We start from the raw sequence: 65,882 nt of genomic DNA, 5'->3' as shown, positions 1-65,882 counted from the left end.
CAGATAATAAGGGGGCATATAGAGAGTAATAAAGTGGGTGTAGAACTGAAAAGATGCAGAAACATGTTAGCATGTGTTTGAGCATATGTGCCTGAAAGTGTGTCAGTCTATGTGTGTGTGTGTGTGTGTGTGTGTGTGTGTGTGTGTGTGTGTGTGTGTGTGTGTGTGTGTGTGTGTGTGTCTGTGTGTGTGTGTGTGTGTGTGTGTGTGTGTGTTCATGTTTATAAACCCTTCTCTGTCTGTCGGTCGGCTTTCCTCTCCTCTCTCTTCACCTTCAGAGGGAAGGACACACATTCCAGTGCTGCTTCCCGACTCTAGCCCAGGGCGACGCTCAGCCAGAGCTGATAAGTGACAGGAGCCCCAGCCCCCCACAAAGGAGCCTCCCACCCCCCATGCCTCCACACACACACACACACACACACACACACACACACACACACACACACACACACACACACACACACACACACACACACACACACACACCCTCTCCTCCCTGCCCTTCAGTCCACAGACGTGCTGCTCGGGAATTCTGCCCTCTGCCCCACTTCTGCCCCCCCCACCTACTCACCCAGACCCCCCCCCCCCCCTCTCTTTCTGCCAGAGACCAAGAGGTCTTTAAAGAGATAGATTGGTCTTTAATTTTTGTGCTAGCCTGGTCAGTGACACTGCTTCCCGCCCCCTCCTCTTTGTCCTCCCTGTACATTTACGAGCTGGACTGAGATGTGAGGAGTGGCGTCTGAAAGCTCAGATGGGAGATTAATCAATCTTGACGAGAGATTTAATGCAGATATTCTCTTTCATTTTAATAGGTGTTTTCACAGGTAGCTGTAATGACTGTTTCTGCTGACAGAGCTAAGAGTGCAGCTGCTGTGGAGAGTTTCAGGCAGAAGGATGTGTGGTTTTAGCATTTTTTGGGTGTGTTAAGACAGGTTAATCAGGTTACTTTTAGGTAAGGTATAGAGAAATTCTCTCAGAAGATATACACTATATATATATATATATAAGAAAAATCATTTCTTGACCACCATCCATGTCTGTAGCACAAATTCTCTTTCCTTCTCTTTCTATCTCTCTGTCTCTCTATTAAGCATTCCACTCAGACCTGCACCAAGGCTCTGAGCTCAAAAACACACTCTGACCGTGAGTGTGTATGTGCCTGTGTGTGCCTATCTGTGTGTGTGCATGGTGCGTGCCTGAATGTGTGTCAGCCTCAATTGCTGGAGCCTATCCAAGGTTTCCGTGGTGACCACACAACACAACGAGACAATCAGAGGCAAGCCCACGCAGCGCGGCGAGAGGACATTAACACAGGAACCGCGGGTCAGGGGGCAGAGGAAGGCAGGGCAAGACAGGGGGAGAGGAAGATGAAGAGGAAGGTGGAGGGAGGTGTTAGAACCACAGCAAGAGGGGCGAGAGAGAGTGAGGACAAGGAGAGAAAGGAGAGTAAACAACAATAAACAATAACACAACCTTAAAGGCTACTTTAGGTCTCTCTCTTTCATGCCTGCAAGACATCAAGAGCTTTAAAGGTTTCCTGGCCCCAGGAGTGCCTGTGCGGTTTTGGCTGTACCTCACCTCTGTGTGTGTGTGTGTGTGTGTGTGTGTGTGTGTGTGTGTGTGTGTGTGTGTGTGTGTGTGTGTGTGTGTGTGTGTGTGTGTGTGTGTGTGTGTGTGTGTGTGTATGAGAGAGAGAGACTGTGTTAGTCAGAGATGGTCGCATGCGTGACTGAATCTGTCTGTGAGCAGCAGGGCTGCGTGAGGGTGCATGTTTGTATTTATGTATGTGTGCGCGCGCGTGTGTGTGCGTGTGTGCATGTGTGAGCATGCACACGCCCTGAATGTAACGTGAGAATGTGTGTGCTCTTTGAAGTTCAACTGTTAGAAACTGTGTGTACGCCTGTGCATGTTTTCACTTTATTTTGTGTGTGTGTGTGTGAGCTTGTGTGCGGCTGTAGATGTGCACGCGGGTGCTCTCACATATCTCTCTCCCCCGGGATGACGCTAAAAATATGTGGCTCCTCAAGCCTTCTGGTGTCTGAGCAGCGTCTGTCTGCTCTCCATTGCCGTCCCTGTGGCCCTCCCTCCCCTCCGTTATTCCTGTTCCCTCCATTCCTCCCTCAATTACACCCTCTTCCAAACACACTACCTCAGTAAGCACACACACACACACACCAACTACACCCAGCTGTGTCCCTACTTCCACTGAGGATGACCTCTGCTCAGCCAGAGTGGAATAAAGGGATGCGAATGAAAAGAAGAATAAAAAGGTAGAGAGGACTGAAAAAAGATGTAGGCACAGTATTTTGTGAGGTACAAAGTATTGCAGATTAGATTCCAGCTTTAACAACAGTGTAAAGTACATGTTGCATGTTGTTTGGTTTGTACCCGTTTTTTCCCAAAAAAAAGTGTAAACTGATTTTCACCTGGATTTTTTTTTGTCCCCATGCTCCCAAGAGGTGTTGTGTTTCCTGCTGCAATAAGACACTGGCCACTGTAGTTTACAGTAAACACAGACCCCCTGTGACAGGCATAGCCCAGAAAATTGTCTTATGATAGACAGTGAAGAGGAAAATTTTGAGAAAATGCAAATAAGCTGGTAATTTGTATTGAAATCCCTCCAAGACGATACAAAATAAAGTTTCCTTCAAGATTGTAATACAGTGTATGGGAAATACAGAGTGTTGAACCTAAAGCAATTTAACTGCAAGTGCCAAATGATTAACCTCAATAACCACAACGTTGCAAATGACAGTTGAAATATATAGTAGGTTGCTGTAAATAGTATTTTTAAATCTGGATTTCTTTTCATCCAGTTGTCACCCAGTTTTGTAATATTGACAATAACCACTGCAAATTCCAACATTTGTCTTTCAAAAATAAAAATGTGAAATAATGACACCTCTCGATACGACAGGCAGGTTGTCATCCATATGTTAGAGCTCCTAAGGAAATTTCGCCCTCTCTTTTTATCAGACACTGGCGCATCAGAAGCATCTAGAAGGGCTGCCTCTGAGGATGCTGGGTCATCAGGGAGCGCACCAACCTGTGCAGGGCGTGGCAGGGTGGCTCAGCTCATGAAAACTTTCAGCGCTGAAAGCACTACAACCCCCACACAAACCACATCCCGCAGCATCAAGCCTCCTCTCCCCACCAAGCCCAGCCACTTGCGTCTAACGACCACACCTTCTGTCAGGTAATCCACATGCACTGATGCACAGACGCCCACCCAGCTTCACGCAATTCAAATAAAGCCACACTGGTCAATGTCGGACAGCCAAATGTGGAGCCTCAGCTTGTGGGCTAATGGGATGGAGAACTCTGAAGGTGGCTTTCACAAATGCTCACAACATTGCTATCACTCCCAAGGCACAGCAATGGAAATGCTTGAATGTAATGGTTTTCTTTTTAATGTTGGATGCTGCAGTACTGTAAACAATCTTTGTGGGAAAGTAATTCCAAAGTGATTGAATTTTCTTTTTGTATAACTTTCACTCATTCTACCTTTTATGTATTTGCCAGGGAATTGATGACTATCACATGTATTCACTCGCTGTTGATGCTTTCCACTTTGCGGAACATGTGGAAAAATACACCCTTGTCCTCACACACAAAGACTGTACACCGCATATTGTTTACTCTCCATTAACATTATTTTCATTGCTTACGAGACAGTCTGCATTAGCTCATGTGCAGACACCCACAAGGTTCAGTGTTCTTTCTTTTATTTTCTGTCTTCTTGAACAAAAGAATGGGCATGGGTAGGCAGAATGGTTGAAATAAGGTACAGTAGGTCCTCCTTCATCTTGCTGTCTCCTCCCTGGGAATAGTGTGGGTTGTTTATTTGTTGTCACAATGCAACGTATGTCTCCCTCTGCCACCTGGCAGTAGCCTCAATGCGACCTGTTGTGGACCAGTGACAGTGCCAAATACCTTGTCTGTCTCTCCTAGTGGATCAAATCCTGGGAAGTTTGACAGTCAAAACCAAATAATCCAGCTCAGCTCTGTGTTACTCCTCTCCGTTTTTTCCGTACTAATTTAGAAATGTGTGGTTGTATGTTTTGTTTTTTTTACATTATATATAGGGAGAAAGATGTTTTGTAATGGGATACACTATGACAATGCTCACTTTTAAATCTGAGACATCTAGTATCTTTGATGTCAAGCGTGTATTGTGCAATCGAAGAAGCAATAAAACTGGTGTCTAAAGATCCATTTTTGTGTAATTTTTATAAACAATCTCTCGTCCTCTCTCTATCTGTTGCTTTCTGTTTATGTCTCTAATATCCTTTTTTTAATAATTACTTACTGAAATTGAACATCATCTTTCATGTATTGTAGCTAGCAGAAGTCCTTTTATAGTCAAATAACTACTGCATTACAATATTCTAATTCTTTCAACTATAACCCACAAGACTGACATATTAGTTAGCTAGTTCACTGAGAGTATAAGTCATTTTTAAATTTCCAGCCTCAGCAAATAGACCTGCATGCTTCTTGAGGGCCAGTGTAAAATTTTAATTTTATTTTCAGCAGAGCTACACATCCACCCACACACTTGCTGTAACTGTGCTCAGACATCTCTATTTTAATTTCCAGTAAGATTCTCCCTAAGCTCGCAAATGAAATTGAAATGTTTGTCAGTGATAAAATTGTGAAGCATATTTTTACTTCTGTATCTGCGATTTCAATTGCACATTGTGGTTACCTCAGCTGGCTAATGTGTAGAAAATCTGCACTGTACCAAATCTATTCCCTGGGGGTGAATAAAAGCAACACTCCAACATTTCAACTTTCAGATGAAAGTAGGATAGTGCAGCAGTTTAAGATGAGACAGTTTTTATGTAATTGCAAAATTATACATTTCCTACTTGTGACTGCCTTTTCAAAAGGAAATAGCTTAGAGAGCAAGAGATACACACTCATAAACACACATACATGCACACGTGTACGTGCATAGACATACAAAGACAAGGAGTATGGTAGTGTTTCATTGCCCTACAATGGCAACAGTTGACCTGTAATACAATACACTGATACAGCACGGCAGTCAGTGTATTCTCTACATGGGGCACAGTGTGTGTGTGTGTGTGTTTGTGTGTGTGTGTGTGTGTGTGTGTGTGTGTGTGTGTGTGTGTGTGTGTGTGTGTGTGTGTGTGTGTGTGTGTGTGTGTGTGTGTGTGTGTGTACTGTTGCAATGGCCAAATATATTGTAATTTCTAAGACATCAAGACTCTTTATTTTCTCAACAGGCCACAAATACACACTGTATTACCACCATTGGTGTATGTTTCTGTGTCATTAAACAACACTCATCAAGGCAGCAGCTTGTGTGTGTGAGGTGCTTTTAATGTCTTTTTGAAGACAAGGGTTGACTGTAGGCACATCCAGATGCAGGACACTCACTCTGCTCGACCAAAACTGTTAAAATAGCATGTAGATTACAGCTTTTCATAACTTGAATTCAGAAAGTCGCAATAACTGGTAATTTCACTCTTTAGTTGTATTTTGCCTCTTCAGAGCTAGCATAAAAATAGAGCAGTAGAGAAAAAAATTGTAGACCCATTCAATGTAATAGAGTTGTACAATGAAGTTAGAAAAATGTCAAAGCACATGCTTCATATGTCATGCTCATGTGGGGTTGTGTCTTGTTCTCTTCTCCAGTACACATATCCCAGCTGGGGAAACATATTTCAAAGTCATGCTGGTGACTCTTGTACAACCATTACACTGCTGCTGCGCACTGCTTCTGAGTGCAGCTAAAACCCAATTTTAAACATTACTTATTGAGTGATACTTATGTACCCATACACTAAGATAATATGTAATTATTTTTTTTAAAGGTTGGTCAAAAGGCTCCATAGACACAGTAGGAAAAGGTTTCCAAAGCTACATTAAGGTTCTGTGTCATTTCACAGCTAAAGTGATAAGACTCAAGAGGGAAAGCATGCATTGCAAACAACGCACTGCTGTACAAATACACATAGGTGTTGTTGTACACGTGTGGGCCCACATAGAGGTAGGTACCAATGTCACTATTAGACTTATGCTCACTTACAAAGTAGCCAACATCATGCAACGGTCCACAGGGAAAAGAAGCCCACATGTCCAAGAGCACATATAGGCTACACATACAGTAATGTTTATAATCAAATTACTCATCTTCAAGACTCACAATATAACATATCATGGAACATATGTATGAAGTTCTGCTGTACACACACTAGATATTAGTGCAACACCACTGAAAATTTGCTGAAGCACGCAACTGTGAGTTGCCGCCTGGATCTCTGTCTCCCAATGAGCCCAACAATGGCTGTGGCTGTTCTCTGATGCGCAGAGACATCGTCGAGCAGTTTCCAGGAGATATCTGTGGCGAGTCCCTTGGTATGCCTACCCCTCACTCTCCCCCATCCCCTCCACCCTACACACTTCTCCTCTTCATCCACCGCGCCTGACCACTGCTGTCGTCAGGGCCCTCCGACGGGAGATAAAAAAGAGGCTGTTGTTGTCTCCTCGCAGGAGAGATGGACGTCTGTTTCTCTCTCTCTCTTTTTTTTCTGCTTCACTCGCTTCACACCGACAGAAGGGGAAGTGAAGGGGGAAGAGAGAGAGAAAAAAACAACAGCGCAGAGGAAAGAAAGAAAGACAGCTATACTGCGTGCTGTGGCGTTCCACCACACCACCAATAACCCCTCCACCCTCCTTCTCCTCCTCCACCACCACCAGCCCCATCCACAGCACCCCCAGTAGAGAGAGAAAGAGCGAGAGAGGAGAGAAGAGAGGGGGGCCAGAGCCATGTGATACGGAGAGCATGCGGGCACAGCTTCACCCCCAGGCAGAATGAACGGGGGCCTGCTGTGTCTCTCCTGCATGATTAATCTGGCTGAGGGGCAGGAGGACTGCCACAGCCCTGCCTGCATTAACTCCCTACTCTCCAGGTCCGCATGAACACAGACACACTCAAACTCACACACCAGCAGTAGACCCATGGTCAGACACAGGTTTACATACTAGAGCAGTGTGCGCATAGCTAGTAAAGAATAGTGACTGGCACTGAAGTGGATTCCTATTGAGGTATCAGATTCTGGCCCCATTAAGTTTAACTGTATACTTGTCTTTTGCCAAGGGCAGCGTCTCACTGTCATTTATGCACTGACACGACACTAATCCTTCTGCATGTCGTTAAACTGAAAAGAGCACCACGATGTGAGGCCGTTCAACAGTGTTGGTTTCTAGGTAGTTCTGGGTTTCTGTGACTCATCCTCTCATGTGACCTCTGTCTCCCAGGCAACATTGTGGATGTTTGCTGGTGCCGGTCTTTTGTGTAATTCATATGAGGCAGATGGTCCAGGAAATGTGGCTTACTCTTCAAAATTCTCCCAGACAAAGAGTATCTGGCATGTGATGGTCAAATTTTCAAATCACCATGACAGCTTCTCAGGATTGCACAGCAGGCCTGTCATATTGTCTCACAGTATTACACTCAGCTAATGTAGACATGATACCGGAAAATAATGTACACTGTAACAGTCCCTCCCACGGTTGGCAGGACTGATTTCTTCCATAGACCGTACCGGAATGTTTTAGCCATGAACTGCTCTAAAGCAGGAAGTGTTGTGAAGACTGGGTGTTGTGCAACAGCAGAGGCCGAGCATCAAAAGGCAGGCAGAGGGTTAACATCCTGCAGTCCGCTCCACATTAACTGGAAAGGAATGAAGTGTCAAGCATGTTTTCACCACAGCAAGACGGTCAAAACCCTAACCCCTCCTCCTCCCACCAACCACTCACCCCTCAAACCTTCTCCCCCACATCACCCACATGCCTCCCACTCCCAACAACCTCCCACAGCCATGACCAAATTATTTTCCAGCCTCCCGAGATTTGCCTCGCCAGACAAAAATCTGCAGCGCAGTCCTGATTCAGTGTACAAGCACACTCAGCCTCCCTCGTCTCTCGATGCCTCTCTGCCACCCCCCAAGAAAATAGGTCTTCTTTTTTACCAACTTGGCCTCTGTTGAGATGGCTCTTTTTTGTTTTTACTTGACAGATGTAAATTGCTACCCACTCAATACTTTGAACAAGAACTTGTTAAAATGCCATGTTGTGCAAGGATTAAATGAATGCACAGTATCTATAGGCAGGTATGGTGCTGATACAGGTGCTCTGGATTGAGCGGGTGAATGAAAGTATTGAATGAGCAGAGACAAGAAGAGGGAGGAGGCACAAGACAGAGAAAGAGGACGGACACCAATGATTGAGAGAATAAGTGAAATGGGGAGTAGAATGAGAGTGAAGAGAGACAGAACGAGGGAGGGAGAGAGAAAATAAGCCCCACCAGTGAGCAGGCCACACAGCCCTGCCAAACTGCTTGAAAAAAAGCCCCCTCTGTTTTATTTATAGTGCGCAGTATCCATGGCAACCAGAGAGGTCAGGCAAGCTGGGCCTGCGCTTCACCCTGCTCTGGGGATTAGGATTTCACAGAGGTTCTCAGATGTGAGGAAGGTGGGCTAGAGCAGCTCGCTGCTCGCCAACGCAGCCCTCCTGCCTTTTGGTGAAGTCTGGGCCCTGTGAGGGAAGAGAGGGGGAGCAGCAGAGAGTCATGGGAATACTGTGGGAACGGTGGTTTGTGGTGATGAGGCTGGGAGGAAGGGGACTAGCACGGAGGGGAAACATACACGCATGTTAGCAGTTGCATGCAGAGGCTGTTTTGATTAGGTGCCTTCTGTCACACAAAGGCTCATTACAGTTTTTTTGGGTGGTTTCTTACTTAGCGTGAAATTCAGAAAGGTCAACAAGTTCATGGTAAACTTTCCCTTATGACAAGATACATCTGTTAAACACAACTCTGGCAATTGAAAATCACAGAATACATTTTTTTTGCTTTGGTTATATTAAAGATTGCTTTGTCCTGTACTCACTGATACTCTCAAGTTTGCCAAACATTTTATAAGAATTGAGTCTAATTTACTTTTTCCCCTTTTCTAAATTTTGTGGGCTTGTTATTTTCATCCCATGAAAGACTCCTTCCAAAACAGCTAAGCCAGTTGGAATGAAGTGTTGGGAAGAGAGAGGTAGGGCGAGGGAGTTAGAGAGGAGATGAGGAAAAAGCTGATTGCCCTCCAGGAAATGCATGGTGTGACTACAGCAGAGACCTCCAGATTCCTCCTGGGGCAGAGGACGTGCGTTGCTAGGAGATGGTTCTTGGGCTGGTGTTGCCATGCATAGATGCTGTTGCCTGCCATGCTCCGATGTGCAGAAGGACAGGGATTCAATACTCTTTCAGGGAGCATGTGTGAAAGGACCTAAAGAGTCACGGAGAAAAAAAGTGGTCCATCTTCATCATAAGGGACTAGTAATGACTTCCCCAGTCTCTAGGGGGCACCCTCAGCACCTGAGTCACAGGACTAACAGAGCCAGCTTTTCCCCCTTGGAACTGTGACCAATCTAACATTTGTGGTTGCCAGGAATAGATGTCACAGGCACATGATCATTGTAGCTGCCACAGAGGTGGTCAGTTTGCCCTCCTTGGGTTCATGAGGGGGATGGAGGACGTGTCGAGGTGCAAAGGCAAGGAAGCATTAAAAATGCTTTCAACTGCCTAATGGCTACTGGCTTGGTTGCTAGAGAGTGGAGGGCTGATCCATTTTAGAGAAGAAGCTAGCTAAGTTTATGCAGCAATACTGATGCACAGTTGGGACTGGAGATGTGAACATTTTGAAGCTTAAACAGTTGGAGTAACAGACAACCTTTTTCTAATCTACGTCAGCTCAATACCAAGCATGTCGTTCCAGCAACTCAACATAAAGACACAGTTCAGAGATCAGAGAACAATGTTTGCGGTTATTCAGATAACAGAAAAATGTTCCCACACATACTTGAGCATGAATGTATACACATAGTGAGAGATAACACACAGTGACAGCTTAGGCGGTTGTTTCATTCAATAAAATAATCATTCAGGTGAGTGAAGACCTTGATATGTGAATGTGAACTGTTTTTAATTTGTCCAGTTTTCCTATTATTTGTGGATGAAATGAAATTACTTTTAAACTGTGTGTATTGCACAGATTTTTATTGTTAATCAATGAATTTGGAGCTTTGAGCTTTTTAAGCTCCACAGATCAAGGAAAGTTCACTCCTGTAAAGCCATTAAATTACATTTTTATGTCCAATTACATTTCTGCAACTTAAATGAAAATGAGTCTTGGTTCTTTTTCTCCCTCTCAGCCATCCCAGAGTGTGCAATTTTGTGATTTGATGTCATTGGGCCCCATTTCTTTTGCTTTTTCCCAGATAACAGAGCATTCAAAACACATAAAAACAACATACATTCTTTAACAGTATAACAACCTAAATTTAGTGGAAGCTGTGAGGGCATTTGAGAAATCCAAAATAGGGGAGCTAGCACAGAAGTGGAGTGAATAATGAATATTTAAATACTTTTGAGACTGAAAGAAATCACTATTACCCTCTATTTGTGTTTAGGCCTAATCAGTGATGTCATGCTATACATAAAATGATATTTAGGTGGTAACAGAATTACTACAGGGCCTATTATATTGACACATAAGGCTGCTATAAGGTATGACGTTATCTTCATCTTGCACAAGGGAGCCTCACAGTGTACTAATCTGTCTCTAACACTGCACCATACTGTAGCAATGCAGATCCAATACACTGTTTCTCTGAGCATGATTATGTACTATACGGTGTAATGATATTTACACTCACCCAGGTTCACGGGAGCTGAATTATATTGCACATTACTGCAAATAGGTTTTCAGGGGAGTCAGTATGCCAGAGTAAGTAGCGAGACAAGTCCTTCAATCAGAGCAACCAGGTTCAAGCCCCTCCATTGACTCACAGAACATCTGCCCCGGGCTGCTGCTCTGCTGCCGACCCCATAGTCTGACCTCCCTGTGGTAGAAAAGTACTCTCCAATCCTATAAATTCATTTATTTATTTAAGATGGTGTAAAGAAATGAAAATACCAGATATACAAATGCCACATAGAGTTAAAAGAAATAATCTAACATAAATTTCTGTTTTGCAGTTGTCAATGGTTTGTTACTTAAACACAAAAACAGCAAGCTCTGGGAAGCTTGAACAAGTGTTGCATTTTGTTGTTCTCAACAGCTGGTAGTGGGTATAGATGTTTATTCCTGGGAATAATCCACTCCAGTGCACAGGAACTGATACGTTACCAGAAGCAACAACAGCAGTTTGTTTGAAATCAATACAAGAAGACTTCAGCAGTTTAAAGCCAGTTTGGTTAAACAAATTAAAAGAGTCCTACTCACAGAAACTTTAACTTCATTAACCAAAAACACAACAAAAGCAATGCCTCAATACATGTTAAGAAAACAACACAGCAATTACCACTTATCACCAAAGATTTCATTTAAAAGTAGAATATTTGCATTTTCTGAAGGAAATGCATGTGAGAGCTAGAAGCCGTTAGGTGCCACTGGTGCCAGTGGCGGCTGCTAGCTGCTGCTCCAGCAGCAATTTTAAAAATATTTTTGCATTGCTTACATATGGAAGTGTATTGCTGCCATACAAGAAAAAGAAAAAAGAATCAGTATCACAGTTTAATGTTATAACATGATACTGAAACTATCATCTTTTAACGTGAAACTTATTCCACTCGAACGTGATAAGTTTTACATTATAACGTGATACTTCTCATGTTATAACGTGGCTGGTGTGGTAGCAGTAGCAGTATGTAGTGTGTCCCAAGTGTTGTGCTGTGTGGCTGTATGAACAACATTCCTAAATTTAGTTGCAATGCAATTTAGCATTGAAGAGTTATGGTCTGTGCATCAGGCCACGCATCAGGCCACGCCTTCAAAAGTTTGGTAACCAGTTACAGAGAAAGGGTAAGAGATACCCAAAAATGAACTCATAAGTTTTGTTCAAGGTCATCTAGTTTGGTGAAGATCAGATGAAATATGCACCAAAAGAAGCAGAAATGGGTTTACCAATCAAAAACGAAAGTTGTTTTTTTTCAAATGGGCGTGGCTTACATCAGTCAAAACAGTTTCATCCAAAAAAATACATTATGCAAGCATTGGTTTTCAGCACCTCACTGATCTGGAGTCATTAGTCAAAACGTAAAAAACACGACAAATGATCACATGGTGGCACTATTGGTACCATGCTTTAAGCGTTAAGCATTTCCACATGGGACACCTGACCATGAAGTATGAATACTTTAGCGTTTTTAGTTTTTGAGATATCAACTTCCCACAGACTGCCCATTATATATTTTAGTACTTTATAAAAATTATATTAAAAAAGTGTTATTTTAAAAAGCATTGTCCTGAAAAAGCGTAATGTTTTGATATTTAAATGGTTCCTGTGGCTGAAAGTATGCAGAAGTAGTTAGCAACCAAAAAATGTACAGTAGAAAAAAGAAAGAATAAAGAGCAAAGATAACAGTGTGAGAGCTGCACAGCAAGTGAACAAGAATTTCATTAAACGTTGCTGTAAAAGTGTCAGATATTCCTACAAAAATCAATCAACAGCAATAAACTTGAAAAAGGACAAAGAACTGTGGTATCCTGTTTGTCCCAAACTTTTATTGAGTGTTTATACTTTTTTCTACTCAGACTGCTGATCAACCAAGACTCAGAAATAATGTGGCAAGTCAGGATGACAGCATTTCCACATGTGAATGCTCAGATAGGGGGGGAGGAAGCAGAGGGGTTAGGGTCCAAGGGGCAGCAAGGTGACGCAGATCCAGTTACTGAAATACACACAAGGTCTTTTGTGCATCCAGGCTCTCTGATAAGTAGAGCCCCTCATATCTGCTCTTACTCAACTTCATGGAAGCAACCTGATACTGATACTGCAGCAGTGGTGGACAGATTCTCCAACATCTTTATCATTTCATTGGATTCAACACCCAACCAGGGGGTTTTCTTCACCCCTTTATCACTTATTTATTCCTTCTTCAACTCAGACCAACTACACTCAACTGCGGTCTCCTCCAACTTAAATATTTGAATATTGATGATTTTTATAGTAAGACTTCTCTTTTTAATATCTCTATTTTTTATGAATAATTTCATAAATATATTTATGGGGGACTAATATTCGGAATGAGTAAAGTGGGTACAGAGGAGAAGTAATGCTGCAATACACACAATAACTGCCTTGTTTGGTATTTGTTTAGTTTAGTTTTAATTGGGCTGTTATTTTTCTACTCTCTTTCCTGTTTAATGTTGGCCATTAAAAGAGACGACATTACTGCAATATATTTACATATTACAATCTATATCTTCATAACTGTTACATATCTAGAGTTTCTTAACTTGTACTAGAATGCCCAAATCCAGTTGTGAATGTTATTCAATTGTTCAAATAAATTTAAATCACATACAAACACTTGTAGATCAAACTGGTTAATCTTCAAATTTGGTTTGTGAAGATTGTTTTGTATATTTTATGCATACAACGTTAGAAAACATTTAGATTTGATCAATACTGCTGTCTACAGACGCTGCATAATGGATCCCTTTTCACAACTGCAACCAAAAGTGTTGTTTTGAGTGTTGCTAAAGTGTGTGTGAGCTGCACAGCAGTAGGTGGCTGAACATTACCTGTGTAGACAATGATGAAGGACTAAAACTGCAGCTGCACTGCTGACATGTTGCTTTCATTACGCAGTATTATCTAAATTTGAGGACTTATTCAAGCGTTTTCATTGTAATTTCTACACCTTGGCAAATTAGTCTATGGATTGAGTTATATATGAAAATTAACACAACTCATTTCCTCCATTGTTCACTTGGCTTCATGACTTTAGAGTGAGATGATCCCTTTTTCTTTTTAGTTTTGGCCAAAACTCATCTGTGTTTTTCCTTCTGTCCATCGCTCTTGCTGATGTTGTCCAGCCATTCTGTTGATGTCTCTCTCTGTTTTGCTCATTTTACTTTTTCCCTTCCCAGCTCAGGGTGCTCAGGGACTTGTGTTGGTCTATGGAGGCAGGCTGTAGCCAGCACTGTGAGGGGCTCAACTTGGTTCTGCTCTGGTTCTGGTGCTGGCTGACCAGCAGGCCCTGCGGCTCGTGCCCAACTCCAGGACGGGCAGTAGTGGAACGGACAAAGGACTTCATTCTCTACGGGGGGAGAAGGGGAGGGTGGTAGGATGAAGGGGGCGTTAGGGGAGATGAGGAAAGTGAGAGAGGGAGGGGGAGGCTGGCGAGCCCAGTGCAAGGGGTCTTATCCTCCTGGCTCAAACACATGCCACCAGCTGCTGCCCCCTTCCTGTGCTTTCATTAAAAAGCCTCCCTGTGCTCCGCTGGGTAATCCACATGCTTTACTGAATAAGTGTGAGTTAAATACAGTATGTCTATCCATTTCTCTGCCTCCACAGTGTCTGTTTTGCCATGTCTTTCTCTTCGTTGCTTCCTGTCTCCCTGTCTCTGTTGGGCAGTGGAGAGCAGTCCATTCTCTGCGTGTGTGTGTGTGTGTGTGTGTGTGTGTGTGTGTGTGTGTGTGTGTGTACCTGTACGTGCGCCCATAGATTCTGTCAGACTCTCACTGTTTCCAGCTCTCAGCCCAGAGCCAAGGCAAGCATTGCCAGAGGGAGTGCCTGCAATGTAGGGCGCCCAGCAAGCTGGACGCAGGCAGAATATCAACGCCACACGGCAGACACTCCTCCCAGCAGCCCACCTGCTGACTTACGTGATCCAAATGTGAGGAGGGAGGGGGGGATTCTGTGGAGAGAAGGTATTGGGGGAGGATAGGCTGCAGGAAATTGCCAGGTAGTTTCCAGACCCACTTCCCTGTGTTGCGCCCAATTAATCAGGGCTACATCTGTGTTGGATGGACCTCTACCCCAAGGGGAGGGGGTGGAGCGCAGACATTTGTGTTTTGTCTGTATGTGCACATTTGTCACACATTTTGTGTTTCTGTGCATGTGTGCATGGGTGTATGTGTGTGTATGCTACCTGGGAGAGTGCATGGTGTGTGTGTTTGATGGCAGAGGAGGGAGTGATGGGGGTTTTGTGGATTTTGTGTGTATTTTTCAGCAAAGACGGCAGGAGGTTGCTGATGCTGGGCTTATTCCAGCCTTGCAGTCAAAACTACAGTCATGGACAACCTTGTCTGGTCCACTGTCCCCCTGCTTGTACATATTATTCTCCTGGTTTCCCCCCGACCCCCCTATTCCCCTAACACACACAAACATGTGTGCACACACACTCTTCTCTGCTTTGCCCAGCCTTGCTAGGAAAAGGATCATTTTTCAGCACCTGTGTAGCTCAGTGCCTGTATGTTTACTTCCTGAAGCTTCTGGCACACCTGGACCTGGGCTACCCCTCCTTCTTTCATCTCTGCTCTCCAGTTTTTTTCTCTTCTGTTCTTCTCCTGTTTGGCTGTTATGTCTCCAGTCTCTTTCCAGGTCTATTCATAGGAATAACAAATATGAAATTGAATAATATGAGGCCATTGTCTAAGTTTTCACAAAGAGAACAGCAGCTTTTGCTAGTTGTTGTTGTTGTTCTTACAATAATCTGATTGGCTGCACAAAAAACTTTCAATGTTAAATTTTTATTAACATTTTTTTGTAAAACTTGTCAACCCCTTCAATAATAGAATATGATTAAGTTAGTCCAATAAGACACAAAAATGCATTTAAGAAAAAAGTGTGAGTCAATTTGACAGGACGTACTGCAAGTATGAGTACATCTTACTCTGGAAGCTATTTATATGTAAAAAAAAAAAAAAAAAACTCCAGACATACATTAGTGAGGTTCAACAATCCCTGGATTGTGTGTTTAATTTGACTTAAGTCTTTTGTAAGGCAATGCCTGCAATTTGGGTAATTCAGTGCTCCATCAATTGATTGAATCTGGCCATACGATCATTTGACTCCACACAATAACACTATGAGGACGGGCCTATCATGTCTTGGTGCGCATTAATGCAAGCGTGTGTGTAGCTCAAAATCCTGTGTGGAGGCCTGGCATAGTGTGGTGCAGTGCAGAGTGGAGAGGAGAGACAGCTGCCCTGACAGATGCCGGGAGGCAGGACCCCACTGGGAAGCAGAGGGAGGGAGCTGGCACTGTCTCACCCCAGCGGAAACACCATAGGCTACAGAGGAAGTGGGCAGGGGGACAAACCAGGGGCTCAGTTTGTGTGTGTGTGTCTGTGTGTGTATGTGTGTTTTGGATCTACTTTAAGAGGACCTTGGCGGTTAGTCATGTATGTATATATTTACATCTGATACACACACAAACACATACAGTACATACAGTATGCAGTCAAACCAAAAAATACAGGTTGTAAACTCCATGCTGTGCCCATATCAATCTGACCTACTCTGTTTGTGATATGTGGGAATAAGACATTGATGGGTCTATTTACAGAAAACATTTCTGCTGCCTATTGATTATGCTTTTTTAAAATTTGAATCTGCAAAAGTTACAATGATTCATGTCTGTTGTATTAGCTACTAACTTTTATTAACTTCTAAAATAATGCACTCTATACTGTACGTACTTACTTCATAGCTTTCCCATCACAATGCGTTCAGCGCGCATATATATGTTTGGGTAAATGGGGTCAAATTATGTCTTGTTGAATGAGGAATCAGGTAAGAATTTTTATTCAAAAGTCTAAACCTTTCTCTCTCTAATGGACATCCTCAGTAAAAGAAAGACAAGTAAGTTTGACTGGAGGGGCAGAGTATTGGATTTTTATTTATTTTTTAAAAACCTGATATGATCCTTTAATGTCACATATACACTAAGGCTCAAATAAAGCTTGTTTTCAGCCAATATAAATTATATCAAATTAATTAAGTCAACTCACGAAATCTTTGAGCAATAATCAAAAGCATCCTTTGACACTCACTATATGTGGCGCACTGCAAGGCTGAGGTTTGAGGCAACGAGACAGGAATTTACATTTTACCACTGAGATGGGTGACGTTAGATCATACCTTCTTTGGAGGAAAATAAAAAATGCACCATGGCCTGATCTGTAGTCTGTGTATAAGCTAGTACACCAGGACAGAGTTCGTATTTGGTCCATATAGCAGTGGTACATGTTTGTATGCAACATTATTTAATGTATTCAAACATTATTCTTTTGACTTTTTCAATGGTTTGTGGTGTTGCAAATGCCATACAAATACACTAAATTGCTTTTTTTAAATGTATGACACTTAATGTAGTCCATAACCAAAACATGATTTATAGATTTTGCTAATTGAGTGAAATACAGAAATATCTGTTTTAAAGATTTAACTCCCCCATATATTTGCTTATTTACAAAGAAATGTTCAAGACAAATGCAGAATTTTAAGGATTTGGCCAAGTATTGGCCATACAATTTTCCAGTTTATATCCAATGACTTCCATGATTATTTGCAAGTACAAAATAATTTGTTTAAATAAACTTGAACTATTCTTCTCATATAACACAGTACATAAACAATATTAAGCAATGACAGTGATGATCATAAAGCTGTGAATTTAATTTAAATTGATGGGATTCCCCTGCAGCTGCTGATAGTCAGCTGATGTAAAGGATCCACACTGACGCAGTAGTATAACTCAGATGATTCTCAGCAGATGATACTAAATTTAGCAGTAACGATGGACAATCCAGATAAAGTGTTACACTTTTTAACTAATCAGATTGCAGAATTATTTCTCTTCATGCTCAGTTGTTAGTGACGGGTCAGACAGATTCTGTTACTCTAGTCCAATCGTTGCATTTATCTTACATTAGTGAACCAGTTCCAGTCACTTGCAGAAAATGGATTTGTCTTTAGAAATGTTCCTTGCAGCTGTATTCTCTGTACTCTTGCATCAAAACCAATTAATAGATGGATGAATGAAACCCTTAGAAGAACAGTAAAACCATAAAAACAGCATAGTAAAACTTGAATAATCTGCAACTATGAATATGTGTCTAAGATGTAAGTCCCAAGTACAAAAGCAGACTCTTATATTTTTCACAAAATACATTTTAATTAATACTTAAATACAATTTTATTTATGTAGGAAGAGGTGGCATACAGAAGTAAAGTTGTACACAGAGTTTCATGTAATAAATATGATATACTAACATCCTAAAATGATGATGATTTTCATGTATTTTTGATACCTACTTTTGGAGAAAAAAAATGATTCCCCATTTTTAGGTCAACAGAAGTATATGTTTTTCCACTTATAGCATGTTCTGCATAAACATTGTGGTACAATTTACATTACATTAATTATACATAATAATTAAAATGATTACAAACACTGAAATTTCATGGAATAAATTAACATGCATTTTATCTAAGGAACTCTTTCAACATTGCTTAACACTCACACAGGCTCACACATTGTCATGAAATATACAGATATGCACTCTTTCAATTTCTTCTTCCTTAATTATATGATTATATTATTTGTGATGTGTTCCTGCATGTGTGGTTTTCTCTTGTTATTACTCCCTGTCTCTACCATGTACCAGCACCCTGTACCACTCTTCTGAGTGTTGCATCTGTCTTACGACCCTTGAATAGGTAATAGTATTATTTTGGGTGATAAAAAGAATGATGAGATAAAAGTGTTGCTTCAGTATAAAATGAAAGCTTTAAACCAGTACTTGTGCCAATCATTTGACATGTATTTAGCCGTATTTTGATGTAAATATGACCACTTGAAACATATTGAAGATACAGGTGGAAAGAATAGACTGTATGATGCAGGACTGCTGTGAGAACTCTCTGTACGCATTTTTTAAAAACATTTTCTTCACTGTCAAAAGAAATCATTATTAAAATCCATTGTAACTGACATCATTAACATGAATTCCAGCTAATAACATGTTGCTGTGCTCTGCAAGGGAGGGAAAAAATACTTTCAAGCCCATTGTTTGTAATACTTAGGAAATATCTAAAAAAAAAAAAAAAAAAATCAGTACAATTTGTCAAGATTCACTATAATGCTACTAAATATTGGAAAACTTTAATGAGTCGTTAAATACAAAGGGTAAAACCTTATAGGATAGGTATCACTCTTTCTGTATCTAAGTCTTCTTCTGTATAAGCTTTTTAGAAATATAAATATACACTTACTTTTACCTTATTGGCAGTAAAACCCTTTACATTTTTTAATCCACTGCAAATATTCTGTTGTATATGAATAGATACATTTTTCTATAACATTTTTCTATATATACAGTACCAGTCAAACGTTTGAACACACTTTCTCATTGAGGTGAATGGAAAAGTGTATTCAAACTTTTGACTGGTACAGTATATACTTGCAGTATAGAAAATACTTCACTTCCACCAACATGCTCCACTCACAAAAATGGGTCAAATTTCTTTGATACAAGTTACACACTTTTAAACCTTTCAGTCAGGAACACTCACACTGTGAGCTGTTTACTGCACAAAAGGTTGCACAGTTTACATGTGGGTGTAACGTGCTCTGCTCTCCAGGATGTTCTCTATACGAGTCATCTGAAGAGTCTTTGAGAACACCATTAACACCCCAAAGACATATTGTTCACTTTTCATGAAGATATTGAAATTCAGCTACGAAGCACTTAAACAAATGAGTGCAATATTATTGATTATTAATAAGGAAAAAAGTTTGTGACAGAGAGTCTATATAGCACAAGCACTAACAAATATTTGTAGAAGACAGGACAGCAGGGATGAATGAAGAGGTGACAATACGTCTGTCTGAGGTGTTTAATAGTGTTTGCTTTTTGTTTGAGTTACAAGTATTACCAAGTGGTTCAGTAGTTTAGCATCATAAATATACAGCATGATCTTCAGCTATTCACACTACTCATTTCATGCTGATGAAAGCAAAAGCAGCACTTTCCAGTATTTCACTCTCGAGTCAAACTTCTTAGTTAAATTTGTTGAAAAAAGTGTCTCTTTTGCATAACCGGTCAAATTCTCAATTTGATTGAACTATATTCACATCTCATTCCATTCACAATCTAGTGACAACACTGTAATATAGACTATATTACAATGCACAATGAGAGAAGACGGAAAGGGAGAGTGTGACTGTGTGAAGCTACTGCACACACACACCTACATAAATAGTTGATGTGGTAAAGTCTGATCTTAAGCATACTGACATAACATAACCGGTCAAACTGATAAGTGTAACCATGGCAAAGTACTTCAGGTGTGCCCACACTGTTTATCAAGTTGTTAAAAAGGTTTTAAAAAGTAGACAGATTTAATGATTTTGTGGCCAGATAGCAGCAGGTGGCCTTTCTGGTCTGAGCTGCACAGGCAGTACCACAGCTCATAGGCAGCTGCTTGCTCCGTGTCACCAACCAAAGACTCAGAGCACTTTGAACAAAGTACAAAGCATTGATTGAACTTTTTATCCTTCATCTTGGGTAAAATACAGTCAGGAGATCGAAATACCCAAAAAACAAAACAGCATTTTCATTTATGGATTTAAGAAATGCTGTAGCTGTTTTGTTGCTGATTGTTTTTTTATTATCTTATTGATTATTGATTATCTTATTGAATCTAATGATTCCACAGTTATATGGTCATAATAATGACTGAGCAGCGACTGAGCATGGAGTTCCCTTCTTTGTGAAGACTGAAATTTACAACACGTCCTCCAAATTAAACATTACCATACATCACATAACGATGTTTTATGATGTGACAATGGTTGAGGTCTCGGAAGGGTTTAGGGACAAAAACCTCTTATTAAGACTAAGAGTTAAGGAAAGATCATGGTTTGGATTAAAGTAACTTCCTTAAAGTTAACCTTTGTCATCATGGCAACAATTGTAGTCACGGATTTTCGAAAAGCTGCCCCAACTCATAGTTGGAGGCAGGAAGCGAACAGCAGTCCCCTGCTAGATGTTATCGGAACTGCGCCACTTCATAATTACTATGGCTGCTACATTGAGTCTGCAGTGTGCAGAAGACTAAGGCCGGAGATATACTTGCTTTTAATTATGTGTTTGCATGCATCTGATGGCTGCCTCGCCAATCCTGCATCAGTTTGGAGCGTTGGAGCACAGAAATTCATGCTACGCGTCCACAAGATGCGATAAGCACATGAACAGTAGGGGCATTGTAGGGTTGTGACAGGATTGGATGTCAGGAGGGACGTCAGGAGTGACAGCAGCAGCATTTTTTGTGCCGTGATCTCAGAATTAACGACACAGTAACCTCCTCAAGTGTCGCTATGTTTATTGTTTACATCATGCAAATCCAGAAGTTCTATTTATATTTTTAATTTTTAATTATATCTTTTTTCTCCAGTATTCCCTCTGGTGGATTCATCTAGTAACACGCAAAGTACAGAGACAAGTACGTGAACAATTCCGTTCCCAATGCAGCCAGCTGTCTATGTCAATGTGTGGTTAAAAATCAAATACATCTCCAGCCTAATGCAGTTGCAAGCCCTGCACAGTGGGAAGTGTTGCCATGGTAAGCCGCACTGTCTGGGCTAGAGAGACCATGTTCAAAGTCCACATGGTCACTGCAGCTGTTGTAGTAGCTACTGATATTGGTGAACAAAAAAAATATTAAAGATCCCCTCAAGACATGTGAGATATAGATATAAGATATGTATAAAAGACTCTACTTTGAATGATGATTTGTGTCTTGTGTTTTTCCACACATAAAGTTCAGTTATCTCTTTGAGATTCTTAAAATGATATCTCTTCCTTCTCCCTCATTAAAAATGTCCGAATCTTTGAATATGCAAGCATTGTTTATTTCCAAAAATTAACTGCTGGACGAAAGATGTCTCCTACTTAACTGGAAAGTCATGTTTTTCAGTGTATGTGTACTGGAGGTTTGAAGTTTCCACATCACATTTGTATCAGTTGAATAGTGGACCAGGATTGGCTCCAAACTAGTTATGATGTCACAAATCCTGCTAATAGATACATGCGTTATACTCAGATTTTAAATGAGGACCAAAACTCTTTCCACTTTCACCAGATGAATGTGAAAACCCACAGTGTGACCAGTGAAGCTCAATTATACAACTGAAGTTACAAAAAGCACACTGTTTTACACAATACAATAACAATTACAGAATTTAGTCAGCAGCAGCCAGGCACCTGACCAAAACGTCTGTTCCAAATTCATTGCTGTGCCTGTAACTGGTCTTTGTTGGTGTCCTTTGTCTGAAAGGCCCCTGACACCCACATCCTTGCGGCAGAGCTGTGGTGGTAATCCACACACTCAATGGCTCCCTCAAACTGTGCTTCCTCCTTCCCCCTGTTCCTCAGACACAGCAGTTGACAGTGTAAGAAGTCCTTAGAGAGCCAATCCACAGAGACCAGTACCATGGAGGCAGAGCCCACAGAGAGTCACAGTGACAATGTCCAAGTACAATGTGTCTGTTATATTCATCCATGTGTGAGGAGCTAAGGAAGGGGGATCTAATGAAGTGTTTGTTTCTCAAAGGGGCATCAATAAAGGCACGGTGCTGGGCAAATATGTGTAAATACTTGACATTTTGGGAAATATGCTTAATCGCTTTCTTTGAGAAGTTGTGCTTCTTTACAGCGTGGGTGCATGAGCATTCAATAAATCACAAACTGTGTGCTGGTGAACAGCAATGTCGACCTGTGTGTCAGACTCAGACATAGTGTGACAAAGATGCTGGACATTTTCACAATTTCAGGTACAATCCTGGCAGGATGTCAAAACATGACTCATGCTGACTCATTCTTTTGCTCTTTATTCTGTCATGGTCTGTAGAGGGAAAGAGACGCAGATATCGCGTTGCATCAGCCTCGTGAGCTAATGGTCACTCATAGATCAAGTACAGTAAAAATGTAGGCCGTGGCTTCACATTTCAAATTTGGCAAGACTAGTCAGGTTCAGACACGGGTACGGGTCGATCTATTCTCTACTGAGAAATGGAAACATATATTCAAAGATTTCTTTCATTTATCTTTGCAGGTTGGTCAGAAACTGAAGTTGCCTTAAGTACTGCCAAAGTTACAGTCAGTCAAAGTAAAGGTAAGCCGCTTAATGTTAAGGATAGTCAATACCCTATAATTACATTTGATCAAAAAACATTACTGACTTTAATAATTAGTGCCCATGGTTACAAAAACAGATGGTATACAAATCAAATTTGTCTTTTAACCATAACTTTTTGTTTTTGCAGTTCAGGTTATTTAATTCAGAGCACAACAGACTTCCTGTCAGAGGACTTTGTTCCTTGAGTTTCTTGTCTCAGGCATTTCTTCCTCCCAGCCTGTGTTTAATCTCAATCAAATCTCCTAAATTATATGACTGTGTGGTTTGGCTTATGGGTCATGGATTAAAAATCCTGCTCAATAACAATAACAGAACATGTGAGTTTAACCATGGTGGTTTTTCATGTTAAAAAAAATCTGTTACCAGGGTAACTGTTGTTGTTAATAATTTAATAATCCGTGTTAATGTGGGAAATACTGAGTTAAAATAAGACTATACATTTTATTTGAATATTTGATTTGTGAAGCAATAAGTGCAGAAGATAATTTACAGGCCTGCGTGGTATTTAAAGCATCTCACTATCCATAATGCTTTCAGAGCCAACAAGGAAAACAATGTTTAAGACTTTAGTCATCTCTTGTTGTTAAGCCAAGTTGTGAACCCTTTGGAGCATGTCAGTGAAAGCATGTCAGTGAAAGCAAGAGAAGAAAGCGGGAACCTTGTTTATCTATTTATATGGCCATACATTTCTCTGTCTACCTAGAATCATGGTAACCTCACTGTGACTGAGTGCACACTGTGTGAACATCTCCGTGATTTTTCAGCAAGAACTACTGGTCATACTTTGCTTTAAAATGCAATTTAACACAGTCATATTTTTGGTGACCATGAGCTTCCCCTTATGTGCCCCCACTGCCCACTCAGGATGCTGCATCTGCTTATCCATTTGGCTGTGACACTTGAAAGGACGTGATGCTCTGAGGTGATGTGAAGTGCCTGAGCAACTGGCTAGCACCCAAGTCTGAGGTTTTCTCATGCGTAAAAGTCAACATGGCATTACTGCTACCACTGGCAAAACTGCACAGTGCAATGCAGTTGGACTGGGAATAGGTAATGTCTGAAGGCTCTTCTTCATTGAAGGCATTTATCAGTGGGTCACATAACACGGACATATGAAAAGTAAACATTAGCAAGTTGTTTAGTTTATAAGAATGTAGGTGTAGGACTTCCCAAGTGAGATGTTTTCTGATATACAGTATTAACTCCAGAGAAAGTCCTATCATACGCACCTCTCTCTGATCATATATGATCATGGTCAAGTGGTCACACTGATTAAACTGACTGAGTGAGCTTTGATGGCAGCTCAAACTGTGTCTGCACATTTTTAAACGTACATGGATCAACTTTTCACTCAAGGCGAAGCTTTCTAAAGCAAAGTAGAGATATTTTCTATCTGATGAGGTCAGGCACATACAAATCTGCGTCCTACCAGTCTGGTGTCACCATTTTATCTCTTGTGTGGTGTTTTTTTTTTACAGTATTTGTAGCATGCACTTTATACATACTATAAAATTCCAGTTTAACTGCTGACATGAGATGTGTAGGATGAGCAGAGATGCTTGATTTATCACAAAACCGATGACATGAGTAAAACAGGAAGCAGCTAGCTTAAGATTCAAAATATGCATTGCACTCCATGTGGTCCAGTAGTAATTTAGTGTCACAGTAACAGTTTTTATGCTAATCTGAATTGGAAACAAAGGAGTCACAAAAATGTCATGAACCCTGCTGTAAGCATAAAAGTAGTAATTGTGACTTATTGGTTTCCATTGTGATGTTAAGTTGCCCATTGTGATATAAAGGTGTATACTATGATGAATGGCCATTTGTTTGTGCATTAGCATATTGGATATTTTATGAAAACAAGCGCATTTCTTTGTCTTCGTCTTTGAACAGAACGAAATATAACCATCATGAGCCTGCACAAAAGAACAATACAAACATAACTAATAATAATTAATTCTGGTAAAAGTATTTACTTTCACAAGATTTGTTTTTCTGATATTCAAGAAGCCTGTTAATTCACCTCCACTTGGCGACAGGATAAAGTCACTGATTACAAATTTCATTGTCTCAAATGTTTCCTTTAAATTCACTCGCAAGGATGAAAGCATGGCAGAAATTTACCAAGATGTAGTAAAACAAAAGATGGCAATGAAAATGAAAATATTTTACTCACATGAGAGATGTTATTCTCCTAAATATGGCCATTCATGTGTTTATCATTGCTGTCACATGAAGGGAAAAGTTTCTAAATCACTTTCTTATGAATTGATCCTTCACAAATGGAGGCATGTGTGGAAGAAGAAAGAAGAAATGATCATAATTATCCCATGATCTAATTTTTTTTTTTTTTAATTTAAATTTTTGGATAGATATGGTTGTTTTTAAGCTCCAAAATGATCTGTCTGCACTGTATCTCGGCGTGTCTTTGGGATGTACATATGCTCATGGATACTCGACTGTTGTGTGAGAGGACAGACTGCAGCAAAAGTATTGTAAGGACATTCACACACATACATCTCCCTGCACTCCTGGGGGAGGATCTATTCCCTTCCAAACATACACCATCGCCTGAGGGGCAGAGTGACCGCTCAAGCAGCGCCTGCCTCACCACACACACACACACACACACACACACACACACACACACACACACACACACACACACACACACACACACACACACACACACACACACACACACTGAGGCACGTTCATGTTATGTTGCTGCAACATTCTCACCAATTGATTAGAGAATACTGAATGCCAAATGGACTGACCACCTATTAATAATTAGCAGCAAACTGAGCTGTGTTGAAGATATGTTGCCCTATAAACAAAGTGTGAATGTAGCTCAACTGCTGTAAATGTTTACACTTATTATTATTATTATTATTATTTACATTTTAATACAAATACTCCTATACAGCCATCATTCATCCATTTCACAGTCAAACCCCATGTTTTTTCTGTCTATTTTTATTTGGTGAACAGAACTGGCAGCCTCATTAGCTCTTAAAAGCAATGATATGCATCTATTGGAAGATGCAACACATGCACAGACACTCTCTTTACTCCCCTTCCTCACAATCTCTCTCATTGCCCTGCTGTTTATATCTTCCTCTCACTTTGTAGCTCTACTCTCTCCTTCCTCTGCCTCTCTCTTCTTATTAGAGCTCTATACCTCCTCCTTTCTGTGCCTCACGTCATCATCACTGGCTTCTTCCCTCCGGTCTCCCACTCTTTGCAGGCCTTGTGCCTGACACCTTCCCCAACCCTTTGACATGCTCCACTTCATGTTACGAGCATCACATGCCACCTCACTGGCTTTTGTGTGTGTGTGTGTGTGTGTGTGTGTGTGTGTGTGTGTGTGTGTGTGTGTGTGTGTGTGTGTGTGTGTATTACGCGTGAACAAATCTTTAGTGTGTGTGCCCGTTTTGTGCAGGAGGTGAGTGTGAAGAAAGGAGAAGAGAGAATGAACAAGGAGGGCGAGTTTACGCATTTAGCCCGAGTTTGTTAATAATTAATGTGTCACAGGTTTGCAAAATTGCCTCTCGCTCTTCTCTTCTCAATCCTCCCTTCTTCCTCTCTCCCTCTGGCTTTCCTTTCCTCTTGTTCACTCTGTCTTCCCTGCACCTCCCTCGTGGCGTGGGCTACCTCACCCCTCTCCATCTCAATCTTTCCCCAAATACAACGCTCAGTCTGTTGTTGCTGTGCGCTTTAAATGCTAATACACTCACTGGGAAACAAGGCAACAAGCGTCCAGCTAAGATGCCCACCATGACTCCATCTTCTTGACCAACAGTGTGGGCAGTCCTGGTGACAGTGTGCTGCCATAACAACAGGGGGATGTCAAGCTCACAGCAAAATTTGGTACCACTGTCAGTGAAATTTAGGTGCTTTCACTGGCTCACATATCTGCCTTGTAGACCCTGCTGATGAGCTGCTTGTGGTCGTCCAGTTGAATTTACATGTGAGATAAACCACCAGTTTGTGTAAATGTTAAAAGTCTGCCAAACACAACTAAATGAAAGACATTGTGGTCTTGTCTCTCCCTTTCTCTCTCCTCTCACTGCAGTGCCCGTCACTATGCCAGCCGTCTAATGCTTCAGGGTGCTGGACTGCGCAGGCGGCAGGTGACACGGATTTCAATAAAAGGGATTATAGATGTGGGGACTGCAGTGAGGAAAAACAACGCAGGCATGTACACATTTGGGGCAAAAACATGCCTTGGAATACGTAGTATCAAAATTAGTAATGGTGTATGGTGTTAAATTCTATATTTTGTAGATAAAACTGATTTAGTTTTACATAGAGGATGCCAGTAACAGAAGGATGATGCAGAATGTATGAATGCAGAAGATACAAACACCTGCCGTATCTTAATTTTACGAGCAATTGCTGTCTGAAAAAAAACAATTTGGTTTAAAAGTGAAGACAAAGAACAATACGAGATGGTGAAACCAAAAGATAATTTCTCTAATCACCTGTTGTTTGTGAGTGTGTGAAAAAGTAATGCTTTCTCAGCTGAACCGATTCTCACACATTTCTGTGAAAATTGTAAGTGCTAGCATGGGAATAATCAATTAAAAAGCAGGTGATCAAATGTAAAAACAAAATGGTTTGTTCTTGTGCTCACAGTAGTGTTAAAGAAGCTTGTTTAATTAAGGTTTAATTATTTTCAATTATAATTTTGAATCAGTGGAGAAACAGAAAAGTTGGTATTTTCTATGTAAAGGTCAAGCTATTTAATTATATGTGAATATATTTGAGGTCAAAATAGAAGAATTACACCTTTAAATGACTGACTGCACTGGGTCATTATTTACTTTGTGCTGCAATTGGCACATAGGAGCCAAATGACAGCAATTTAAAAGGAGAGCCTCTCAAGCTCTCCTCATATTTGAGAGCCTTTACAGTCAGCCCATTATCAGGTGCTGGACTTATGGGTCTCAGTAGGTGGACAGAGGACCACGGTTTGACCTGCTCAGGACAGCTGCTGACATAATGAGGCCAGTAAACAAGCATCTGTCTCCCCCACTGAAAAGTGAACTTACTCAGACTAGACCATTTCTCTTTTGCCTTCTCCCTCAATGTGGGACCACAAAATAAAGAAAATTCAAATACAGCATTATCTTTGCACCTCTCTCTCTATCTGGTTATGGGTAATTTAAATGTTGTTGATGTTTAAAATAACTACTTATACAAGGAATGGAACACATTTCTTATTTTTTAGCACAAATCTATTTAAAATTCATACTACGATTTTTAGTTAATTTGCTCGCGATCTGCCGTGTAGCACCATGGTGTCTGAACTATTTGACATGAGAAAAAAACACAATATATCTGCTAATTCATTTACATGTATAAGTTTATGACTATCTGAAAAAAAACATCTTCAAAAGATCCAGCCATTTCTATCACTCATTGCAGACAGAGACAACAGAAGATAATAAAATGACTTATACTCACCAGGCTCAGGCAGCAGATGTGAGATCTGAAATCATGCTGGAAATTTGGGTCACTTTTGTGTTTTTAAATGCTTAAAGCGATGGTTCGGCGTAATTTCACTCTAGCATCATATGCACCATGAGGTCTATCTATTCACCGCCTCAGCCCTTTTTTTTCATTTGGTTGCAAAATAGTGGAGTTAGAGTCACCGGCCGAATGGCTTAGTACAGGTGCTAACAGAACAACCAGTGTATCTCGTAAATTACTCCACTAATAATGCCTGGATTGTTATTAAACTTCTACAGTAGTACAAATAGGGTCTTTACTCATAAATCGATGCATTGGAAAGTTTGTAAGTACACCAGGAGTTTATTAAAATAAACACTTACCTGATGGCTTTTACTCTGCTGCTACTGCTAAAGCTGTAAACATCTCGCATGATCACTGAAGTACTGTGTGGTCGCGCGAGATCCCGCACAGATCTCTAGATGTGATGTGCGGGATCTCGCGTGACCACGCAGTATTTCAGTGGTCGCGCGAGATATCGACAATGTTTACAGCTTTAGCAGTTGATATAGTAATTCACCACATAAATTACTTGTTTTTGTGATGTAAAGCATCATTACACTTTGCCACTAAAATTCTAAAAAGTGTTATATTCTCTGCTATACAGTATTATCAGCAGATGTTGTCAATGCCACTGGAAGCTTCCCACACCGCAAACCGCACATCTGTTTGTTTTTCTTTAAAAAGATCGTTACCTGCCCTTCTCAACAGAAGTGAACTGAAGGGTGGGAAAGAGAGTTGACTGAATGTTTTAAACTTCAACATATAATCCTGAAACAAGGAAAGATGGTTTGTTTTGCATATGATTTATCATACTTCTCCATGGTGCTACTGATGACACAAATGACATCTTCAGTGGTAAAATAGAGGAGTGCTGTTTCCTGTGGGGGTGGGTTGGGGGGGCTGAGCGGGGGAGATTTATTGCTCTTTAAGACAATAAAGGGGGTTGAGGTTGTTGGCGAGTGTGGGAAGGGAGAACTGTTGAGTCTTTTCCTGTAGCATGAGTCACTGTTGGCAACCTGACTCTTCAGTCTGATTGCCTTGTTGAGCTGTCTTTTGGCTTGGTGGCGTTCTCTTTATATCCTCTCCTGAGCGCCTGCTCCGTGATATATTCATGAGGTTCCTGAGCTCCCCGCTAATCCTCGATGCAGCGGTGGCGAAATTCACATTTCCCTTCTTTAGAAAGTCATCTTATCGTGTATGATTTTCATATTTGAGGTTATAACAAACAATCTTGGCTCACTAACAGTCAAAAGCAACTTTACTTGCTGTTTTTGTCTTGAAGATGTTTCATTAATCGACAAAGGTGCTTCTTTAATTCACAGCTTAATGTATTTAGTTACTGTAAAGGATATCTGGATATCCACTATGGAACATTTTATATTTAAGGTATTCAGTTGATAATGCTATCTTAATAGACCACAAAATGTGCTTGAAATTCTGAGATTGAGTTTAATCATTAGTCAAAGGTAAGGAGTGCAAAGACTAGATTTATAATGTCCAACAGTCCAACATCATTCTGATGTGACATGATGATAAAGCAATACAAAAAAGAGCTACAGTCTGATAAAGCAAGTGACATAAGGGCTTTGGAGGTCATGAAAAAAGAAATCTTTAAACGGGTGGGGTGTTCTGCTAACATCCAAAGATTGGTTGTGAAAGGCTGAAGGGGGATGATTTTGTTGTTTGGGAAGTAGGGAAAAAGACTTGGGGCTGCTGGGTGGAGGACTGACCAGAGAAGTAAGGGCCAAGCAAAAGTTGGAAGAAGAGCATAGAGTACAAGCTGCGCACAGGGCTGGAGCATCGCCTGGAGGTATGGGGGTGCGGCTCTTTCGGCAGGGTTGTACGCCTGCACCAGGGTTTACAATCCATTACGGGCAACCGCAGGCAGCCAGTGGATGGAGCGATGCACAGACACAGCAAGCAGCAAGGTCTGTTGGTCTGTTTTAACCAAAATGTGGCTGTAGTTTTGCTGTGTAGATCATAAATGTAATGCTATGTAACACGTAGTGCAGTTACTATAGCATTATTTGGCAAATATCACACTGACTTTTTTATTTTTTACCTTTTCATAAAATGTAATCTTCATGAATAAATCTGGTGGTAATCACTGAGCCTTTGTTTAGTGTACAAGCTTTAAACTGCATGACGCCCACATGCACAACTCTTCACAAAATCACCTGCTTCTTGCTCTTTTTTTCCCAGCAGTGCTCAATTTCCTAATAAATAAGACAGCAAAAAATATATGATTTTGTTAGGAACTCCAGCCTGAGTGCTGGTCTCATGCAGTCACACATAGTTTTGAGCAGGAAATTTAATGAATTTGAACATGAAATTCCACTACTGCCACTACTGCATTCACACAGGTATGGATAAACAGCTTAGTGAAACATGATCTTCATTCAGAGAACAAAATCTTAATCAGGACTGTGTTTTGCCTATAATACCCATAAAACCTTACAGCATCATATAAACGTAGTTAAAGATTGTATTTATTAGAACGGGTTTGTAAAAGTTGTTGCACAAATGAAAGGATGGGTAAATGAATTAAAGATATACTTCTTATAACTCTATATCATGTAGTACAATTATCATCACTAACACTTCTTATCTGTGTTTAAGAATGCATAAGATGCTTCATCATGAAACAGAAGTGACAACATCTAATGAGCTACTTAGCAAAAATTACAACTTTTTATACTGAAGAGCGTTAATACTGTTAATGGATAATGACTCTCAGTACAGATAAGAGAAACTGTTTGAAAACTGATTTTTTTTTTGCAAATTAATGATGCAATAAGCTGATACACACACACACACACACACACACGATGTGAGGATATATATATATAATGTATAACATTAGATATTGAATGATTTACTGTTTTGGACTGCAACATACTTGCAACATACTTACTGTGATTAAAGGATAAATCTGGTGATATTTTATATTCAACAAATCCAATCAAAATATCAAAACCAATAATGACTCAATCCCATTAACCTGTGTAGAGAAATCCTGATATATCTTATTCCTATGTGCCATTAACCACCACTGTTGCCCAAAAACACATCAGTGAGTCACATCATTACTCTGTGTGACATATTCCTTCATTGCAGTAAACATGGGCACTTTGAGTCCCACATGCAGCCAAAAATACTCACTGGTGTATATTAATCCACGGCTGAAAATAAACCCCAACACATGTGCTATTCACTCCTTTTTGAATAATGACTGCACACAAAAAATAAAACTACAGTGGCCAGCTGTTTATGAAATTTGGACTTTTTAAATTCTTTTCAGAGATTAGCTTCATTTTTGTATTTATATTTTCATTGGGAACCAAAAGACGTGGGGTTGAGAGCCATAGATAGACTGCTAAATTCAGAAATGATTGAGACACATTCAAATGCACTGTAGGATATAAGTTACAATGGTGAGTGACAACCTACTTTTGATAATCATACATCATAGACTTGGAATATAATCTTTCATAAAGTCGAGGATGTTTGAGGACTTTTAAAAGTAAAGCTGCCTTACTGTAACATCACAACAAACCTGACGTCAAGAACAGGAAAAAACATGATTTTCCTTGAAATCATTACTTTGTTCAGGTTAGGGGATCGTTGTAATAATTACAATAATAACCACACAGTTAAGAATAGGTAATAATCTTAGTAATGGTTAAAAAAAAACAACAAGCAACATAAAATTAACTGGTGGCTTGAAATAGGAACTGAACGGCAAGCTCCCATGTTATACGTTGCTGACCTACCCATCCTATCCATCCATCCATCCATCCTGCACCCTGCCTGAAAGCTCTCTTTTGCCAAACAATATTGACACCTGACTTCCTTCTTTTCTCACAGACAAGACAATTCAACTCTGATTGTGTCTGGTTTCTAGGAAGGACAATTTTACTGCATGTCTTAGTTGGTGTTAACTGATTTTCACTTTCAATCATCATTGTGTTTACTTTTATGTAAACTCAGTTTTCTGCCAATTAAATGACCTGAACCATAAAATGTGAGTAAGATTATGTGAGAACAACAGTGACTAACCAACTAAAAAGTTTACAGCCATGCTAGCAGCTCTATTTGCCTGGATTATGGCACTGCAATGCTTTGAGCTTAACGCTAATGTAAGCATGCTATCATGCTGACACTGACAATGCTAATATGCTGGTATAAGTTTAGTGTGTTAGTATGCCAATATTTCATATTTAGCATTAAACACAAAGTACAAGCTAGGCTGATGGGGATGTCATTAATGTTATTTGGCCATAAACCAAAGTATTAGACAAAGTCAGTAGGGTTCATGCTCTTGGTAACATGAATGTCTGTACAAAATAACATGACAATCCATCCAATAGTTGCTGAGATATTTCAATCTGGTCCAAGTGGTGGACAGACTGACAAACAGACAAAAAGCACCATACTGCTAAAAAAAATCATGGACACCGCGTCCCTCCTGATCTTGTTCTTTTCATCAAAATGACACAAGTTTGATCTAAGCAAACAAGACACAAAAAGCCACAATAGCCATGGGATGCTAGTTTTACACCTCAGCTACAATTACAGCTGCTATTGCCAAACAAAAAACCGTTAAAGGCCTTGCTTCATTCTTCAGAGGGGCTGAGTGAGAGTTACACAGACACCAAGAGATGGCCAGAGATGCAACAGAGTGTTTTCCCATCTGACTGTAACCTGGAAAAGTCAGACGGAGTAGGAAAGAAAAGAGTGGAAACAAGATAAAGAAGAGTAGAAAAAGAAAATGTGGGTGGGGACAAGAAAGGGACAGGGTGGCATCTCATCTGGGCATAATTGGCAGTCTTAGTCAAAGGGGGTCCTTGATTTAATAGGTGCGGCTGGTGACTAAACCAGTGGAGTGCAAACAGTTTGGAAAGAGCTGGCGGAGTTGGAGTCCTCTGGTCGGCCACCCCTCCCCCTCCATTTCTGTAGACAACTGGCTTACAGCCTGTCTGCCTGACTGCTTGCCCCCAAGCCACACTGCATACCTCACACCACTGTGGACAGAGCACACTGCTACACACTCATAACACAGAGCCATTATCAATTTCTTAGCATATTAGGAGTTAATTTAGCCTGATAACCTGTGGGAAAACTGCAGCATAAAAGTTATCCTGGTGTTTTTGTTCACAAACCCTTGACATTATGTGACATGAACTATCATTATTATCATTATTATTATTATTATTATTATTATTATTATTGGCTGTTGTTGTCTTATTAAACTACCTTTCCAGTTTATTCTCCTGACTATTGTTTCTAGCTAAAATTCAAGCTGCCTACTCCAAGTTTACATGTGAACAACTAAGGTTCACCGAATTAGAGCCTACAGGTTAATGTTGGTGTGTAATTGCCACTTGTGAAATGGTACAAGTGCAGCGGTTGCATTTGCAGTGACCCTAGTTTGTGCTTCTCGTGTATAAGCATTAACAAGACATTTGAGTCATCTGAGAGTGGTAAGGTATTTTCAGAATCCAGGTCACCACTGTCTACCTAACCTGACACACAAGATGGTTTGTTACACTGAACCATCTGAAAAGGCATCCATAAAAACTGTTTGGAAAAGGACAGGCACCTTCAAAAAATACTTTGCAGGTGATACCTTGCAAGGCAGTTGGTTTAGTGACTCTGGTGGTTCAGACACAAGCACATAACTTGAAGCCTGACCAGATGGATTATCATGCAATGTCGTGATTTCGCAAATCCAGCTCATAAACTCTGCAAGGTACCTTTAAAGTGTCAGTGCTGCAGTATGCTGCTGCTCCCCTCATTATTTGTTAAATCTGTAATTCAGCACATAACACTCATATTACTTACATAAGTGTTTCATGTTTCACCACAACTAAAATCAACAGCATACATACAATACAAGAAAAATAAGCTCAGCCACCTCAAGAAATAAATTACAAGTGATGCACATTCTTATAAAGTAGCATGAGCGCAAGAGCGGAAAATAGCTGCCAGCAAATATCATCTTGCTTTGTATTAGCTTACTAACATAACAAAACACATAAACACTGACATAGCTAAAATATCCACTCACAGTACTCATTTTAGCACAAACAAATAATCCTCATTTTGTTGAAGAGGAGCAGTGATCCTCAATTAATCCTGGAGAATTTTTGGGACATGGTGCTTAGGTCCCAAGCAGTTGACACAGCCGGACAGGGAAACTCCACTTCAGCTTGATGAGTGCCTTATGGTCGACAGCTGATATGATGAAAAAGTTGATTAAACCAGTCACTCCAGTCAAACCTAATATCTCGCCTACATTTAAAATGAAAACATTTGAATTAGTAAAAGTTGTTTGTAAAAGTAAAAGTTATAAAAGTTATTATTAAAAGTTTTTTTTATTGTGTTTTCACAACTTTTGTACACATGCAGTATCGATCAGGTCCAGTAAGTATCAGTGCACCTTGTGTTTCAAACTGTTGATCATACATCATTCACAACTGCACACTGAGAGACAGGAAGTTTTGAACCCAGCCAGAGGTTATGGGGCCTAGGCCAATAAATGAAAGCCTCTGCAATAGGAGGAAATGATGGGCTGCACCTGAACTGAACCTCCGAAGTTACAGAAAATATATTTTTTTAAACCACAGCTCAAATTGTACATTTACTCAACTGTTATGTAACATAATGCAGTCTGTCTGCAGTTTTCATCACACGTGTACCTGTATTTAATTATGTGTTTGAGGTTGCAAATATGTGTTGACTTTAAACAACTTTATATATTCTACCTGCATGCTTTGCTATATATGTGTGTTATACTGTATAACTAGGCGTTTCAGAGAGGCTTACCATTCAGTGTTGGAGTGAAAAGGTGCTACTGCTCTGCTAATAAGGGAGCTAAAAGGTGGAACAGAGGAAGAGTGGTGGAGATGTGTGGTGATGGGGGGTAGCAGGGCGTGAGGCTGCGTCAAAGCTATGATTAGCGCCGACCAAGCTACACTCTTATTGATTGGCACAGTGGAGACACTGGGCTGCCTTCCACCACACTCTAATGAGAAGCCCTGACCTCCACTAGTCAGCAAGGTCACCAAAGCCTACTGTAATTGCACTTTCTCTAATGGCATCAGTCACGCACGCACTCCAACCCCAGTAATGACAATTACCATAATGTCACTGGGCTCCACAGGGGCCCTCCATTCATCCACCACATTGGGAGAGGGGATGTTAGTCAACTACTACCAGAGATTCAAAGGGTGCAAAGCAGAATTTGATTATGATACCTTCTCGAACTGCAACTGGTTTCTAACCTGACACCAGATTTTATTACACCCACACACATCACACACTCTACCATCAATGATGTGTCCTCTACATGTTTAATATGAAATATTAACCAACAATTCGGCTGCTCAAGGATGACACGTCAACTTCATTTAGTCATGTTGACTTTGATTTCTTTCTTTCAGGGACATGATTTGTCACAATGTGAAGGACTCTACTCGGTGGATGGTTTTTGTCCATTTTCATACTGGGTTTGTTTTTTGAGTCAAAACCTGATTTAGGGTTTTCTGATTAAATGCTGTCCTCTGCCCACACGTTAGTGATGCACTTCTCTTCTATTTTCTCACAACAATCCTCTGCTGGCTAATAAGAGTCCCACTAATAATGTCTATAAAGAAGATTAATCATCCAGGGTATATGATACATAAAGGTACAATGTCAAATGCGACTGGATTTACTGAATGACTCAGACAACACTCATCTATCACTTAATGGTGGGGAGTTCATGGACAGTCAAACCTTTTTGTTTATTACACTTTAATATCACATAAGAGTCATCAAGAACACATGTACATTAAATCTACATCTCAAACTCTTTTGGTCACAAGCACAGACATGAAGATGGATTGATGGAGGTCAGAGTATGATAATTGCAGCACTCAAACTGACTGAAAGTCAAACTATTGTGTGCAATTTGATGCTCTTTTGGCAAGTGAGAGACTTGGAACAGCAGCAGCAGCTGTAGCTTTGACACCTGCCTTTTACTGCCATGATGAGTAAAGTTGCTGCATCTGTGGTAAAGGTGAGGTCAAGAGAGGGTCAGGAGATGGAGAGATTAGTCGGGAGGGGGTGTGATGTGATAATGAGTGATTCCCTTTAATGGGTCAATGTCTGCTGGCCGTTAAGAATAAAGAGAAGACGAGGAGAACGGCACTATGGAGCTATATTTCTGTGCTACACCAGCTAGACCAGCTAGAGAGTAGCATTGCAGGTTTTAGCTAATTTACTACACATAATTTAAATTTTAAATGTCTTCTGATCAAATCCAAAGCATATTATTTACTTTCCAAACAGTCATTGTTTTCCTTTTATTTTAGTACACAGAGGAAATCAACTTCCAGAGAATGGAAAACTGCATAATAGTCACTTATTTTCTTTTTGTTAAAGCTATAATGAAGTTGAAAGCAGGAGAAGGTGGGCCTACAAACAGGATTTGTGACATCATAACTAATTTGGAGCCAATCATGGTCCAGTATGCAACTTAATCTTAATCTTAATCTCTTGTGTCCAACAGTTAAACTTTTGAACATGTTTGCATATTCATATATTCTGGATTTTTAATGAAGTAATTAAATTTTAAACATTTTTAACACATGACATAACTGAACATTTTTCGGGGAACACTTCAAGCAGAGGATTTTTACTTGTCCTAAAACATGTCAGCAGGGGATCTTTAAATATCATAATGTATACGGTTCAAGAGTTTGAAACTGATATTGATATTGTTACTTATTGACAATATATAATGCCATACACACCAATACATATTGTATGTGATGATTACACAGGGATTTGTTTCCATGATCTGTCTAGATATGAAGGAGTTGCACAACAATTGACAGAGTATCATATTTACACCAGCAGCTTTTCTCTGTGTCTCAGTGTTTGTCAGACCGCGAGGTGATTGGCCAAAAAAAAGTTGTGAAACAGAGGTTATTGAGTGTGATTGTCACTGATGTTTTTAGAATCACCTGACAAACCTCACACATGATTTCAGACAGCATGGAGGCTCTGCTGTTCATGTACAGTTGAATCTTTTTTTTAAAATTACGCTTCATATTGTTCTGCTGTTCAAAGCCTAAAAAAGACTTTTGGAGCTAAAGTTAGTTCATTTTAGTTGAGATAATCACAGAAGGGGCACCATTTGGTCAAAGTACAGTTTTTAATACAGTTTGTTTGTTTGTTTGTTTATTCCCACTTGATTTTTTTAGTAAAGGATATTGGGCTTCCTGTAGAACAATGCCAAATGGCTCTGTGGGTGTTTTTAATGGCCTACTGTGTTTGGCTTGTGTTTGCTATTCAGTCAGTGTTGAAAAATCAATGTTTCTTTTTCTTTTTTTCCTAATGTGCCTTAGCAATGTATCATGCCAATTCAGTTTGTTTTAATGAGGAATGAAAAAATACATTACGGTTGAAATAAAATGCAATTGGATTTAGATTTTCTTTCACTCACATGTACATACATAATAGTTCATCTTTATCTTTATTCTGGTTTGTTGTCTGTTTTTAGTGGTTTGTTGGTGTGCACCTTCTTGAATGTAAAATGAAAGCCACTTGAAACCCAAGTCAAATTCCTTGTAGATGTTAATATACTTGGCCAAAAAGGCTGATTCTGCTTCAGACTATTATGAAGTTACACTGGCAGTTTTTAAGTTGAGTTACAGCTGCTGGACAACATTAATGAACCTGTCAGTCTTGGTGAATATCATTTTTTTAATGCTCTCCTCTTAAATATATATACATGTTATATATAACATTCATGTGTTTCATGGGTACATCCAAAGTTTTTGACCAAATTAATCATGCTCAGCTTGTTGATCTATATATTTAATAAGGATCTTGCACTTTTTGTATTTGCATCAAACCATGCAAGCTGCAGTGACCAATGAAGTTTGAAAAGGTGGAGTGCTCTCATCTGTTCTCTTCAATCTGTATATGAATGATTTTGCTCAAAAGTTAACAGAGTTTAAGACTGGATGTATGGTGGGGGAGAGTCTTGTTAACCATCTCATGTACCCTGATGACTCAGTCGTCCTGTCTCCTTACTGCTGGCTTACAGCAACTGCTCAGACTCTGCTCAAGTTATGGTGTGCAGCATGATATTAAAACCAAAAACCAAGGAAACCAAACCGGAGAAGAAGCTATTTTATCCTTCATTCTTCATGGCAGACCAAGTGCTAAATATGGTGAACAAATTAAGATATTTGGGTCACATCATCAGGAATGATATATGTGATGATTACAATGTACAGCATCGATACTGCAAACTGTATGCACAAGCCAATATGCTGGCAAGCACACATTTCATATGTATTCAGATGATGTTAAAACAGCCCTTTTTAGACCCTACTGAACTCCACTCTATACAGCCCACTTGTGGTGCTGTGATAGTAAAGCAAAAATAAAAAAGCTTCAGGTGATACATTCAGAATTTGACTCAAGTTCCTAAGAAGGACAAGTTCAAGTTATAATTGTTTGTGACTAGTACTGTTCCCATTTTTCATGCTGTATTGGGGAATTTTATGTGTCAATTAATTGATGTGGGGAAAAAAACATAATTGGCTTGAGATGAGTCACACTTTTTGGAATCATTGGAACAAATATCTGTATGTATTTTATTATTTTTATAATGATATGGACCTATGTGAAATAAAGTTACATTTCAATAATTGAAATGACGTTTCTTTTGGCAAAAAGAGAGCGAGTTGTTTGGATGAGCAATGGAGAAAACTGGTACCCTAATACTGGAATAACAACAGATGTCATACTGTCATTTTTCTGGAGCAATCTCCTCGTCTAATAATGGTTTTAGCAGAGCTAATGATTTCTTTCAAGACAATCTCTTTAAATAACATGATCAAAGTACTAAAGCCATAGCACAGATTTAATATTTGTAGGCCAGTCAAGTACCGACATACAACACCATAATGGCAACTTCGTGTCAGGGTCATCTGCTTACTTTTTTATGTTTGGTTCCTTGTGATCAGTTGGTGCAATGAAAGTAAGGAAACAATTTGTTTTTAAGGTTTCTATTTGAAAATGACATAAATGACCAAAAATGTAATCTATCAATAGATACAGTGCAATACATGTTCAGAGCAGTCTGTGGAAGTTACAAAACACTTGCATTCCACAGGGAGAACAGTAGGTGGTAAAAACGTATTAACATCTTTTTGTGAAGTGTATTAGTTTAGCCTGGGAGCACCCTTTGTGAAAACATATCCATATAATGCAACAAGTGCTAATACAGTTATGTTTAGCATTAAAGGCTATGCTTCTCAATTGTCACTGAAGCCTAATTAAAGTGTTCACATAAAATGGAAAGGGTTCTCAACCATAACCTTACACAGAATTATGTAGTATATATCCTATGAAGTATGGAGATTTAACTGGTGGCATAATATCAACATAATTGGAGAAATCCACCAAGACATATTAAGAAGAGACCGTCTCTCTGCATTAAAAGCAAAATCAATGACAAAGAGGGAGGAGTGGTGTAGGAAAGCTCCACAAACACCAATCAGCAGCAGCAGCAGGAGTTGTGTGAATGTGCTGCTGCAGAATGAGTGTGAGCCACTTTGGCTTAAACAGACACACCTATTGTCAGTCTGATTGTAAGTAGCATGCTCATAGGTCACCCGATAGCATGCATGACTGAGTGTCCTGTATGAACTGCTGCAAACTCAGTTATATCACAGTTTGGACTTTTTAGACTTAATCTAGCCCCATCTGCAGGTGAACAGGACTGATGTAGTCAGCCTGGCAAACAATTAATTCAAATAATGTTATCATTGGGGCACTATAGGGTTTAGCTGATATGTACTTCACCTAATGTGATTCTTTTCCTGAGATGAATGGACTTTTTTGTCTTTCAGCTAATGATAATGTGAGGAAACATTTCTGCAGACAATAGGCCACATTTCAGCAGACACAGGCAAACTACGGTTGTGTGCATACCTGATGAGGGGCTGTGGTTTATACCATTTGGCAGAAAACGTGCGCTCTGCCTCTCAGATTTACTGCTGTGTCTCTAATTTCAGCAGGTTCACATATTTAAGTGAGAACTAGGGTCGTAAAAAAACAGGGAGAGAGAAAGAAAAAGTAAAAAAAAAGATTGCCTGGGTAGGTGGTAGCTAAATCAGTGAGAGCACAAAGAGGCAGGCGTCTGAGAGGTATTGACCCTCCATTGATCGCCAGAAGCTGCGTGGTGGTATTGACCAGATAGAGGAGAGACCCTGGGAGGCATCACACAGCTCCACACTGAGAGAGAGAAAAAACAGAGAAAAACAACCATATACACTGCCTACTCTGACCTTGTGGGCCGTCGCTGTCCTACAGCCCACACCACTCTACCCCCACCTCACACACAGAGATATATGTAAGTGTGTGTGTGTGTGTGTGTGTGTGTGTGTGTGTGTGTGTGTGTGTGTGTGTTTGTGTGTGTGTGTGTGTGTGTGTGTGTGTGTGTGTGTGTGTGTGTGTGTGTGTGTGTGTGTGTGTGTGTGTGTGTGTGTGTGTGAGAAAGACCCCTGCAGAGAACCATGCAGAAAGCTCAGCTTTATCTTATTGGGGCCATTTCCTATCGTGTCTCTTATAAAGCTTCACTGTAGCAACGGTAAGCATTACGGCTGTTAACTGTCCAAGAAGGCCTTCTGCCGACTGGAGCTCCTGCTGCGCATGTGCACGCACACACACACACACACACACACACACACACACACACACACACACACACACACACACACACACACACACACACACACACACACATACACACTAACTACAATCCCGTCCCAAACCCTGTTTTTATAACTGGACCTCTAAATTCATGAAGACCATCAAGGTTCGTATATTTGTTATGATCGCTTTTGTGTTTTGACACTGTAAAGATACAAAAAGCTAAAGATTTTCCTCTTTTCAAAAATGAATCTTATTTTTTTTTTTTACAGCATTGTCTAATTCAAAGATCCCTCAGCTTGACAACAGGTGTAGCAGCCATTTTCTGAGAGAGAAAAGGTGGCTCATACAGTAATTGGCAAGCAAACACAGATTGGTGGCTGAGTCGGATCATTGATGGTTGATTGTGGAGATGGAGGTGGGGGGAAGCAACGAAAAGGAATAGAGGGTGAGATAGAAGGTACATGCAGTATTTGTCACTAATGGCCTTCATGCTATTCAATAAACAAGTATAATTTATTTCTATACATTTATAAATAAGAGGTGTTTCAGCACCACGCTGCCGTAGGAAAATGAGCCTTGCAGCTCCAAACCCAGGAAAGTCGTGGGGTAAAAAGCAGAGGGAGAGGAGAGGGGTCATTAAAGTGAAAACCAGGAGCCACATGGGAGGCAGAATTTTAAATGACTCCCCTTGTAGCAAGACCAGCCCAACAGAAGGACTAAACCTCTCTCCCTCTCTCTCTATCCATCTCGCTCTCTCCCTCGCAGAGATGCAATTAATTCGGATAGAGCGTGCCAAGTGTGCAGAGATAGAGCAAGCGGGATGCGCCCTCGCACATGCCGGAGGGAGGACAGTTTCGCATTCCCCAGAACAAATACAGATTTGGGGCTTTTGGTCCAGCACATCGTGACCAAACTTCATCTCATCATTTCTACCTTGTGTCTCAGAGTTTTTCAACAAGGGCTCAATCCTTCAGCAGCCCTGACAAGAAAAAAACCCTCCCTTCCTCCTGCACTGCTGCAATAACACCACCCAAACTTTCTACACCTAACACACTCAAAAGGCAATCAGTTAAAAATACTGCATCAGTGCAGATTTTAAATTGACTTTGAGAACATGGAGGTGGAAATATTTGTGTTTTTTTAACATTGGTTTATATCCCTCCTCCAACACACAGTTACCCAGCTGTTGATATTTTTCAAGGCCACGATCAGGGTACTGCAGGTGGGAGAGCCAGGGGTTTGGGAAGGTGTGGTGGAGTGTGAGTCATGTCATGGTACACAAAGCACGTACCATGCAAAGAGCAGGAGGGAGTGTAGCTCAGGGCCAGGGAGGCCATCGATACCAGGGAAATTGATCGTAATCAACCAAGTTACAGAGAGTGAGCAGGGATTGGCCGACGACCATCTTTCCCCTCTTCTCCTTTCTACTCCCCCCTCCTTTTCCCTCGTCCTCTTCCTCCATCTTAAACCATGTTTCCTGATGCAGTTTTCATTCTGACTGAAGAACAAATTCTAGCCATTTAAAACAGACCTTGTCATATGTAAATACGTTAAAAACATGTAGTCTCAAGTGTGTATGCTTTGCTCATCCTGTCATACAATCAATTCCTCATAAGTTTTTTATTTTTTTTTTAGCTTTGTTACTTCATTTTGTGGCATATAAGTATACTGCTATCTTTTAACTTGTCTCAGGGAATTATCTTTTGTCATATCCTCTATTTATAAGTCTGTTTGATCAGAAAGGAACCACAGGAAGAAAAACGTTCTTGAAAATCTGTCGCATCTTCTCTGCTGTGGCTGCACTATAATTTCTCATTTGAAGACACTGGAATACCTGGCAGTGCAGCTGCACCGTTAAAAACGTTGGCCCAATTATAGCATAACACCTAGCCTTATGGTTTCCATGGCTGCACGATGCATTTTCCCGCGGGACGCACCGTGGAGAAACGAGCGTCTTATCAACCATCACCCTGGTAATAACACTCCCTGGAGCCTTTGCCACATGTGTCAGACCTTAACGAGAACCCTGGGTGAAATCTCTCTCCCAGTCCAGCCACAGCCATTGATTTGGACTTAATCTGTTCCTCCGTGTCCTCGTGACTGTGGTATGTGTGTGTGTGTGTGTGTGTGTGTGTGTGTGTGTGTGTGTGTGTGTGTGTGTGTGTGTGAGGAGAGAGAGAGAGAGAGAGAGAGAGAGAGAGAGAGAGAGAGAGAGAGAGAGAGAGAGAGAGAGAGAGAGAGAGCGAGCGAGAAAGAGAGAGAGAAAGAAAGAAAGAAAGTATGCATGTCTGTGTGTCTGTTAGAAAGTGTATGTGTTTATGTTTGTATATGATTTAGTGCATGAGTGAATTTTAGACCTGGTTTCTCGCTCTATTCGTGTGTGTTTGTGTGTGTGTGTGTGTGTGCAATGCATGCGCATTCATTTTGGCTTTGCTACAGTACACTTAAGCAATTCCCCTCTGCATACTCAAAGGAACATTTATAGACATTACACATTATCTTTGCTTTATAATTGAAGTGTGGGCAAATTAAATCATTTTGCTATATTGTCAGTGTGTAACTTCGTTACTGTTTTATGAGTGAAAATACAAATCTTAATGGGTCATGTATTAACTAAAATTATGACGTAATTACCATTTCAGATCTCTGTGACTTTTCCTCATAGCAGTTGTACTGTACATGTTAAAATCCTGTTACTGTTCAACATGAGTAAGACTAATTGTTTTAAATTACCATGATGAATGTGTCAAGTCCTGACAATATGACAAACAGTCTCTCACTGGACAGACAGTAAGGCTGGGTATACTTGACATCTTAAGAGGATCAACTGAAATAACCCAATACCAAGTAGTATAAAAATGTCTCCAGTGAAATAATGCCTGTATTTGAACCTTTTTGTACCCAGATCTAGAAAAAAGGTAACCATAGTTTGGCTCACAGCCAATCAACCCGAACGCTCTTCCATTTAATGTAACATGTTAAATAAATGTGCTACCACAGCAGGTACAACCCAAACTGTGGTGATAATACTATAATACTTTTTACAGTTTCGTACATTAATAAATGTTTCAATAATTTGAACAAATTCGAAATGTATTTGTGTGAAAATCCTTTGGATGGAGAGGAGTGGTGGCATTTTACGCAAATGATCGCTTCCATTCACATGAATGAAGTAGAAAAAAAGATATCGAACGAAGAACTCTATTGGTATCACTATCACCTTAAGGGTACTAGTATTACTACTGGTATTGTAATGTTTTAAACAATACCCAGCCCTAACAGACACTGTCAGACTTTTTTTATTTACTACCTTCCTAAAAACACACACAAGCTAGTCATTTTATAAAGTAGATTTGAGTGTTAATTGTTTTATCATTTTAACAATGGTAGTTATTAACGTGAGTCATTTTGATTTTTAAGATGTTTAAACAAGGTCTAAATTGTGTTTTACAATGTATGATAGAGCCTGAAATAGCTTAAAGGTCCCCCTGAGCAAGTTCACTTGTAAATTGTGCTTATCCTCTGTAATTTCTTTCTGATTAACCTGCCCCTAGACCTCCCTAAAGCACTGCTGGTTATCAATAATGCATACATAGAAACTGAGAGTGGTGAGAGAGGTAAGATCAACTAACAGAAAGTTCTTAACTACTTTTGCTTTAGAAAATGTATTACACTGTTATGTTGCGTTAAAAAATACATTAACAAAAGTATTAGAAGTCATTGCAAGGATAGACCGAGTGGTCAAATTCCCTAAACCTAACCCTGGATTATAAGCATTCATAATTTGTGAATATTCAGGTAGGCAATCTAAATCCAGTCAGGAGATGGTGGACTCCACCACTAACAATAAAAAACGTACTGAAACGTACTGAAATAATTAATATTAACTTATTAAATGACCAATATAGAGGATTGAGTGGCATACTGCAGTGAGGTTGAAACTCACAAAAAAGGTGGCCCTCTCTAAAGCCAGTGTTTGGTTTTTGTGGTCTGGGCTCTTGTAGAAACATGGTGGTGCAACATGGCAGGCTCCGTGGAAAATATGATGTTGATGAGATGATTAGACACTATTTAAAACATATTCATGAATATTGTATTCCATTTCTGCCAAGTCTGTTACATGCTAGTGCTGCACGATTAATCTAATCGCAATCGCAATCAGGATGTCACCCTGTGCAATGATATAACCGCAAAAGAGACTGCAATTTACTTAAATTTAAAAAATGTGTGTGTGAGCACGTTTGGCCATATACGCACCATGAGCAGAGATACTTCACAGACTGCACTCACTCTTTGTCTAGTAACTGAAGACTGTGCAGTGCATGGTCACATGACTTTCTGGTGTGCAAACCGCAGACCAGGTGCAAATGGATGCTAATGAGCAGGACGAAACTGGTGGCAGAAAAAGAAACAAAAACAAAAGAAACAAAAACAAAACCATTATCTCTGCAACATTTTGGATTGAAGCTTAGCAACATAGAGTAGAAAGAGGTACTCTGTAAAACATCTAAAATTAAAGTGTTTATGTCACACGGCAATCAGCACCTTAAACAGCACAAAGAAAAATGTGATAAATGCATTTCAGCATTTCAAGTGCTAACTTATAAAGAGACAAGTGAAGGCCAGCCTGTAAACAAAACAAAGCATAATTACAAATGTTTTTTATGGGACCTGTGTGAGGAGCATAAGTTCACTGTCACAACAGATAACAGCACTAACATTGTGAAAGCTGTGGAGCTTAATCAATGGACTCGGTTCCAGTGTTTTGGACTTCACCTTGCTAGTGGTAAGTTAGATTTTGTTTATTATATCGCAATCGTAATACTTCCTACAATAATCGCAATATGACTTTTTCATCAAATCGTGCAGCCCTACTAGATGCCAATAAACGCTGCACCTTTAAAGGGCTAAAAAAGGGGGGGGAAATTAAATACAAAAGCCTTAAAGGACACCAAATATGCTTGTCCTCATTTTCAGTCATATATAGAATGTTACAGTGTAGGCCAAAGTGTCAAATAATCAGGTAAACATATGTAGTTTGTAATGTTTTGTTTTTTTTAACTTTCAGCCCAAGCTGATGTCGGCTTGTGACGGATTTCTTTATATGGTCATCTGTTCACTCCTCCACTCCACCAACAGTATGGCATTTTCCATTGTTTTTGGGGTAGTCATGCCGAGTCATGACTCAAATCGGGCTGTCACGCTGTGAGTGTTTTTCCATTACACTGCAAAGTAAAATAAGTAGTTTACCTGTTAGAAGTATGCTGGTTGTCTGCAGCTCATCAAATATCATCCCTATGGCTGTTTCTGCTTGTACTAGTCATACCTGCATTATTTCTAACTGATCCCCTGAACAAAGAGCTCAAATATCTGCATATTTCATTGTGTCACCTGGGTTTTTAGAGCCACTAACGAAGCTCTGCTCATTTGGTGAGGAGCAAATTTCCCTTATTAATTCTTCACTATAAAAGTCTCCTGTTATTTAGTAATTTAAAAGCTTTAATATGAAGCAGTAAGGCAGGAAATGTTGGGTTTGCATCAAAAGTAACTTAAGACAACTCTGATACAGCTGGACCTTGGCAGGTCTCCAGAAAGCTGACCAATCAAAACAGAGTGGGTTAATCAGGAGGGGGTCCTTAAAGAGAAAGGAGCTAAAACTGCCTGAATTGAGGGGCTATATAAAGGGCCTTTGTAAGATAATTAAGGAGTTTTCTGAACTGAACACAAGGAATTCACAATCAAATTATGCATGCATGTAATCCAAGGTTAGGATTAGGATTACACAGTTTTTTTTCATTGAAAACAGCCTGTCTGTTTACTATTAACCACAACAATCATAGTTAATGTTTGGTTTTTTTAAACTGTCCCAGCTTGTGGTTGGAAGCATGACACCTAATTTTGCTTTTTGCCATCTGTGTCACCCCCAAATGCGTCACCTTATATAAATGTCACCTGAACTGCGTCACTTCTGCAGGTCATATTCGTTTACCACGACAAACCCTAATTGACTTTTCATTGGCAGGTCATTTTTTCACATTATCTGTCACCACAACATGATGCAGTGTTAAACAGATCGTGGTCATTTCACAAATGTTTGTGACATCAGGCTGGACAGGCGGCACATCTAAAAACTCAGCAAGGTAACCAACTTTACTCTGTCCTGCTTTTACTTGGAAAACTGCTTCTGCTATGTGCAGCAAAAAATCAGACCATGGCTGCAATTATTTTGGACCGAAAATGATTGGTTGGTTTGTTTGGTTGCACTGTAAACAGATGCACCAGTTTCTCTGCTGTTGTATTTCTCGGGAAGTAGCTGCTTAGCATGTGCTGTAACATTAATTTGTACTTGCCGTTACCGGGTAACCACAGGTCTTCATCAATTAACAAGGACCGACATTTTGAAGATTACAACTTTAACTCACAGGTAACAAAGACTTGAGCAAGCATTGCAAGCATAACTGCAGGTAAACTATAACCAATAAAGGAATTTGAACAGAACATACTAATGAAAATGAAAATATGGAACTGGATGTAAATGTATGTGTAGCCTAGTTCATTCATTACCAGTGTAAGACTGCATACTGAAATACCTGAAATGCGTTAGCAAAGTCACACGCTAAAGTATATTCCATTGTTCACTTATGCTACGCATTTTGATCATTGTTGTTAGAATAATGGTTTATACGGGTTTTTTTTTACCCATCTTAATTCAGATTCTGTGAATAGACATGACGTGTTTGAACAGGGAGTAGTCTTACAGCACCTCAGTGTTCCACTGCCATCGGTGTCAGCTTTTATTGTAATTATTTCAATGGAACAGGCGACATTGAGGGTTCAGCATGTTTTTAACCATTAACAGTCATCACTTAGAATTTAGAAGTTAAAAATACTGAAACTGAACACCTCTCCACTAAAGACAGATGATCACAGTTTCATAGTTTTAATGGCATTTTAGCTAAAACGCCCACACAAATCCCTTCCATGACTCCATCTGTTAGATGTTTCAGGTTAAAAAGGTACAACAGATCTTCAAATGAGTCAGACAGTCAGTGGGACTCTTAACAATTGACACTCAATTGTAACTCAAATACAGTTTTAGACAGATTGTGTGTTCATTAAGGCAGTATTTAGACATGATGTTTGACATTTATATTATTCATTTACTCTGCAGCAGGAACTGCAGGTTATTGCACTATTTTGTGATTTAAGCATTTTCATAAAGCACACACTAGTATTACTACTGGGGCATAATATGATAATTTCACATCTAAAATAATGATTTGAAACTATATCAATGACAAACAGTTTCTTAAAACAGCCTGTGTTAATTAACTATATGCTACTTGAATGAATGGTGAGCAGATAGGGTTTTCATTTATATGTGACTAATCAGAAATGAGTGAGTTCAACACAGTTGTGGTTCCTCCATGTCTTTGTGACTCTGTGTGTGTGTGTGTGTGTGTGTGTGTGTGTGTGTGTGTGTGTGTGTGTGTGTGTGTGTGTGTGTGTGTGTGTGTGTGTGTGTGTGTGTGTGTGTGTGTGTGTGTGTGTGGATGGGTTGTGGTTGGAAGAATAAACACTTTGTTCATTCATACCCAAAGTGAGAGTTGTCCTTTGCTTTACTTAACTCCATAAGAAGCCTGAAACATGTGTATTATTTTGGAATCAAATGTGATTCATTAAACCTTAATCGAAACAAACAATTTACAATTAAAATACAAATATATTTTAGAAATAATTTAATGTAATTTGTCTTAACTGTCACAAGGCAAATGCTGTTGTTTGCTGTCAACTTTCCCATATGGATACCTTTCAGCATCCTCAAGTCCCAAAATCCATTGAAAGACATCAGGTAAGTGTAAACGGGGGTCAGACTTTTCATCCAAAACAACAAAATGGAACAATTGAGGCATCTATATTTGGCAATCTGATGATATCATCTGTTTTATTTATTCAACCACAGTCACAGTTAGCTCTGCTCTGTGTTTGAGTTTTCCTAATTATTCTCTTATAATGAACCAACTGCCTGATTCATAACTGAAAAGTGTCACGACTAAGCATCCATTATTACTGTTTTGATGTTCTTACTCAGCAGCATTTTGGACAAGACTATATCAAAAAGGTCTGTGTCATCAAGCGTTCTCGCATGTTTTTTGTCCTCATCAAATCAATGTTATACAGAATGCACCAAATTTCAAAAGATCAATACTCAACAGGAGTATCGGCCACATTGATTACTGTGGTTCAGAGTCTCAGCTTGTGACATCGTTTACCTAAAGTTGAGCATTTTGTGTGTAATAAAATTTTTCTGTAGCAAATGAGTCATTAGTATTTCAGAATAGCTTGTAAAACTAGTGTACATGTTATAGCTTAATATCTGCACATTTTGTGGACAATGGCTCCCACTGATTTTTCAGTTTCCTATAGAATATCCATGATGTAATGTGTACTTATGCCGTATCATAATTTTAATTTAATGTTTTTTTGTCATATCCCTATCTTTTCAAATTTTCCCCACTGTGGGATCAATAAATGTATCTTTATCTTTATATTTATAATGGCAGGTAGTACCTTTTTTACACACATTATTAAATCTGAGTATATAGTCATATTAATGTATTCAGGGTATAAAGGATTTCAGACAATAGTTTCTACATATTCATGATAAAGAAAAGAACCAAAGAGGAAACAAACATTTGTTCCTACCACAGTTATGCATAATGTGTTGTTCAGTGTACTTACTCTTCCAAACTGATAGGTGTATTTTTTGATACAGAAAATCTAAACCTCCTATAATGTTTTTTTTTTTAAGGATAAAAACAACTTTAAGAAAATACTGCCCATATCTTAAATGTTCACATATAACACAGTATACACCTCATTGTGCATTTAATGTGACGAATAGTCAAACCAGAGTCACTGCTGATTCTTCTAACAATGTTTCAGCACTCTGGTTTGTGTACACACTTACAAAGCTTGTGTTTTCTCTTTCTGTTAGTCACATTTTACAGGCAACATTCCTCCCTCCTCAACAATTGGACTGCATCAGTTCCTGCTATCTCCCCGTTCGAAGAAGGTGGCGAGCGAGCTGAGAAGGGGCCAGCCTGTGCAGGGGCATTTGGATGGGGGAAGGGCATGTCTGCTGGCAACGAGGGTGAGTAGATCAGTGCGGCTCAGTGTCTGCGAGGCGGTGATAAGATTCCAGGATTTTCCCAGTGTGACAGGCCTGCTCACCAAGCTGAACACCCCTCTGCATGGAGACAACCACCACCACCTGACCACCCCCAACCCCTGGGCTGCTACACCTCAGCAGACAGGAGCTACTGTCACCTGCAACCACACCCAAATCACCCTCAGTCAAACTCAAAATCTTAATCTGACGCATATTCTCTTATTTTTCTGTCTGTTGTAAAAGTAAAATAAGGTCCAAGAGTGAATTTTTTACTTTACAGTGGTACGCTTCTGCACTAAACAGTCGTGTTCTCTCTTTCTTTCTCTCTGGCTCACTTCTCTTTCTTTATCTCTGCCTCCTCAGTCCCCCCTCCCCACTCCCTCTCCCTTGGATGGCAGGTCAGGCAGTGAGCTGTGCGGGCTCAGAGGAGGTAAGGACGCCGCGGTGCACATTAATAATGAAAGGCCTCAGCCACCCCCCCCCCCCCCCCCCCAGACACACACACTTACGCACACACTCCCCCCATCGCCATGGCGATGGCACTAGCCCAGCACTGTCACCGGGGGGGAAGCTGGGAATATAGCTACACTCTCCAACCCTCCGCTCGCCAAGCTGATCACGAGCTCGTACACAAGCCCACCATACTGGGCCTTCCACTGTGGATATTCACTAATTAAAAACACTCAGCACTACGGCTGCGGCAGAAATCTGCATCTACTTCCCCACCTGGATATGAAAGAGTAACTATGGAGCAGTGAAAAAAAATCTGTGGGAGTCATCACTTAGAAGATGGAAATTCACTCTGGTGTCACAGACCGGAGGCATTAGAAGCAGTAATTACACTGAGACCCATATGAGATTGACCATAATTCAGGTTTTTTTTTTTTTTTTCAAATGAGCCTTCATTTATGTGTCTTTATCCAAACTTTACTACTTCTACACTCCATATTTGCATCACACACATACACACACACAACCCTAATCATACACCCTTCATCCACACACTATGATAGCCTTGATAACTCTGAAGACAAAAGTTCCTATCATGACTATCATTGATTTTGTGCATCATTTATCAGGGGTTTCAGGGCATTCATGCAATTTGAACAAACACTGCAATCAAAATAGTTCTTATTCAAACATCTTTTAAATAATTTTGGTTACATTTTCGCATAGCAAGGCTCCATTGGTCATTCCACGATAGGAAGATATTACATAGGCTATGAGAGAAATATCTCAGTGAAACCAAGGACATCATGGTGATACATACCACCGCCTGGTTTATTTTTAATGAATTCTGCTCAGAATTTTCTTAGACCATCAAATTATAATAGAAAAGGGGACTTTTTTTCAATTTGTGGAAAATAATTACTGAATGTTTCTTTTTGTCAAACCAGCTGTTTTTCTTTAAAAAAACAAAAAAAACAACATGCAAATAGACAAGTAGACAAACATCAGAATTGTAAATTTTGACACGAATACATGCATTCCTTTTTATTCACAAAACCAGTCCAATTTTCTAAACGAATACAAAGATTGGTTATTTTTAAAAGCTGTAGCTACCCAGCAACTTAACAAAATCATGAAAATATAACAAATAAAAATAAAAAAAGTAATCTTGTCTCAGTGCGTTCAGTAGGGTAGACACAGAGCAAGTGCTGTCTCTTAGTGCTATTGCCCTGAGCAGTATTGGCACATGCTCAGTAGGGCCACAGTAACATAAGGCTGCCAGTTTCACTAAAAGGAGAAGTTTGGAAATGCAGAGGAGGGCTGATTGAGGAGATTACAGTAGAGACGGCTCTGGCAAACAGCATCTTCAACCCAGTGAAGAGTCTCTGGAGATCTGCCTAATAACAGGACTTGTTCAGTTTTGTTTAAATCGAAAATTGACAGCATCACAATTTGAAACATTTTTCTTAGTTTTTCAAAGAAAACCACTGATCGGTTTGGAAACTATATTTTCCTGACAAAATGAATCATAAAATAGACAAGGGTTTAAGTAACATAATGGTGAAAAATTACAACAATGTTTGCCATTAGCCACTAGTTTTAAAATATAGCTGTAAATTTACATTCTCTACACAAGTACTGTATCTTTCCACACATGAACAACATTAACACCAAACACAGAAATTAGTTGATTGTCCACACTCAGTCCATCATTTCTGTTTCTGGCAATGAACAGTTCCATGTTTAAGCGACAGAAGAAAAAAAAAACTGCTGGAAAAAGGACATAGGTAACAAAATGGAAACATAGAAAAGGGAATGAAAGTTGCCATAGATGCTTTTCTTTACGCTTCATTTTTGGTTCAAGGAATAAGTAGGTGCATCCATTACCCGATTGATTTTTTTTCTGCTTCGTTTTTGTTTTTTTATTGGGTTTTTTTCTAGAATTTTTTATATTTGTTGCTTGTTTGTTTGTTAGCCAGTGTCTGTTCCGGAGACAATCCAAGAGTTGGCATTGCACTTGATGGCAGAGCTTTGGGTAGGGAGTGGAGGAGGAGTCCTACTGGAACCACCGGAACGCCGCTCCTGTAGGAAGCATCACCTTCTTGGAAAAACAGAAGATAAGAAGGGAGGGGAGGGGGAGGGGACAGGAGAGGAGAGACAGGTTGGAGTTGTTAATGAAAAGCGGTAGATTTTGAAGTGTTTGAAAATATCATATCAAATCTACTATTTTGCTGATAAGCTGCACTCATACGTTAAGATACCCCTCACACATTGACATAATGTCACACTCCTGTTCCTTAACTCTTAACTTATTCTATTTAGGACTACAACTAATCATTAATTTCATTATTGCTTAATCTACTAATTTTTTGGCTTAACGTGTAAAACATCCATAAAAAATACCCTCATAGGTTATCAGAGATTAAAGTGTATGCTTTTTTACCCAACCAACAGTGAACGTTTGGTAGTTTTGGATGATAAACAACTTTGGATGAGCAGACTGAGTGAAATCTCTACATCCTACATTGTCTGACCCATTAGCTGGCCCCCTCTTCTCTCTGCACCACCACAGGAACAGGCTTCAGTCCTGGCTTCACACAAAACCCGATACGTCACATTTATTATTTAGCCACCACACGCGTTGCTCTCCCACACCATCATCAATGATGATGCCTCTTTCCGTCCCCCACCCCTTCCTCTCTCTCTCTCTTTCTCTCTCTCTCTCTCTCGCTCTCTCATGCTGTGGTTATCTGTGTGTCTGATTGCACTGAGCAGGAGTGGCACACATGCATGCAGCTGCAGGGCTCGGCACAGGCCTGTCAGTCAGGAGATAGACAGCCACTCGGGTCCCTGGAGCTGCAGCGCGGCTGGCGTCCTGCAAAGTGCAACTCGATTCTGCAGCACAGATTCTTCCTTCAGCCAGCTCTGCCTGGAGCGAGGCAGGAGGAGCTCGGCAAACATTTATGCACCCACACACACTCTCACACCGAACCAATATGTATTCAAGTACAGTCACACACCTCCACACACAGTGGCACGTTAACCGACACTCACAGTACACCCCCAAAATCACACCAAACAGTGAGACTGTTAAACTAAAATTCTCATGCACGATGGATTCAGCATCACTTTTCTATCAGAGCTCAACAGCTGAAGCTTTAATAAGGAATTGTATATCCTTCAATCACAACTATCTCATGGAAAAGGAAAGATGTGCTGCATGTAAGTGTCACACACCATTCACAGTCACACATTTGTATTGCTATATGAAGACATTAAAAAGTCAAATTCTAATGATAAAATAACACAAATAAAACAACATGGTGTTTATCTTGTTGCACAGCTCTCGCAGCGAAATTACAGGGTAAAATCAGCAGAGCAGTGTAATTTTGAATGCTACTTTTCATATCTGGACATGAAACTGAGTGACAGCGGGGTTCATGCTCCGCAGGTTTGATTTACTTTCATTTTGAAAGTTAACTCCTGCTTACATAAATGAAACATTTTCGCTCGGTTAAAAAGACTTCAAACAAGTTAATTACTCTGGCGATCTCAGCCAAATATAGCACATGCTGTGCTTTATTTGTTAAATTGACTCAATCAGGAATAATCTGACAGTAGAGACACTGAATATCACAGTGCTGTTCACGGCCCATATGCATATGCCTGTTCACATCAACTTCATATCAATTTCTCAAATATGCAGCAAATGTTTGGTAGATACAGATCTGGAAAGTATACATTTCTGATGCCGCCAGATTTATTTTTCACTCCAACTAAACCTTGAATAAATATGCACAAACTGTTAGCTTTCAATTGTACGCACAGCACATCGTACATATTCAAGATTCATATTCTTTTTTGTTCAAATGAATATGAATCACAAACCTGGAAGTTAATCGCCAAACATATTGCCAACATTATTTTATGATCTGTGTGTTAAGTATCGTTAACTCCTCATCCCTCTCTGTGATGACCTTTCCACAGCTTCACTCAGCTGTTAAGAAGACAGTTAGAGGACAGCAACATCTGGCGCTGCCACAGATGTCAAAAACCCAGTAAGGGCTGGACTGACCATGAGGTAATGTGCAGGAAGAAAAACAACACATCCCTCAATTGGACTGTAAATGCTGTTTTCCCTCATTATCAAACATGTGCAATCAATGGAAAAATGGCAGCAGTTGAGGAATAGAAAAACCTTCCTTCACCAACGCTGATTGCACAGGTTCAAACAGATGGGATCTGTGGGTGTGAAGTGGCCAATCACTAAAATCAATGGATGTGTTTTTTCAAACAAGACGAGCACATTTGTCTTGGCATAGCACAAACAATTTATACCACTAAAGCAGAAGAAGGGAACATCCTTTATTTTTCAGACTAACTGTGTCTTTAATGAGTAGAATCAGACATAATTTATGATGGCCTTTCAAAGAACGGTGCATGTTGTTAGATCATGTTACTCGTGTAAATTCCTTTAAGCCAGTTTAAGCCATCATGAATTCAATTTTTGCCCCAGGGCACCACTGAGTGTTCTGGTTATTGTTTCATGGCTTTATCATCAACGATTATGAGGATTCCCTTATGGACACCCACTACAGAAAAAACCACACACAAACAGACTCAGCGAACGCAAAACATCTCCACGTATGGTAGTGTATGTGGGATGTAACGCTGTCTGCTGCTCACAAGGAGCAGAAAAGAGAAACCTTTAAAACAACTGAATCTAAACACCAATGACCTCCATCTGGCACAAACATTCAGTGTTTGTCTAGCTGAAGGGGTGAAGCATTTTCCCAAGCCTGCTCTCCCTTCAAGAAGTAAATTGTGACTGACATTTAAATATATTGATACGATTTCTCTTATCAGACAAATACACCCATTTTGTAGTCAGGACAAGAGGATTCACACACGCAACGTATCGTCTGTTTTGACCCATATGTAAACCAAAAATTATCATAAAGAGGCTGATGTCACTGTTTGGTCTAAATATGTCAGAGATGATGCAGAAAATGTTTGCATGGAGATACATTTTTGCTTTGGACCCTCAGTGCTCTTACCTAGTAAGCAGTGTGGGGTACATGTAATTATTAACACATTTATGTTAACATATTACTCATTTAAAAACTATTTTGTGTACTTTACTAAACAGTTAAAAAGTAAATTACTCAACAGTCTCCCCCGTCTTGCAGAGAGAGTAATCACAAAAACACTGTTGACATGAGCTTACATCATAAGCTTGTCTGTAGCCTACTCTATTGTTACTGTTGCATCTGTCAAATGTTGGATAGCTTGTTATAAGCATCACACAACCCATTTCACTATCACAATCCATTCAGTTTGATAACATTGGGACAGTATGGAAGACCAGCTAAAGTTTGCATTCATGCATTCATATGGCCAGTGCAGGAATTTCAAACCCGTCACATTGAATGTAACGGACATTCAAACTTATGCACTGCAGGTTTAAACAACTTCAAAGCCTCCACTCCCACAAGTTACATTTTCTTTACAATGTAGACACAGAAAACTGAATGCAGCCAATGACCAGCATTTACCCTCAACAGCAAGCTTAATGTTACTTCAATGTGACTATATGAAACTCTCAGCTTCATAGTTCAAACCCCTACCAGATGGTTTCCTGAATGTAGCCTTACCAGTAGGCAATGTTAGCAAGTCAGCTAAAAAGATTTGCTTGCAACTGTATTTCTCCTCTCTTGGCGCTAGCTAATTACGTCCCCACATGGCAGCCCCTGCACAAAGCTACCGCACAACAAGACAGTCACTTTACCAAATGCACACAGATCAAAATGATATCAACCCTCCAACAAACTACAGGTCACTAATCAATTGAGACAACCTCCAAATTACAAGAGCCTCCAAGTAACAAGAGCTTTACTTGGATTAGAAACTGACATGTAATTACAGATTTTCCAATTGTAATAGTTACTGAAAAAAGCAATTACATTAGGGTTCAAAATTAAATTATTTTTAGATGTTCAGGTTACGTATCATAGTGTTTCATGTACTGTTTTGCTGTGGAGCAAAATGTTATAAAGATGGAGACGACAACATTTGATAGGGTGTTTTCATGAAGTTTTTACTTTTTTTGAATAAACACTCATCAAGAGGTTTATGTATAATGGCTGTTTCCATAGTATTATATGACTGAATGTTAATGTGAAGTGGGTCCCTACGTGTTTAAATATGGTCACTGAAATACTGTTTGAACAACTGGTATATGCCACTTAAATGCATGAAACACTGTTTTTTCAGTTACCTCTGAATCTAGACATCTTTTGGCCTGAAAACTGCCAAATCAGTGCTTACTGGGCGGACTGCAGTCTGATTTTTTTTGCTATTGATATCAAAGTCTCTGTTTGAGTAATCCAGATGCCAGTCTAGAGTATGACACCCTGGCTTCCTCACTGCCTTCTTTCTCTTTTCGTCTTCCTCAGCCTCCTCTGTCCACTTGTCCCTCTGTCTGCCCAGCAACTTGCCCACACATCCATGTGTCTCGGTGTCAGTCTGCATGCCTGTCAGTTTGCATGAGCCTCTGCTGTCCTGACTGTCTGGTGTACGGTGTCTGGGGGGCAGGAAAGACCATGATGGAGTATGCTACTCCCATATCAACATCAGATACTGCCAAAGTGGCCCTCAATGGACAACACTAGCATGTTCAGGTGTTCAATGGTTCAATGTGATGACAAATAAGGTGAAAAATAACCATCTTTGACACAGCCAGTAAATTACATTACGGCATATATTATACAGTAAGGACAACTAGACAGGAACAGAAACTCAGCTCCTGTCTTATCTTAAAATATATTCTCGAATATTACCCACCCACAGGTAAAGTACATCCTGAGCGTGCGTTGACATACAAGTAAAAACAAAGCACACTACAACTTCCTAACCCTGACTCTCCTTCTTCCTCTCGGTGTTGAACAGCATCGCTGAGACTGACACCACTGGAGAATATTCAGACACAGAACAGAAAGGAACTGCCTTCCCACTTATTTCTCTCAAATGTAGCATTCCCAGAATAAATCCAGACATCTTCAGCCAGTGAGCTATGAGGTGGCAAAGGCCTCAGCATGCTCACTCCCCCTCACTTGCCAATTTTACGCTCCTCTTTGAGCTGCCATGAGCTTTCAATGGAAACCGTCAACACCCTTAAAATAAGCACACTGCTGCTGGACCGCACTTGTGTACCGACGCGCATGCTCACAAGCTTGTGGAAACGCACACACACACGAGCATAACCTTTCGATGCAAATGTGGTAAAACAAAGCGGAGATGTTTCATCCGGTCGTTTCACTAGCACGTGTATGTGCATGCACAAATGTGCTGAGAAGCAGTCAAAACTGTGCACAAAGACCATCTGACAAACTGACCGCAAGACATGTGTTAAATAAGACGTCATGCCCCTTAAGAGACTGCACACAGAGTGTAACAGGCACAGCAGAAGGGGATGTGCCGCTCTATCTTTGATTGGAGGGGAATGTGACACTCAGGGGCTGTTTGAGCTACAGCTGAGGCTCACTGCAGTTCACTGTGGACTCTATAAGCCAGGAGGATCTTCTCTCACTGCACAGGTGCTTCCCAAATCACCCTGAATATGAATTAAACACATTTAGGAGAAGTGGGAATATCTTTAATTGGGATTCTGTATATAGATGATACAAATATATACTGTAATTGACAGTCTTACATCATCTACTCAATATTGACATTTGGGATTTACTGCTGACTCTCTGCTCTTCACTTTCGCTCCTGACACAGCACATCCTCCATGAATCTCATCATCTGACATTTAGCTTGTACTGATGACATCATGCTCACTGACAGTGCGGCCCAGGCTGTATTCTCTGATCTAATCACCTGCTGAACAAGAGCTGTTGACTTAATAACAAAGCCATATGAGACAACTACTAGACTGCTAATGGGAAAAGTATGAGTGCATGTGGACAAATAAAAAGCAGGCAAAATTGAAAATGCTGTACTGCTGTCAGAACTCTGTGCGGGAGGAGCAAAAGTTGATTTGAAAATCAGGTTTGAGGAAAAGAATGAACAGGTTGTATACCTCTTTGATGATTTCCTGATTGAATGACTATACCAGTGTCATTTTGAATTAAGGCTCATTTTACATTTTGTCAGTAGTGCTCCAATACATGTAAAATCACTTTAAATTGTTAAAAACACATGTAAGCTCCCTCAAAATTAACTGTAGATATACTCCTAGGAACATGTATAAGACAATTAGGTTCATAAAGCAACATCAGAGGATTATTACAGGGATTATCTCGTCAAGACGACTTTTGTTTCCTGCTGTGGGTTGTCAGGTGATTGAGGTTTAGCTTTCTTCTCCATGCTTTCAGCTGGGCATAAATGTGAAAGCGCTGCACACCTGCCATCATTGTACTTTGGCACAAATGTTTCTCGCCTTTATCATGGCACATCTAATGCCATTGACACTCAGTATATCTGTGGCACTCAGGAAACTTTCAGTTCTCCAGGAAGGCATTGCATCATTACTCATATAATGTCACATTTCAAATGCACCTGTTTTGACAATTAATGAGATCCTGACCCTAACCACATCCATTTCTATTTGATGCACAGCCCATCTTTAGATAAACATTTTAATGCAGATTCAACTTCAGCTAAGTGCAAAAAAAAACAACTTCTTGTTTACTCTGATGATGGACTGGCTCAGGCAGTGTGTAATTTTGAAAGCTGTTCTTTCATCTATACTGTTCACTTTTAACAACTACTGTGACTTTGTGCAGATACAATCAGGAATGATGCAAAAGAGAGGCATACAAAAATAACAAAAAACACTGACATTATCCTTTAACAGCATTCATTACTTTACTATTGTTATGCTGTATCGTTCATGTTAAATTAAGTTACAAGAAAAGATTAGCCTTCTCCTTTCTGGTCTGAAAAAGGGGAAACTGCTTGACAGACACATTAAATAAATTAGTAAGTACTTTCAGATGTCAAGAGTAAGGACTTGGTGCAAGATAATTACAGTACATACATCAGACTGCTATTACAGCTTGGCAGGTTTGTGGTACCCTGGAGTTTCTTTCATATGAGGCAGCCATCGGCAGACTGTGACGTTACAAGCAGCACAATGACCTATATCAACATCAACATTCATGAATATTCAAGCCCCCATGGGTTTGGCATCACTGATATGAACGACTGGTATTAGGCTAACTGCCATGACACCATCAATTGCAAATCATAAATTAAAACTAAATCCCTTTCTGTTAAAGACATTGAGTCGTTAGTCGTACCACCTACATGGAAAGATGACACATTTCACCATTTTGGTGAATCATCAACAGAAACAAATGAAGCCTCTCATCAATTCACGACTGAACAATTCAACACTGAAAAATTAAGATACTGATGCTGATATTAAGACACCTCAAATTGATTCTTGACATGTGAGAAAGTCGATCCTTCAATTTCACACCATGAAAGGACCATGCTGCATTTTTTACTTTTAGCTCATTTACTGTAAGGAAAAAAGGTACACGTTTGATTTTTTCAGATTATTTTCAGAATTTTATCATGTGTTTTAAAGGTTGTAAATGTTGTAGTTTTCTCTGAGTTCCAGGCAGCCACTGGTTTTCCGTTCATTTCTGTGTGGAAAATTATTTCCAACAACTTTGTCAAAGTACCTACATTATGCATTTATGTATCCAGAACAATACATATTGTTGTGTGATAATGCAACACAGACTATCACCCTATGCCTTACCCCATTTCTGACTCTTCAAGTTGCTTACTTGGATGTTGGGAAAACACTACGGTATGTTTTTAAAAGTGGTAAGTATATCATACTTTCCACATGGTTTGTAGTATAAATGAGCTAAAACGTGGAAAATGTCATGGTCCTTTAAAATATCAAAGCCTGTGAGTACACAAATGTGTGAATATGTGTAGGTATGTTATTATATTGGCTGGATGTTATGGTGTTTGGCTGGGAACTTTCTTTTTTATTTAATCAACATTAAGTAAACTAAGCTGGGCTAAACTTACATTCTACATGCTGTCAAACTGTGCTGAGTTGGTATCGCTGAAAATGATCCAATAACCAAACTATCTCTTTAAGGAACATTTCACTGCGGATCGCCAAAGTCAGCACATTGGGATTGAACAACCAACCTTTCAGCCTACAAACAAGAGGCCAAGCTGTCACCCTCAATCACCATCAGAAATAGAAAGAAATAAGGCCATTAGCAGTTTGAAGCACAAATCCAGCTACTGCACACAGCAGTGACAATTAGTCCAGAGGTCTCTCCACTGGTTCATGTTCACACAGTGTTATTTATCTATCAATTTATTACACAATGCCAAAGTGACACTATTATCCATTGATCACAAAGGTTTATTTCCTTTGAGATGGAACATGTGCTGAAATTGATTTCATGATTGGTCATTCTGTCACCACAGCCGGGGTTAGTTAGGCAACAGAGTGCGATGGAGGTAACGGACAGGAAGTTTGGAGAAGGACAGCGGCAGCAAAGGAGGGCGCATAAGCACATGTGCCACACTGACACCTGGTGCTCCAGATGACAGCTCTGTGGCCAGATGGACCCTATTACATGCACTCACACACAAACACACCCACATATGTACACTTACACACAAACACATACTGTACACATATTCACAATTACTGCCACTCTGCCTCCACACATCCTATTTTTGTGCATTTATTTACAATCAACATGCAAGCTCAAGGATGATCTACACATAACCAACAGAAATGTTTCCAATGAAAAGGACATGTTGTGTTTTAGCCGGTGAATGAACAATGACTACCAATTGAATGTTGGAAGGTGATTGTGTGGTTATGGTGGACAGATTAAAGAGACCCCATGGTGCATGCCTACCCTGCACATATCCACTACACTCCCCACCACCTGTCATTTCCCTGCTTGTGGACCCCCACCCCCATACAATTTCTCTTAAAGGACAATGACATTCAGGTAAAAACCATTCATTCCTGAGCTGAATGGCCTTTGTTTTGTTTCAGGTGTTAAGATAAACTTGCTTGTGAAGTTTGCAGATTTCCCTTGAATTCATTTTTGTTTTTTTCAAAATATTAGATGCCATAATGATAAACATATGGATGATTTTCTGATTTCTCACTTTCTGTAGTGGTTTATGGCCACAAATGTTGTTAGTCTGTAAGTTTTTGAAGCTTTTAGTTCAATATTTTTTATTGTCAGCAAATCTCGTGTAACTTCAATAATGAATTGACTCTGGTTAAAAGTATTATGTGTGTATCCAAAGCCTGATCTATTATTCCTCTGTGATGTAGATCTCCATTAAAACCATGAGATACACTGTGTCCAAACTCTTTGTGGTGAGGGTGAGCAAATGTTCCTTCACAATGAACAGTTTTAATGTTAGTTTGTGTAGAAACAGCTCCAAAGACTAATAACAGTGATCATGTTTTCAGTCTCTGGAGAGTAGTTCTATATAAGGCATGCACGGGAATGCAGCTTCATTTACAGTGCTTCAATAGTTTGTTAAGAGGATACAAAGTCCAGGGGTTGTGATATATAGCACAACAAGTCAGTGAACATGATCACTGTTTTTGGTCTTTGGAACAACCACACCCAAACTCTTCAGGTTGAAGTAACACCTCACACTCTGCAACAGTGTGGCTCGTTGACATGTTTTAAGTATTTTTTGGACAATGGAGGTCTATGGCACAGAGGAATAAGACATATCATGGTTTGGAGACACACATACAATACTTTTAAGTGGGATCCATTTTGGGGGAAATCCTAAATAATGTCTCACAAAGCAATAACACATCATCACCACCATGTTCTTACCTCCAGAGCAGCAGAGGGCTTCTTCTTCAGTTCCTCACATTTGCGAAACTTGCAGATCTGGTGGCCTGTTTTGCGATTCCGGCAGCTGCTGCACTGCTCGCAGTTAATCCGCCGTCGACAAGGTGGGCACATGCCGCAACGTTTTCGCTTCTTTTTACCGGAGTTGATAGCAGAGGCCAGCTCACTCTGTGCCGGATACTCGGCCAGGCCGGCCATGTGTAGCGCGCTGTCCGCCAGAAACACTCCAGCCGGCGTCATGATGAAAAGCCCCGGGTTGAAGGGGAAGCCACCCCCTACTCCATATGGGAAGTCAACAGGACCACCTACGGCGTCCGTGACAGACGTACCCTCCAAGTCGCTAGCCCCCGAGCCTGCATCTCCACCGCCAACTCCCACTCCCATGCCCCCAGGCAGGAGCATGTGCTCCATACCGGCCCGCTTTAACAGTGCTGCTGCCTGGGCAAAGTGCAGCAGGCCATTCTGTCCCTCCAGAACCTGCTCTAGGGTCTGGTCCAACTTGGCTGCTGTAAGTGCGGAGACAGTGGGCTGGGGCTGCAGGGGTGGCTGAGGCTTAGCCGAGTGGCTCTTAGTCTCACTATTGTCCTTGTGTCCATTGGTGGTGGCAGAGGAGACTGCTGTATACTGGGATAGGGTGCGGGAGTTCTTAAGGCTCTTACTGAGGGGCTCACTGATGATGCCACTGCGATTCCTGCGCTCTATAACAGGAGAGTCCGGTTTGCAGCTACTCCGCTCCTGGTCCTCTGTCCGGCCCCCCTCCGACAGCCCGCTAGACATGGTCCAGAGCGTATGTGCCTGGGTTGGGGGTGAGGGTGGAAAGGGGGCAGGGGTGAGCGACGAGGTGGAGCAAAGACCTTTTCTCGGCCCGTTCTGTGCTCCGGTGAGAGTGGTGTCTCACCTCTATGGACCAATCAGCCAACCGACAACAGACAGGCCCCGGAGCCTTCTGCCCGCACTACAGCTCAGCCCTCATCCACGTTCTTCCATGGGCCACCTGGGAACTTTAAACAGGGAGAGAAGAGAGAGGGGTGTAAATTACTCATCAATATCCAAGACACTCCACCAAAATGTTAACACCTTGAGAGAAACATTTTCCATTTCTGTTTAGTTGTGTGTTGTAAGGTCAACTTACACAAACTAAACATAGTGCCTTAAAGATATTAAGTTCAGATGTGTCCAAAGTCCAAATTCACTAAATTAATAAACTTGACAAACATTATACATGATTACCCAACATCCTGATCCAGACTGAAAATGTGCACATAATTTGACAAAAATAAATAATGTTGAATAACATAAAACAACTGAATGAAATCGTGAAATTACACTTTTAATGGCCCGTTACATGGTCTTCATTACCTGCAGTTAGCATTAAGTGCTTTGTTACAAGAAGTTAGTGACACCCAGAGCCTACAAAGAAATTCATTTTACCAAATTAAAGATTGACAGGGGCAACCTAATTCTTCTCTGATTGGTCATCAAAAAAATTAATTACAGGGTGGGGATCCTACTCTTGCTGATAAAATCAAATGAATTGTGTTGAAGACAAACAAAATTACATAAATTACAAACTGAGGAGTATTTTGACAAAAGGTTTTCTTTTCTTACATACAAAATAAGTGCCTTTGTGTACAAAATGCCTATAAACAAAAACAGGTGTAAGCTCTGTTACAAAGTCTTTGCCTTGAACAGACTGACACATTCAACAGTGCTCAACACATTTCCAAATTATCATTATTACCTGCTTTGAAATGGTGCCCAGGTGAACACTTGTTATACCAATCTATTGTATTTATCAGTTGGTCATGAGCACTAACACAATGACTTTTTTTCGATGACTCTTTTTTTTCTCTTAAGTGAAGTTTGTTTTATCCTTCTGTAAGTGTTTATCTGTAATACTACATTTTTTTAGACTAAGCTGTTTTGGTGCTTTATAAATAAATTGTATTGACAAAACTGCAGTTATGTCATTTAAGAAACGTTACATATATTGACTAACAATTTCACACTCATTGATCTGAGTGTATAGCCTTGTGATACAATATGTGAGAAATAACTCTCTCTTTTAGATTTCCACACAACAATCGCAGACACTGTGGAAATGTAGCCAAAGTCCCAGCAAGATGATACTTTTGATACTCATTTGAAATTATTTTCTATCTGATACATTTCAATGGAAAAACCTGTAGAGCAATATAATATTAAGCCAAATGTTGTGGGGAGAGAGTAGAGAGTGTACACTAGGCAGGTAATGAGAGACCCCCTACTGGATGGAGATACATGCATACAAAGGATTTTAGTGTAAGATTCCTGTGATTGCTCATCTATGAAAAGAAAAAACTATGTTGCTATTCTCCTGACCTGTCCATGTTCATAAACAAGCATACCACCTCCCACAGAAAAGCTGAGGAAATGGCCGGGCCAGTCCTTATAAGGGAAACAAAGGGAAAGGGAGGGGAAGAGGATGGAGGGGGGGTGTCTGTGCAGTGTGTGGAAATTGGAAGGCCAGAATTAGTGGGAGGTAAAGCTTCAAAGGCAAGCGCACAGCCCCCACATTCTCACCAGCTCAGGGGGATGTGGCGCCAGCGAACCAGAGCCAGCTCCGCAGCCCCTCAGCCCCATAGTTTCAGTTTCTCCCACTACAGCACTGACCAGGGTCCGGTTTCCCAGAAGCATCTCAACACTATCTCTGCTCAGTTGTGAGGGAAAGCGTAACAGCACTGCAAGGCATCACAGAGTGATACATGGGGGCTTTGTGGTTTTATGGAACATTGGACCTGAAAATTATACACTTAATGGTCATTTATGAAGAATCTGACATGGGTAAAAGCAGCAGATGTGATTTTTGAATGACATTTGAATGCTACACTTTCTCTGTTGAGCTTTGAGGCAGCTGCATAACTGCAAAAGTAAATTGGGGTAGCTCAGGGTACTTGTACAACAACATTATTTCTTGATTAATCATGGCCTGGGAGAATATCCAGCTCCAATCCAACTGCTTTATCAATGCTCTAAATACAGTAAATGTGTTAAAAGGCTTGAGTACACCACATAATTAATGAACTGGCATATTATCAATAGCTAGAATAAATTAGTTCTCAAGTCGTTTACAGATC

At 40.2% G+C, this 65,882-nt stretch overlaps 2 protein-coding genes across 2 annotated transcripts in view; one reads left to right on the top strand and one right to left on the bottom strand.

Annotated features, from left to right (window-relative positions):
- Nucleotides 1-4,194, top strand: part of zgc:100829 (uncharacterized protein LOC445149 homolog) — a 16,309-nt gene extending 12,115 nt beyond the window's left edge. Inside the window, exon 8 of the mRNA XM_062433107.1 lies at nucleotides 2,977-4,194. Within this exon, the coding sequence (XP_062289091.1) occupies nucleotides 2,977-3,200 (224 nt within the window). The 3' untranslated portion in view covers nucleotides 3,201-4,194. The remainder of the gene's footprint in view (nucleotides 1-2,976) is intronic.
- Nucleotides 4,195-51,910: 47,716 nt separating this feature from the next.
- On the bottom strand, nucleotides 51,911-63,572 carry cxxc5a (CXXC finger protein 5a). The gene is made up of 2 exons (XM_062433483.1): nucleotides 62,749-63,572; nucleotides 51,911-52,979 (listed from the first exon to the last, which is right to left on the bottom strand). Exons 1-2 carry the CDS (start codon nucleotides 63,541-63,543, stop codon nucleotides 52,938-52,940), a joined length of 837 nt encoding a protein of 278 aa, XP_062289467.1. The 5' UTR covers nucleotides 63,544-63,572; the 3' UTR covers nucleotides 51,911-52,937.
- Between the last annotated feature and the right edge of the window lie 2,310 nt (nucleotides 63,573-65,882).

The sequence above is a fragment of the Scomber scombrus genome, chromosome 14 (genome assembly GCF_963691925.1).
Source record: "Scomber scombrus chromosome 14, fScoSco1.1, whole genome shotgun sequence".
NCBI lineage: Eukaryota > Metazoa > Chordata > Actinopteri > Scombriformes > Scombridae > Scomber > Scomber scombrus.
This window is presented reverse-complemented; position numbering and strand designations above follow the sequence as displayed.

What these genes read in the sequence shown, in the direction of transcription:
- cxxc5a (XM_062433483.1), bottom strand. Translation starts at nt 63,543, where the DNA reads ATGTCTAGCGGGCTGTCGGAGGGGGGCCGGACAGAGGACCAGGAGCGG. An exon ending in AGCCCTCTGCTGCTCTGGAG is followed by an intron (nt 52,980 to 62,748) that starts GTAAGAACATGG and finishes TTTTCCAAGAAG; the next exon opens with GTGATGCTTCCTACAGGAGC.